The 60948-nt window shown below is 50.6% G+C and overlaps 3 protein-coding genes across 12 annotated transcripts; 2 read left to right on the top strand and 1 right to left on the bottom strand.

Moving 5' to 3' along the window:
- Nucleotides 1-1680: 1680 nt before the first annotated feature.
- LOC311201838 (A-kinase anchor protein 1, mitochondrial-like) lies at nt 1681-5465 on the top strand. The gene is made up of 6 exons (XM_084276299.1): nt 1681-1877; nt 3628-3778; nt 3956-4023; nt 4741-4814; nt 5120-5184; nt 5319-5465. Exons 1-5 carry the CDS (start codon nt 1856-1858, stop codon nt 5165-5167), a joined length of 363 nt encoding a protein of 120 aa, XP_084132425.1. The 5' UTR covers nt 1681-1855; the 3' UTR covers nt 5168-5184; nt 5319-5465.
- A 4984-nt stretch (nt 5466-10449) lies between these two features.
- Nucleotides 10450-20302, bottom strand: LOC311201694 (butyrophilin subfamily 1 member A1-like). Its single transcript, XM_084276123.1, has 9 exons — nt 20259-20302; nt 14701-14763; nt 13924-14271; nt 13253-13534; nt 12938-13012; nt 12650-12670; nt 11880-11897; nt 11609-11641; nt 10450-11389 (listed from the first exon to the last, which is right to left on the bottom strand). Exons 2-9 carry the CDS (start codon nt 14750-14752, stop codon nt 10815-10817), a joined length of 1404 nt encoding a protein of 467 aa, XP_084132249.1. The 5' UTR covers nt 14753-14763; nt 20259-20302; the 3' UTR covers nt 10450-10814.
- A 2260-nt stretch (nt 20303-22562) lies between these two features.
- On the top strand, nt 22563-44212 carry LOC311201761 (uncharacterized protein). Of its 10 annotated transcripts, none has more exons than XM_084276197.1 (43): nt 22563-22629; nt 23348-23368; nt 23732-23752; nt 24180-24200; nt 24772-24792; nt 25148-25168; nt 25728-25748; nt 26121-26141; nt 26706-26726; nt 27288-27308; nt 27880-27897; nt 28466-28486; nt 28852-28872; nt 29241-29261; nt 29839-29859; nt 30424-30444; nt 31013-31033; nt 31600-31620; nt 32070-32090; nt 32589-32609; nt 33149-33169; nt 33556-33576; nt 34472-34492; nt 35059-35079; nt 35445-35465; nt 36030-36050; nt 36408-36428; nt 36791-36811; nt 37372-37392; nt 37833-37853; nt 38223-38243; nt 38795-38815; nt 39178-39198; nt 39507-39527; nt 40081-40101; nt 40677-40697; nt 41047-41067; nt 41389-41409; nt 41900-41920; nt 42408-42428; nt 42918-42938; nt 43357-43446; nt 43836-44212. In XM_084276197.1, exons 2-42 carry the CDS (start codon nt 23365-23367, stop codon nt 43410-43412), a joined length of 876 nt encoding a protein of 291 aa, XP_084132323.1. In that variant the 5' UTR covers nt 22563-22629; nt 23348-23364; the 3' UTR covers nt 43413-43446; nt 43836-44212. The 10 variants fall into 10 exon arrangements, with proteins under 10 accessions (XP_084132323.1, XP_084132322.1, XP_084132325.1 ...); XM_084276196.1 differs by having other exon boundaries at nt 27877-27897; XM_084276192.1 differs by having other exon boundaries at nt 22570-22629; nt 25091-25168.
- The last annotated feature ends 16736 nt before the right edge of the window (nt 44213-60948 follow it).

Here is a 60948-nt window from a genome sequence, read left to right as displayed (position 1 = left end):
CTTCATTGAATGTCAAATTGTCATGTGCAACTTCTTTAAGAAGTTGAATTGCAACTTCTTTAATCAAATTATAATTTATTTTTTAGATTGAACTGCTATTGATATTAGATTTGTATTTATTTTCTTATCCAAACTTGTTCACCTGCTTTTACTTGCCAAGTTACAGGTTTGTAACGGGGCCTGTGAGTGTGATAAGCAGAGATACTTCAGGTTTTATTCATTCTCACTTCTTTTATTACTATGGCGTTAGTGCTATGCCTATTCTCTTAAAAAATAGTAATTAAAAAAATCAGTCCTGTATCTGCAGCAGATGGACTAAAAAAACTCTAGTTTGACAGGATCTTGAATCTCCTGGCTTTGTCCCCATCTGCAAGATGTGCATCCTGGTTTTCTGCCTGCTGCCCCCCTGTCTCAAGCCAACCCAATAGAGATCTAGAATTGCAACAGTTGCCAGGGACCTCTGGTGACCAACCAGTGACATCTCTGTCAGAGGGGCATCACCTGGGAGGTCACTTCCCAGAGGGGAAGCACCTCCAGCCTTGTCAGAGGAGATCACCTCCAGCCTTGTCAGGGGAGATCACCTCCGGTCTTGTCCAGGGAGATCACCTTGAGCAGGTCACACATGACAGGGTCCAGGTAGGTGTTGAGTCCCTCCAGAGAAGGAGACTCCCCAGCCTCCCTGGGCAGCCTGGGAGGAATTTCCTTTTCTTCTCTTCTTCATTTCTTAAGTCTTCTCTTTGATGGCTCAGCCGGGTGACAGTAGAGATGGTAAAGCCGGTATTTACTCCGTCTGCCCTTTCTCCAGACTTTATCCTACCTCCTGGGTCTGGGATTCCTGAGGGCCCCTTCTAGACAGGTGGATCCTGTCCCTCTCCAACAGGTTGGAGTCACCAAAGAACATCCCCTTGTTGTCCAAGCCAACCCCCTGGCCTTAGTACCAGCCGTGTAGCCAGGAGTTGAGAGGTGTGAGATTTTCCAGCCTGTTCATTAAAAGGAGGAAAAGCCAACTTGGGCACCAGTGTTTTCCACTGGCACCCCCAGGGCTTTCTGGTCTTCTTGATTCTGCCTGGTGAAATTGTTTGAAGTATAAAGGTGAAGTCAGGTGAAATCCAGAAGTCTATTGGTGCGAAATGTCCAGATACCCCCAGTCTTGGGTGAGGAACTTGTTGTGTGCTCTCTGGTAGGGACGTGAATTTCAGGAGTGGCTGGGAAACGACCCTGTTGGTGCTCATAGAAACACCTTCAGGCATTTATGAAGCTTCAGGCTTTGTGTTACTTTCCCAATGATAGTTGTAAGGTGCTTTCTTGTTTCTCTTCCCAGCTGTAATCCCTGAAGCTGTGTAAAATGGCTGGGCGCTTCCACAGAGTCCTCCTGTGTGCCATACCTGGAGTGCTGGCACTTGTTGGCTGCTGGTGGCTGTGCTGCCAAAGGAGAAAGTCTGCCACCTTTAATCAAGAAGAAAGAGCCGCTGAAGAGCAGCAGGAAACACCAGCAGCAAGTGTTGAGGTGAGAGAGGCAGCCTCCAAGGAAGAGCAGTGCCCAGGGGATGAAGCCTCAGCCTCCCTGCCCCTGGAGATGGCGAGCGTTGCGTCCTCTGGCTGCGCACGTGCATCTGAAGGTGGGACGAGTGCGAAGGCCCCGCCGCAGAAGACAAGGTGGTCTGGTGCATCAGGCCAGCAGTTGGATTCTCAGAGGGTATCTGCAAGCCAAGATGTGCCTGCTGAGCAGAGCTCAGCACCAAGAGAAAAGCCTCCCACTCTGGCTCTACCTGAAGGCAGCATCGTGCCCCACAGTAAAGGGGTGTATAAACAGGATGAACTGGCCTTGCATCTTGACAGTACCAGGGCAGCAGGAATGGGTGAAGGTCCCTCAGGAGGTAAGGGATTTCCAAATCCTCCTACAAATACATGGGGACCAAGAGTTTTATGTGCTGTACCCCTTGTGCTTCAGAACATGTCTAAATCTATCCTCTCCCTCTAAATCTATTCCTCTCAGTAGATGAATATTTAGCCCTTGTACAGGTGGGTATGCATTTGCTCTCAGAATTCCCATTGCTGTTGGCTCTGGGTGAATTTCAGGGTCTGCTGCAAAGGGGTGAATGGGCTGGTCCCCTTTCAGCATGGAGTTTGCTGTCTAAAGCTGAGGGTGTGCTTGAGCAGCCCAGTGAAATGGGCCATGTCTGGGTGCTGAACACCCCGCTGGGTTGAGACCTGCTCACACGAATGGTTTCTGCTCCCGTTGAGGCAGCCTCCAGTAAGCACGGGGTTCTTCTCTCTATGGGCTGCTGCTGAATGGATGGATGGCAGCAGGTTTCTGAGGTGCTGCTGGGCAAGGCAGAAACGTGCTCTGAGGAGCTGTGGTTGAGTCAGTCGGTTGCAGACCAAGTGCCCTGAACTCTGTCAGTTCTGTGTGAAGAGCTGGCATGGCCCCCCACGTGCTGAACTCCCTGTGAAGAGCCCTGATGAAGCCATGGGGAACTGCAAAGTCCCTCTCTGCAGCAGCTCTGTTAGCATGGCTCTCCCCACTCTGGTAGCTTTGACTTTGTGTCTTGGCTTGACTTCGTGCACCATGGCACTGTTTGGAAGGAGTCCTGCTGAACTCAGGCCTCTGCTGCACTCCTAGAGCTGTGCAGCTTTTTCTTCAGGTCTAAAAGGAAACTTTGGGTAGGTGACATGCAGCAGGACTTTCCCCTCTCTGAAATACCACAGACCCCGATACAGGAGCCTCCCGGCTGAGCGCAGAGGAGAAGCTCTGTGAAACGCTGCATTTTCCTGGCCTGGTGTCTGGTAGCTGGCTCAGGTGGGCTGTCTGAACGCTGACACGTGTGCATGTCTCCTAGATTTGGATGTGAAAACCATGGATTTTGTGGGCAGTGGCTGTGCCATGGGGAAGATGGTGACAGGCCAGAAGTCAAAGCCTGAACAAACCTCCACCAAGACCGACCTGGTGAGCTGGGAAATAGAGGTCCCAAAGGTAAGCAGCCACTGGTCTGCTCGCACATCCTGCTCTGCTCTCCCTACCCATCTCCTGCTTCTTCCAGGCTGGTGCTGGCTCAGAGCCATCCCAGGGAGATCAACAGCAAATAACAAGGATTGAAGCATTTCGTGTAGCGTTAGGCTCAACAGGGGTGAAGAGCCAGTCCCAGCTGTAAGCAAGAGGCATCTCAGGGCTGCGCCCAGGCTAACGCTGGCTCATTGTTCCCTGTTATCTCCCATCCATGCTGTTCTCCAAGGTGTGAAGATGAATCTATGAAAATGAGCGGTATTTACTGGCCTGTATGTACCCTGACTTATCCCAGACCAGCTCTGCACTGGCCCAGCATGGCCTTTACTTATCCTACCTGGCCTTGCGCTATAGGAACTGGGCACGTGGGTGAAATAAGCCCCAGCAGGGAGTGTGGTTTGACCTCCATTCCACGGTAGTGGCAGACAGACTTGAGAGTCCAAGGCAGCTCTGCTGTGTCACAGCTGCAGGTGGGTCTGATGGAGGGGCAGGGGTGTGGAAGGGAGATGGGAGCAGCAGAAGGAATGCTGTTGGTTCTCAGGAGGTCGCTGCGCAGCGCGGCTGATCCACCCGAAGGGCTCGTTTCTGGGCATCCACTCACCCTGAGCTCTTCTGCTTTGCAGTTGGCAGGATCTGCGCGGCTCCGGCTCTGGATGGGGCGTGGTTACGGGCTCAAGTCAATAGGTACTTTGAAGAGACTGGTGAAGTGGAGCTCCACTACGTGGACTACGGAGGCTGTGAGAGAGTGAAGATCGACCAGCTCAGGAACATCAGGTCTGTAGCTCTTCTGCTGCTGCCACTTGGATTGCTGGGACCGTGGTCTGGGGTCTTTGGAGGGTCGTTACTTTTAAACTGAATTCCTGCTAAAGCAATTGATTAATTGTTGTAACCTTCAAGAATACAGGAGTAACTTAAATCCATCTTCTTTGGGTTTATTCCCTTTTCCTTCAGGTCTGACTTCTTATCGCTGCCTTTCCAAGCAGCAGAAGTTTTACTGGACAACGTGGTCCCGCTGGCAGGTAACGGAGCTCTCGAGACGTACCCTGGTGGTGCTCTGGCAGGTTTCCCTGGGTGTCAGCTGTGTACCAGCCTTGATTCTGTCTCAGCCTTCTCCCTCCCCTTGCGAGCGCAGCCTCTGAAGGGACTGGAGTGAGGGCTGGAGAAAACGTATTTTCTCCTAAATGTGTGAGTGTGGCACAACCTGTCAGGCTCCAGGGGAGAGATGGGGAAGGGCCAGGCTTTCTCCTGTGTGGAGGGAGGAGAGAAGGAATGACTTTACTGAAGAGCAGGTTGGCAGGACCTTCAGGGTATAGGTGAAGTAGCTGGAGCTAATCTGCCACCTCCTGTCCAACAGGAGTTACCAAGGCAAACTCAGCTTTTAATTTGCTAGACAAACGCCTGAGATTTTCCTACTAGTCAGAGTCAAAGCAGCAATGGCAGATGAAAAGTCTGCTCTTCTGCCTTTCAAGCCTCCCAGTTCATCAGCTGTTGGCGTTCACATGCAGGTGGCTTTAGAAAGCGCTCGGTCCTTTCCCTTCGGCAGCACAGCAGGGATAATACTTGTGTGACCTCCAGCTGGATAGGCTGGGTCCAGCAAATGCCTCCAGCGGTGGCAGGGAAGGGTTCTCTGTTTGGGCTGCTGTCAGAGGTCAGGCAGGGTTGGTTGCATAGTCCCTCCTGGCCTGTGAAGCCTGGCACCATCTCACCTGCTGTCTCCTGCTCTGCTCTCTCCACAGACGAGGATCACTTCTCATCCCAAGCAGACGCCGCTGTTGTGGAGATGACCAGAGGTGCAGTCCTGCTGGCGCAGGTCAGTGGGAGCTGTCTGGGAAAGCCTTGCTGCTGCTTTGAGTGCTGCTGTTGGCCCCTCTCCTCCAGCATCCTGTGTGTGCTCCAGGCCAGAACAAAGGCCCAGCTTGGATGCCTGGCTGCTGGGAAGGGCTCTCGTGGAGAAACCTTGGTGCTGAGACCTTCCTGGTGCAGCATCGGCAGCGCTGTGGCTGACGCTGGCCGTGCCAACTCTGTGGCTCAGGGCAGGGCACTGCTGAGAATCGCTCACACTCGCGACTAGGACTGGTGTCTGTCTGCACGCTGGTGTCGGTCTGTCTTTTCCAGGTCACAAGTTATGACAGTGCAACAGGTCTGCCACTGGTAGAGCTCTGAACTCGATGGGAGATGAGGTGTGTCTGGCCACATGTCTGTTTTGTCAACACTCTTAGAGTTGACGATGATGATGCAGAGTGTTGATCAGCAACTGGCTGATGGTTCTTCCCAGTGACTTGTTCACCTTTCTACTTCTTTTCCCCCCCTTTAGATGCTGTCAGTGAACAGAGCTCTAGTGGAAAGAGGGCTGCTCAGCGGCTTGACCACTAGAGATGCCCCAGATGCTCTGACACTTATTTCTGCAGAGAAATCTTATTTTGCACTGTTACAATTTGGTTTGGCAAGTTCTTAAACATTCTCTTACCAGTGTGTGGAGTTTTTCTGGTCTGTTCAAACACATTTCATAGTGAGCACAGCTCGTCCTTACGTGGTGTCTGGGTCACTCAAGACTGGGAGATACTTCATGGGATGAACGTGCACCATGTTATTATGGCTTAGACACACTAGGAGTAAAAAAACCCAAACCAACTACTCAGGACCAGGCTGTATTTAGTAGGTTTTTAACGTGAGTTTTGTGGCCAGCGATGCACAGAAGACCAGCAGTTTGTTGCTGCTTAGAAACATCCAGTCATCAGTTTCCACACAGCATCCTGGAGCTCCTGGTTCCTCACGCTGTAGATGAGGGGGTTCACTGCTCAGGGAACCACCAAGTAAAGAAATGCCACTACCAGGTTCACTTGTCTGTGGAGACAGGACAAGGGGCAATGGCATCTTGTAGGAGCGTAGGAATTTCCACACCAACATGTGGAAGAACTTTTTCAGTGAGAGTGAGGGAGCCCTGGGACAGGCTGCCCAGGGGAGTTTGGCGTCTCCTTCTCTGGAGATATTCCAGCCCCATGTGTACGCCGACCTGTGTGACCTGTCCAAGGGAACCTGCTTTGGCTGGGGGTTGGACCCAATGATCTCTGGGGGTCCCTGCCAACCCCTGCAATGCTGTTGTGGGGGTTTAGCCCTGGCTAGAGGCCAAATGCCCACCAAAGCCGCATATATGTATATTGGGAGGCTTAGGACTCGGGATAAGGACAGAGGGCTCACTCTCCAGTTAGTGTAATGGGCAAAAACAGACTCAACACAGAATAAAAGGAAGAGAAGTGATTTATTATACTACAACTACACACCCAGTGAACCAGAGTCGGGTAATGAGAAGCATGGCCAGGTCTTAAAGCACCTTCCCCCCACCCTTCCCTTCTTAGCAGACTTAAAGTTCATTCACAATCTCATTCCCTTCTTCCCCCCACAACATGGTGTGGGGAGGGGCAGGGAATGGGGGTTTTCAGTCCGTTCCTCCTGAGTTGTCTTCCTTCTTAGCTGGGGGGTCATTCCACACATACACCCTCTTCACCTGCAGCACTGTGGTGTCCCACCCACAGCAGACAGTCCTCCACCAACTTCTCCAGCCTGAGTCCTCTCTACTGGGGAGTCACATCCTCACCACAGGCCTCTCAGCAGGGCTCCCTTCCATGGGTGCTGACCTTCGGGCCCAGACTGCTCTGGCCTGGTCCCTCACAGAGTCACAAGTCCCCCAGCAAACCTGCTGAGTTGTGGCTCAATCTCTTCACAGGCTGTAGATGTCTCTGCTCCCCGTCCTTATCCATGGGCTGCGAGGGGACACCCACTCCACCATGGTCTTCTCCATGGGCTGCAGGGGAATCTCTCTCTCCAGCATCCAAAGGGCCTCATTCTTCCCCCCCATCTCCTTTGGGCCTGGCCTTGGTGTCTGTGCAGCTTGTTACATCTTCTCACTCCCTTCTCTGGGGGCAAAAAGAGGCTCCTTGCATTTTTTCTCCTCGATGTGATTCCCAGAGGCGTTGTGCACGTTGCTGATGGGCTCAGTCTTGGTGAGCAACAACTCTGGCCTTGAGCTGGCTGGTGCTTGCTCTCTCTGGGGCCTGCAGAGAGCTTCTGGCTGCTACTTGCAGCAGCCACCCCTGCAGCCCCCCCCTTCTCCACCAGGACCCAGCCACGCAAAACTGCGACAGCCCCATCCTCAGCCATCAGGCCAGGTGTCAAGTAAGCCATCCCATGGTCAAAAAACCCAAAGTTCCTATGGCAGCACCAGCCTTTCAGCCCCTTGTTCAATGCCTGGGTTCTCCCAGCCCGCTCTGAATCCCTCACCTCACTGGAAGGGAGAGAGGAAAATGTCACTTGCGCTCCCTTCCCTCAGTCAACCCCCCTAGACCCCTGAGGTCTCTTTGGATGGCACACAGGCTGCACTAAGTGACTACATCACTGCCTGCCTGAACTATCAATAAATGGGTAGTAATCAGAGGTACTCACTAGTCCTGGAAGCTTTCTGGTGATGTCTCTGTCCTGGGCCCCAGGGAGGCAGCACACCTCCCTGCGTGTTGGGTCAGGTCTGCACATGGGGCCCTCTGTTTCCCTGAGAAGGGAATTGCCTCCCACAGTTCCCCTTCTTTCTTTCCTGGCAGAGGCAGTCTCAAGGCGTGGGGCGACCGCCTCATCCTAGGCACCTGCATCCTCTGAGGCAAAAGGTCTTCCTTTGTCTCCTCACTTACCTCCCTTCAATTTCCAGGGCCCCAAACCTATTGCTTAGGGGAACCTGGGGGAGTGGGGTAGGCAGGAAGGGGGTGTGCCTATGATACTGAGCCAAGACTCTCTTCCAACCCTCCCTGTCACTGAGGTCCCCCTCTTCTACTTGACAGGGGCAAGGCAAGGGGTCTGCCACCAATTGTGGGGTAGCTCCCTGGAGCCCTTCCCTCTGGGATGCCAGGGAGCTACTCCACCAGTCGATCTCCCACTCACAGTCCCTGGTGGCCCTCAGTCTTCAGCATCCTCTTTCTGCTCAGCCCCCATGCTGAGCAGATCATCCACCTGTGGGCACCTCACACAGAGGGAGTTCTTGATGCTCTGCCCTGGCAGCAGCAGGATCACGATCTCCCTGCATCCAGAGACCTGGACATTACATCTCTAGGAAGCTTTTGTCACCCACTCCAGAGCCCTTTGCCTCAGCAACTGCAGTATTTTCCCTTCTTTCTCCTCCTTTCTTTGGTTCCTGGGGCTCATGCACTCCTGCCTTTTCCTCCAGAACAGACCAATGTACTGGGACCCCCAAACCCCCAAAGATGGACCCAGTGGCCCTGGACCTGGTGTCCTTGGAGCTGAGTCCATCCCCCCGTGACCCCCAACTCTGGGCTCTTCCCCAGCCATAGGCTCTGGCCCTCAGCTCTCTCTGGAGGGTTACGAGGGTGGAGGCATCCGGGTGCTGTGTCGATCGGCTGGATGGTTCCTGCAACCGGAGGTGCTGTGGGTGCTGTCCCCTTGGTCTCCCAGAGACATTCCCCTGACACAAGGGGCCTGTTTGACACTGTGGCATTGCGGCTGTTCCTGTGCTGCTGTACCACCCAGGCTGCAACTCCAGTGTCACCTCGAGTCAAAGGGATGGGGACCTCTGGTTGAAGCCCTGTGCGCTCAGGACAGACCAAAGCATCTGTGGCCAGGAGCAAGTCCCCAGCAGATTCCCTGCCCTTCTGCAGACCCTGCCCACACTCCTCTCCTCACTGCTGCAGGAGCAGATGTCCCTCTCAGCCCTGCCCCAGCCCATCCTGACCCAGCAGAGCAGGACACGGCTCAATAAAGCTTTGTGGTGCACATGGAGTCCAGCTGTGGGGGTTCCTGGGAGGTTTGTGCTGATTCCTGGCTGCTGCTGAAGGGGATTTGCAGTGGGCTTGGAGCAGTGGTTGGAGCAGGAGTCTGGGGACAGCTCCTGACAGCTCCTGACAGGGTGAGCAGGGGCTGGGAAGTGGGGGGCACTCAGGGCAACTCAGGCGCTGCTTGTCATGATTCTGTGGAGCCCCAACTCTGCCAGCACCCTGTGTCCCCAGGGTGTCCCAGCTCTGCATCCTTCCCCGTGGCACAAACCCTGGTCTCCCTGTGCCAGGCAGGAGCTCTCTCACTGCCCGCAGAGCAGCACGCTGTGACAGAGGGTGGCAGCAGGACTCCACACTCCCCTCGTGATCACTGAAACGCCTCGGTCACACTGCACAAGATCTTTATATGATAAATCCAAACCAGAACAATGCTCACTCGATACAGTTCTGGAGATTCCGATTGTTGGCAGCATTTACAGGCTACTAACCAGGTGTAGACCATCAGCCACTAGTGACCTGGGATACGACATTCGCGTGGGGCATCTCCCAACAGCTGACAGTATCCCCAGACGACCGGTCTCCAGAAACCAAATGCCACGATACCCAAGTACACCAGATACAGACGGGCATCCACCAAACCAGGAGCTCAAATAAAGTTAAAGGAATACCTTAAAAATCGGAGGATGGTCCTGGGCTGCTGCTGCAGTGACCCGAGCAGGGCGAGGAGTCCCTGTGGGAAATCCCAGGGCATGCCTGGGGAGTCCTGTTCCTCACCGGGTCCTGCAGCCCAGCAGAGAGGGTCCCATCTGGGTGCCAAACTGATGCTTCAGAAAGCCGGAATCAAAACTCACCAACCTTGGTGACTGTTAAGCAGGGATCCTTTATTGCAGCTCTGGGCACACAGGGGATCGCTCCTCCCAGTGTGTGTGCCCATTAAAGACAAATTTCTCATATTTATACAGATTAACTCTACATAGTCATTATAATTTCTAGGAAAAGGCAGAGTTTTGCAAATTATTTCCAAGAAGTCATTTATATTAATTCCCCACAGAAAGAGCATGCTCAGTGACAGCCAGGGGGTCCCCAGGGATGAAGGCTGAACGCCCTCCTCACTCTCATCGCACACTCCCCACACCTCCTCTTCATGCTTATCTGGGCTCCCAACACCTGCACCAACTAGTTAGTTTTTTGCTGAAAACAAGATATACTCTGTCTCTTAATTGGTCGTTAGTCTCATTATTTATGACTCCCCTATCTCCTATTTCCTCTAGTTTTAAGGCCGTTACACTATTATGGTGAAGTTTTGTAGCTGCTTTCAGGAAACAGCTCATGTGATTACAGCCAAATCCTGCTAAAATCAAAACTAACCTATTCCTGAAAATACACAAATTCTTACTTCTTTATCTTCAAGGCTGTTCCTATTTCATTGGTATGGTGAAGTTTTGCAGCTGCTCTCAGAAGCTACTTACAAAGTTACAGCTTTCTCTTACACTAATCTATTCTTAAACCCAGGAAAATTCTTACATCAAAGTTATATTAATTGTTTCTTAAGCTGCACCTACATCAATCTATTCAGCATTATTATATTTCACTGACTCACCAGGCAGAGCCCTGACCCACCCCCCCCCATTAACTGTGTCTGGGCACCAACCCAAACACATTTCTGTCCCACCCACCTGCAAAATGTGACTTCATAGAGTTCAGCCCAGCCAGAGCCAGAGCTGCAACCAACGGATCACAGCTGGGACAGCTGGAGATAGGATGGAGCCCAGGGTCAGCAACTGTGTCCTGGCCACAGCTTGTGCATCCCCACATGGCTCCTAATGGTTGCATCATCACACTGTTACCAGCTCTGCCTGCAGCAGGAATACAACACACAGCCCGTGCCAGCAACAGTTGGGAAATGAGTTCCAGCCCAGGTAAAACCTTCTGAGCCCCCTCACTGCCCCCCTGCTCCCTGGGCTGGGATGGGACCAAGGGGGACATCTGCTTCCGTGGCATTGAGGAGTGCGGGCAGGGTCTGCAGAAGGGCAGGGTCTCTACAGGGCTGTGAGGAGGGAGGGAGTGGGGTGGGCTGTGGCCTCCCTGAGGCACAGCCCGGTGCCCTCTGTCTCCACCCAAAAGAAGGGGCGGATGATCTCTCCATTGAACGGGGCTGGTGGGAAAGTGAAGATCTCGGCCCCACTGTGACCGTCGATGAAAGTCACCAGCCCCTGCGGGCAGTCCAGACACACCCAGACTCTGCTGGGGACCTGGGACAGGGACAGGGACAGGGGGGTGCAAGGAGTGGTGAGAGACTGAAACTTCCCTTCATAGTGCATCACCGCCCAGATCCCTTCTTTGGGGCTCATGTGTAATTTCCCTTTTCTGTTCACAGAGTCCCTGGCCACCCCCAGAGCCCACCGTGAATCCCCTGCCACCGCCCCCTTCACCTCCACCTCCCAGCAGTGCCTCCCCTCACTGAACCCCTCCTGGCCCAGCACACAGGCACAATACATAAATCTCTGAGGGGTGTCGGGCAGATCCTGACATTTGTTTCCACATCTCACACTTCTCCCATCCTGGGACAGGACAAGCCAGGGATGAGCCGTGTTGGGATCCAGGGTCACCACGTCTGCAGGGACAGGAGGAGCCAGAGCATCAGGGGCAGAGCTCAGCACTGGGCAGGTTTTACTCCCCCTGGGGTCAGGATCTGCCCTGCAGGGCAGGACACAGGGAGCATCTCCTTCCTCCAAGAGATCCCACCCCAGGGCTCGTCCAACCATTGCCACAGCTGAGCTTTGTCCCATGGCAGAACACAACCCCCCAGAGCAGCACCCAAACCCCCGATTACCTGGAGTGTGGGGCAGCAGAAACTTCCTCCAGGCTACAAGGAGAGAGGAGAGCTGGTCACATCCCAGAGCCGGTCCCAGCAGCTCTGGGCAGGGCAGAGGGTCCATCCCCATGCTGGTCCCCCTAAGCTGCCCACCCTCCCAAGCACATGGCCTTGGGCTTTCCCAGCCCCAGGGATGGGGGATGGAGAGGACAGACAGGGAGGGAAAGGGCCGAGCACCGAGATCCCAGAACAGGACCCCACTCTGTGCTGGAGAAAGAGAGACACTCACCCAGTGCTGCAGCTTGTTCCTCTGGAAATTAAAATAAAAATGTGATATTTGATCAGAGGGCAGAGCTTGTCACCCCAGAACCGCCCAGGAAGAGCTCGGGCACACCCCAAATTGCTGTGTGGGGAATGGAAACACCCAACAATCCCCAGGAATGGCTGCCCCCATGCTGATCATGCTCCATACTGGGACCAGGAGTACTTGGGAAGGGAGAGGATCCATCCCCACACTGGTCTGGCTGAGCTGCCCACCCAAACAGGCACATGGCCTTGGGCTTTCCCACCCAGGGATGGGGAATAGATGGGCAAGGAGGGAAAGGGCCGAGCACCAAAATCCCAGGACAGGACCCCACGCAGGGCTGGAGAAAAGCAAATACTCACTCACTGCTGCAGCTTGTTTCTCTGCAAAGGAAACAGATATTGGATAAGGGGGACAGATTTTTTTGTTAGAACTGCTCATGAAATGAAAACAGAGCTTGGGCAAAGAGGGAATTCTAGATTGGGAACTGGGAAATGACCCCAAAGCCCAGCAATGGCTTCCTACAGCCTGGCCACACCCCAGAGCCAGTCCCCAGCAGCTCTGCGCTGGGCAGAGGGTCCATCCCAGTGCTGGTCTCCCCGAGCTGCCCACCCTCCCAGGCACATGGCCCTGGGCTTTCCCAGAACCAGGGATGCTGGGATAAAGAAAGGGAAGGAAAAGGAGAGATGGAAAAGGCCGAGCACCAAAGTCAAGGGAAGTGACACCATGTTGTGCCAGAGCTCACGGACACTCACTAAGGGCAGCATCTTGTTCCTCTGGAAAGCAAAGAGAAAGCAATGTTTGATCAGGTAGCAGATGTCATCATCCCAGAACTGCCCATGAGGAGCTGTCATAGCTCAGGCAGACCCAAAATTCGTACTTGGGAAGGGCAAAAACCCCCAACCCCCAGGAATGGCTCCTTCCACCAGATTCTGGCCGTGCTCCCTGTCCTCCCGCCCACACCCCACCATGTCCTCATCCCCTTCCATCCTTCCCAAAAAGCTTTTTGATGAAGGCAACACGTCCTTCGGGCGCAAATGTACCTTTACTTCTCCAGAGATAAGCAAGGAGCCCAAAGGAGAGCAGAAGACTGGCCATCCAGGGAAAGTAAAAGGTAGCTGGGAAACAAACAGATCCACAGGGAAAGAGACCGATTTACACTCATGTCTGTGAGGAGAAGGACCAAGAGACCCCCGCCCCACACCTCCCAGCCCTTGTCCCGTGAGCCCTAGATTCAAGGGGACAGAGTCCTCCTGTGCCCCCACACTGCACCCCAAGCCCAGCCCCAAGCTGCTCCAAGCAAGGCAGCCAACCCCCGCCCTGCTCCAGCGCCGCAGGGGCTGCTGCAGCCGTCGCACCGGGGATGCGCAGGGACGCCTCCTGCTCCTGGGCCAGGCGGTGGTTCCTGACCACACAGGACCAGTTCCCCTCTCTGGTCCCCGTCACCACGATGGCATCTTCGATGTCAAACAAGCCCTTGGCATCAGGGGAACGTCTCTGGGAGACCGAGGGGACATGGTGCCCATTGGGGTCTTTCCACAGCACCTCCGGTTGTGGGAACCATCCGGACGATCGACACAGCACCCGGATGCCTCCGGCCTTGTAACTCTCCCGAGAGAGCTGAGGGACAGAGCCTGTGGCTGGGGAAGAACACGGGGTTGGAATCAGGTGGGAATGGGCTCAGCTCCAAGGCCACCACCACATCCCAAAACAGACACATCACGGGTCCCACTGGACGCTGGGACCGGCCACCAAACCCACCCCAACTTGTGCAGGAACCACAGACCACTGATGTCCAATGGCCCCAGATCTCCCACCAAACACCCCAGAGAGCAAGGCCAAGCTCCCAAACTTCAGCACCTCAAGGCAGCATCTGCACTGACACGTCTTTGTTCAAAAAGCCCCAAGGTTTCCAGGAAATGTGCCAGGTCACCTGTGGCACAAGAGTATGGGACACAGGTCTGGGGAAGACAGACAAGCCCAGGGGAAAAAGGACCAGCCCCCAGAAAAAACCACACCAGCAACAAACCTGCCACCTCCAGGTCCACCTTAGCTTCTCCATAAGAGGTGCCATCTCTCACAATGCAGATGTACTGACCATCATCAGAGGGTCTCAATCCAGAGATTCGCAAGTCCAGCCTTCCTCTGGAGAGACCATCTCTGACCAACTCTGTCCTCCCAACATATTCCTCCATCTGATCCCTGGACACGTCCTCCCCATTTTGGAAGTGGTGCACCGTTTCAGAGACCCTGCGCCGGATCCACCTGATGTCCAAACTCTGAACATCAACACTGGGGGACAAGTGGCATGGTAATATGACATCCTGCCCCACGGTGACACGGAGAGGGTGTCCTGGTCCCACCACCCTGAAGTCAGCTTGTCCATGGAAAAAAGCACAGAGACACAGAGATTGTGCCTACGTTAATTTAGGGTGTTGCAGGCAAGGGGTGAGCTTGGCATGACTGGTACATACTCCATGCCATGAGCACTGCTTTGCCCTCTGATGTTCCAAAGACCCTGGAGAAACTGGAGTGGGAGGACTTAAAAGAAGGAATTTGCTGGGAGCAGGAATCTGCTCCAGGAAACAACTTCCACCCCGGCCAAGCCTAGTGCAAGTGAGAAAAGTTTGAGGGGAGCACTTAACAGGACAGGACTTAAAGGGACCCAGGGTGAGGGATGTATGGTGTAAAAAGCCCAAGGGAAGCATAAGCATGTAGGGACTGTGCTCTGGGGTTGACTCCTCCCTGCCCAATATCTGCCACCTGGAGCAGGTGAAAGCCCCCACCAGCCATGCAGGATCCCTACCTGATCCCAGCCAGAGCACATGGAGGTTTCTGGGGCTCGCTGCCAGCCACATCTGCAGCCACACTGGAGAGGAGGGAAGGGAAGGGAGTCAGAGGAGGATGACTGAGATAAAAACCACCTGAGAGGAGATGGCCAAAAAGGTCCACACCTGCCCCAAAAGAGGCTCTTAAATACCCAAACCCCTTGCATGATCATTGAATAACCCACCACCTCCATATCTTAACAACCCAACCCCTGCAGTGGCTCCCCCTCCAGTGGCCCTGGTATTTCCACCAGTACCACCATTGCCCCTGCCTCCAGTATCAACAGCACCAGAATTAGACCGACCTCCAGCTGCATGTACAGGGACTGCCATATCTGAGGGAACTTCTCTGTATCTCTCCTGAGAGGTACCCCTCAGAGGTAATCAGGGAGGCAGTGGGTTTATGACAGTCCCCTTCAATACCACAGATGAAAGAAATTTCAAGAAGGGAATGATTAGACAAGCTGGAATGAGAATTTGGAAAAGACAGACTAGAATACAATTTGTAGCAAAATCCTGGGGGGAGGACTTAAGAAGGAAATTAGAAAAGCTGGAGGACTGGCAAGAGAGGGGATTAGAGGAGTTGGAAGCACAGAAGTTGTATGATGGGAGGTATGAGGAGGGGCAGGAAGGAAGGAAACGCCAGACTTCCGTCAGCGATGCTGCTCCACAACCAGGTGCCGCCCAGGACAGGAACTATGTCATCTCTGGGCATGAAGAGCTTCCTGCTGCGGTGAAGTTGCCATCAAAGGAAGCCAGGGCCAGGGTCTTTGAGGCTGCAGTGGGAGAAGGTCAAAAGGGTGGAGCCTTGTCTGAAGGGAAACAGGGGAAGAGGGAGTGAGAAAAGCACCTAGGGGACAGCCCAGTGGAGAGAGAGTCACAACTCCCCTTTGTTACTATTGCCACAAGAAGGGACATGTTCAGAGGAGCTGTCCTGAGCAGGGACAAGCAGAGAAGAACAGGGGTGTCAGGGGCTGTATCTTCTAGGGATTGCAACATCAACACAGCCCTTGATAAAATTATTTATTGGTCCCCATAGAGAGAGAAATTTTATTTCTTAGTGAACACAGGGGCTGAAAAATCCACTATTGAAAAGCTCCCAAAGAGCTGGTAGCAGGGCTAGAGCCTCCAAATTGTCAACTGCTTCTTTTCACTCCTTTCCCATTTTCATGAATAAATAAATTGTGATTCTCTTTCAAAGGCAACATATCAGCAGTGCCCTTGAGAGAGGGTGCTCAAGCTCTGTCAAGAACAACCCATAAACTAATTTGCACATAAACAGAGACAATGGATAATTAAAATCAATACACACCTTCATACATAGAAAATGATATTGTGCTTACCTGTCTTAGTGTATTTAAGACATAAATATGAAACATTTTGAGTCATTCAAATGAGCAGACATCTATGCAATGGGATTAGTGTTTTGGGAAATAACTTCATAGGAATGTCACTTCTAATTTTAACATGGCCAAGTGTAGAGTGCTGCACATGGGACATGACAACCCCAGGCAGCACTACAGGCTTGGGGAGACTGGCTGGAGAGCTGTCAGGCTTAGAAGGACCTGGGGGTGTTGGTTGACTGCAGGCTGAATATGAGCCAGCAGTGTGCCCAGGTGGCCAAGGAGGCCAATGGCATCCTGGCTTGTATCAAAACCAGTGTGGCCAGTAGGTCTGGGGAGGGGAGTGTGCCCCTGGACTGGGCATTGGTGAAGCTGCACCTCGAGTGCTGGGTCCAGTTCTGGGCTCCTCAGCATCAGAAGGACATTGAGGTCCTGGAGCGAGTCCAGAGAAGGGCAACCAGGCTGGGGAAGGGGCTGGAGGGCAAATCCTCTGAGGAGCAGCTGAGGGAGCTGGGGGTGTTCAGCCTGGAGAAGAGGAGGCTGAGGGGAGACCTTATCACCACCTACAACTACCTGAAGGGAGGTTGTAGAGAGGTGGCTGATGGTCTCTTCAGCCAGGTGACAGAAGATAGAACAAGGGGAAATGACATGAAGCTGGGCCAGGGCAGGGACAGATTGGATATTAGAAAAAACTTTTTACTGAAAGAGTTGTCAGTGCCTGGAACAGGCTGCCCAGGGAGGGGCCGAGTCACCTTCGCTGGATGCGTTCAAAAGAAGGGTTGATGAGGTACTTAGGGATCTGGTTTAGCTTAGGATGGGATTGGTTGGACTTGATGGTCTTCAAAGGTCTCTTCCAACCTTCTGATTCTGTGATTCTGTGATTCTACGATTTTTGTGGATGAGGTAACCAGTTGTGTTGGGTCTTTTCTGTGCACTATGAACCTCTTTCCTAGGTTACTGGCAAAACATTGTGCAGTCTAGCTTGATTTTCTTATTAAGCTATATTTTTTTATTCAGAAAGGTGATAGCTGGTCTTAAGTTCTAGTTAACTGTGCTGAAAACTGGCCATCACTTGAACTGGCACTGGCTCCCTATATTGTTCTAGAGTGTATTGGTGGCTCTTCAAGAAACTTTTATTCCTGGCTGGTACATTGACTACTCTGAACCACAGTCATGGTTCTTCAGATTGTAAATGTGCCATTGGGAGTACACTTCACTAGCTATTAAGGTGATACATTTTTGGGACTTTTACCTTGATTCACAAATAGACCTCATTCAGTTGTGGGAACATAAATGCAACTATACTTTATATGTAATTATTGGGGGGTTTCCACTTTTGCAGAACACTACATTGCCTTCAGAATAGATTGTATTACACCAGTAAGTGACGGGTTTGTTTTGGGGTTTTTTTGAGCCTTTTAAATGCAAAACAGTAGGAGTGTACAAAAATCATCTTTGTGGCTCCTCTGACCCCTCTCCAACAGTTCCACATCTTGTCTCCTATCAAAGATAGGACAAAAGAATCTGTGCAACATAGGCTGTTGTTTAATTCATTTGATCATGAAATTGAAACAGGAGTAAAGTATGAAATCCCCACAGTTGCTAAAAATCTATTTGTAAATCTTGCTGAAAACACTGCCAAGTCATTGAATAAAACTAATGGTCATGTCTGTGGGGGAACAAATCAAGGTGAACAACGGCCATGGAAGGCTATGGAGAGCAACATAAGCGATCCCCAAGTATGGAGAACAATGGGAAAGAATAATAGGAAACAACAATGGGTACTCCAAACAAATAGAATTGGAAGGAGTTGTTGGCAAAACCTAAAAAGCAAAGGAAGACAAGTAGGTAACCTGGAGTGTGAAGGAGGTTTCCTATGGAATGAAACTCAGAATAGCTGGGATAAATGGGGAAGCCCACTGGAAATGAATAATCTATTTAAAAATTGGACCAATGGAACAAACATACCAAATGGTTGGCCAACTCCTGAAGGACATTATTGGATTTGTGGCAAACTAGCTTATGCATACTTGCCAGAGAATTGGGCAGGATCCTGTGTATTAGGAACTATAAGACCCAGTTTTTTCCTGTTACCCATAAATTGGGGAGAGCGACTAGGAATGCCAGTGTATGCTGAAGCTGATGAGCTAAGAGAAAGATGCCATAAGTGGAGCTTACAAATTGGACACTGGAAAGATAACAAATGGCCCCCTGAGAGAATCATTGCCTATTATGATCCAGCTATGTGGGCAGAAGACGGATCCTGGGGCTATAGGACTCCAATATATATGCTTAATAGAATCATTAGGCTACAAGCTGTAAATAGTTGTAACTAAAACTGGAGATGCACTTGGATTCATTGCAAAGCAAAACACCAAGATGAGAACGGCCTTGTATCAAAATCACTCAGCTTTGGATTATTTGCTAGCACAAGAAGGAGGAATCTGTAGAAAATTCAAAGTTAGTAGTTGTTGTTTGGAAACTGCTGATGAAGGAAAAGCTGTAAATGAGCTTTTAAAAGAAATGAAGAAAATTGCACATGTTCCAGTTCAAACCTGGAATGGAATCAATCCAGGAGGATTATGGGGGGACCTTAAGGGCGGTGATTGGCTTACTAAAATCAAGGATAATTGCATTGGGGATATGCAGAGGATTGTTAATAATTCCATGCTTAATACCTTGTTTTACCAGATTAATACACTTGGTTATACAAGGGATGCAATATCTGCACTACCTGTTGACTCAGAACCAGGCAAAGAGAAAACCCATCCCCTGATGATAATAAAAGCAGAAGAAGATCCAAAATTAATACCAATTCAGCAAGTGTTGGATCAATTAGAAACAAAAAGATGAATCAATACTATAAAAAAAGAAAATGGGGGATTGTGAAATATGTCCATCTGATTCTTCTTAATATGGAATAATGTTGGGGCCTCATAATGACATCCCCTGGTATGGCCATGGGCCTGGGAGGGGCAGTTTAAGATGTATATGGTTGCTGTGTCTTGCTGGGGCTGGGGGTCACCTAGCGGGCACTCCAGCATGTCCTGGGGGTCCTGGTTGATGGCAGGTTGGCCATGAGCCAGCAGTGTGCCCTGATGGCTAAGAGGGCCAATGGGATCCTGGGATCCATCAGGAGGAGTGTGGCCAGCAGGTCTAAGGAGATGATCCTCCCTCTTTACTCTGCCCTGGTCAGGCCCCACCTGGAGTGTTGTGTCCAGTTCTGAGCTCCCTGGGATAAAAAAGACAGGGATCTCCTGGAGAGAGTCCAGAGGAGGCTACAGAGATGATGAAGGGCCTGGAGCCTCTCCCCTGTGAGGAAAGGCTGTGTGAGCTGGGACTGTTCAGCCTGGAGAAAAGGAGACTAAGGGGGGGCTTAATTAATGTTTATAAATATCTTAAGTATGGGATGCAGGGGAAATGGGCAGCCCCTTTTCAGTGTCTGTGGGGACAGGACAAGGGACAATGGCTGCAAGTTGGAGCACAGGAAGTTCCACAGCAACATGGGGAAGAACTTTTCCCCAGTGAGGGTGAGGGAGCCCTGGACAGGCTGCCCAGGGGGTGTGGAGTCTCCTTCTCTGGAGATATTCAAGACTCATCTGGACACCTATCTGGGCAATATGAGCTGGGGAGCTGCTTTGGCAGGGGGGTCGGACCCGATGATCTCTCGAGGTCCCTTCCAACCCAAGAAGATGTGCCGGTCCCTGGAGGACAGATAAGCCAGGGACTGGAACTGTACAGCCTGCGCCTTGGTGGAGCGGAGACTCCCGGCGCACCCAGCGCTGGCTGTGCACCCCAGCGCTGTTTGCCTGACTTTATTCGTTTAATAAATGGTAAATTTTGATTATAATCCTGTTTGGGACCGAGTCATTTCTCACAGGGGGATGGGGGAGGTTGGAGGGGGGGAAGGCGAAGCCGGAGCAGGGAGGGGAGGTGGGGGGGAGAGTGTTCCGAGGGGGACCCAGTGTGGGAGAGATCGGCAGGGGATCTCTCCTTCCCGGGCTCTCCTTCCCTCTCCCAGTTCCCGGGGCCAAGGGAAGGGGAGCCCGGAGCGGTCCTGGTGCTGCGGGGTGGAGGAGGGTCAAGAAGGGTCCCGGTGCCCGGGGAATGGAGCAGCAGAGCACAGGAAAGAGGGTCCGGGGGGGGGGTCCCAGCGCCCAGGGAAAGGGCTCCGGGTCCCCGCTCGCACTCACCGCACGCCGCCCCGACGAGGACCCCCAGCAGCAGCCCCACGCCCAGCGCCCGGCCCTGCCCCATCGCTCCGCTCCGGTGCCGCCTGAGGCGAATGAGCCGCACGAGCCCCGCGCGGGACAGACCTCACTGCCAGCCCCGCCCCGAGCCCCTCCATTGGCTGCGCCACCACCCGCCCGCCAACGGAAGCCTGCGAAGCCTCTGACGTCATCAGGTGCCGGGCAGATCCTGTCTCTGCAGGTTGGCAGAAGCAAAAGCGAAAGCATTGAAAGGAGCGCGGGGGAGGGGGGGGGCGGGTACAGCCTCCCCGTACCCTCGGCCCAGGACTCCCCACGGGGCCGCCCAGCCCTCAACGCCCCCCTCAGCCCTCCTCAGGGCTCCAGATCCCACCACGGCCCCACTTCCCCGTATCCCCCAGCCTGGGGTCACCCCTGGGCCCCCCAAGTCGCGGCTCTTTCCCCACACCCCGGCCCCGCTCATGGCCCCTTCTCTCAGGGCACCCCGAGACCCCCAGACCTGCCTGTCCCAGGGCGGACCCCGGCGTCTGGCGCCCCGTGGCTCCCCCCACCCGGCTCTGACACCCTGGGGGTTTGTTGGTGAAACGCATGGGACAAGGATAAAAACCTCCTGGGGAGTGTGGGCACCCCCGGGCTCGGGGGAGCTGTCCCTTGTCCCTGCTCTCCTTGTGCTGTCCTTGAGCCTGGCCGGTGTTGGCTCTGTTGGACCTGGGGGAAGAAGCTTCAGGCAACTTCTTGCAGAAGCCGCCCCTGCAGCCCCCCACCCCAAACTGCCACACAGACCCACAGCTGCTCCCCACACCACCTGCCCCATTGCCAGGCCTGAGCCCCATCCCCAGACCCCATCCCCAGGCCCCTGCCCATCCTCAGGACCCCAGGACAGAGGAACCAAGCTCAGGCCCCATCCCCAGGCCTGGGCCCCATCCCGAGGTGACCAGCCCCTCAAGTCCCACCCCCAGGGAAGCAGGCCTCATCCTCAGGTCCTCAGGCCCATCCCTCTCGCTCATACTCAGGCCCCAGGAACAAGTCCCCATCCTCAGGAAACCAGGGCCAGGCCCCAGGGAACCAGGCCCCATCCCTAGGCCCATCCCCAGTTTCTGTGCACCAGAAAACTCACAGAGGAGAGAAATCAGTGCTGCAGGTGTGGAAGGTCATTCAGCGTGAGATCCTGCCTTGGTAAAAATCAGAAGCCATCTGAGGGCACACACTTTGTTGGAAGAACACTTTGTAGGTGTGTTTGAACCCGTAGAAGCTCAGAAAATCATTCAGTGAGAATGAAACTCCATTAAAAATGAGCTGGTCTGCGTGTCAGCAGGACTGTGAAATGTTTCAGAGGAAGATAATAGTTGTTAATTGCTGTGCATAGGGAGTTTAGGCTCATGAAGTGCAGTGGGCTTTGTGCAACCTGTGTGGGTCTCATATTTAAATAGGAGGGGGGGGTCATATCTGAACCACTCCAAGTGACTCTGAGTTTTGGGTAAAGAAACCATATAGAGGAAACAAAGCAAGGTACCATGACCCACAGCCCATGTATGATTTGGGGGCTGAAGCAGCAGAGCAAACCGCACATTTCCTGTTGCTTTCCTGCAGGAAGCCTCGTGCAGGCGTCACCCTTGCTGTGGTATGAGGTGCAGCATGATGCCAGGAGCAAATGGTGCAAGCAGGCTCCTGCTAGTCACCTTAAGGTAGACTATTTGACCTTACATCAGAAACATATTGGAAAGGCTTTTTGGGAGCCATCTGTACCAAATCACCAATGATGGACACCTCCCCAGCAGACGTACCCCCAGTCTGTCCTAGGATCTGCAGATGCTGGGATTACTAGAGGAGGGACTGGCTAAGGGCCAGGTGGGAGGATTGGCAGACTGACTGAGGACAAGAACCAAGACCTCAGGGAATGGTTTGGTTTGCATCAAGTGTCTGTTACTTCCCTCATTTCCCCCAGAAAGCACAAAAGAAGGTTGTTTGCACCAGTAAAGATCCCTGCCTTGCTACTGGTGGCCATTATCTCGTGATTCCTGAAACATCTTTGTATGTTAACTCTGCCCCTAACACCTCCTGAGGTGCCAACCCTCACCAGGTGCTGTTCCCCAGCACAGGCTGCTGGGAGAGGTGCCCCTCCAGGAAAAGCCACCTCCAGCACCAGCACCCAGGTGGGGATGGGGAGGATGTTGGTTTCCCTTTCCTGCCTTGTCCCTGGGTCCTGCTTGCAGTTGTATTTTCTGACTCTGGGCTTTGGCAGGAGGATGTGGAACTTCCGTTTGTTTCCTGGGGGTGGAGCCTCAACTCACACGTTATTTGAAACTCAGCAAAGGTCTGTGCGCAGACTGAAGCACCAGCAGCTCCTACGCGTCTGGTGAGTGATTTTTTATTGTACAGGGGGGTTAGAATATTTCCTCTCATTCAGAGTAAGTAAATCCTGGTGGGGGGCAGTGGGGCAGAGCAGGGTGCTGCACTGGGGAGCCCCAAATCCCTGGAAGGGACTCTTTGGGTTTGGGTGGCTCCTGACATTAGGGGTCGAATACAAAAAGCCTGGGTGGGCTGATGGGAGGATGGGTGGAGAGATCCATTCCTGGTGCAAGGCAGTGTGTTCATACACCCCAACAAAAGTGAGCTGGGGATAAGCCCAAAATCTCAGCTCCACAGGAGTGAAGCTGTTGCCTCTGATCAAATATTACTTTTGGTTTTGCTTTCTAGAGGAAGCAGCTGCAGAACTAAGTGAGTGTCTGTGAGCTCTGGCATGGTGTGGGCTCCAGTCCTGGGCACACTGTGCTTGGCCCTTTTGCCTCCTTGCTCGTCCTCCCTATCCAGCAATCCTTGGGCCTGAGAAAGCCCAAAGCAATGTGTCTGCAGGCATAGGCAGCTTGAGGATACCAGTGCAGGGATGGACCCTCTGCCCTGCCCAAGGGCTCTGGGCCCAAACCAAGAAACATGAAATGCTGGGGTTTGAGGGTCTTTTCCCGTTTCTCAAATAAACTATTTTAACTCTGCATGAGCTCTGTCTGCTCTTCATGAGCATTTGACATTAAAATCTAGGCTACCTGATGAAATATTTCTTTTTCTTTAATTTCCAGCTGGAGAAACTGAAGAAATGGGTGAGTCTTCTTGAGCTCTGGCACAGCTTGGGGTCCTGTCTGGGACACACTGTGCACTGCCATTTCCCTCTTCACCCACCCTCTCCATCCCTGCATCCCTGGGTCTGGGAAAGCCCATGGGGATGTGACAGGAAGAGTGGGTGACTCAGTGAGACCAGCACAGAGCTGGAAACATGTCCCTGCACAGACCCCTGGGCACCAGCCATGGTATATGATCATGCTTCAAATGAGACATTCCTGAAGGGGTTGACCATTTCAAAGACACAGCTTTTGGGGGCTGGACCTTTGCCTGATCTTTATGAGAAATTATGTCCTGAACTTCTATGCCAATTGATCAAATAATTCTCTATCTTTGCTTTTCAGGTGCAAAAAATTCAGCACAGTGTGAGTCCTTGTGATGTATGCTCTTCCTAACCCTCTCCCTTGTCCAGGCACCCTAGGGACCAGCTATGGGACATAGCCAGGCTAGAGGGAGCCATTCCTGGGATTTGGGTGGTTTTTGCACTTTCCAAAGAACTAGTTTACTGTCCTTCTTAGTTTTGTATGCTCTTTCTGAGCAGTTATGGAATTAGGGTGGTCAGCTCAGCTCCACCAGGATGGGCTGGAACTATTCCTGTGTCCAGAGACCCTTGGCTCCAGCCATGGAATATGACCAGGCTGCAGGGCCACATTCCCATGGGTTTAGGGAATTTTCTATTTCCCTTATAGAGAGTTTGGGTTCTGCACTAGCTCTGCCTGATCTTCATGAGCTGTTATCACATAAAAATCTCTCCCTCCTGATCAAATATTGCTTTTTTTTTTTGCTTTCCAGACAAACAAGCTGCAGCACTGAGTGAGTGTCCATGACCTCTGGCACAGAGTGTGGTCCTGTTGCAATTGCTCTGTGCTCGTCCATTGCCCTCCTTGCTTGTCCTCTCCATCCCTGCATCCCTGGATCTGGGAAAGCTCAAGGCCTTGTGCCTGGGAGGGTGGGCAGCTCAGGGAGACCAGTGCAGGGAAAAGACCTTCTCCCCTGCCCAGGGGACCTGGGCAGCAGCCATGGGAAATGAGCAGGCTGGAGGGAGCCATTGCTGAGGTTTGGGGAGGACATTTAGAAGTTTTCAAAGAAGTAGTTTAATGTCTGCCTGAGTTCTGCGTGCTCTTCCTGAGCAGTTATGGACTCAGGGTGGTCAGCTTGGAGAGACCACAATGGGGCTGGATCCACTCACATGTCCAGAGACCCTTGTCACCAGCCATGGGATATGACCAGACTGGCTGGGAGCCCACCCCATGGGTTTGGGGAATTTTCTTTGATCCCTTATAAGCAATTTGGGGTCTGCACTAGCTCTGCCTGATCTTCATGAGCAGTTATCACATAAAAATCTGTCCCACCTGATCACATATTGCTTTTCTTTCTCTTCTAGAGAAACAAGTTGCAGCACTGAGTGAGTCACCATGAACTCCTGCACAGCTTGGAATCCAGTCCTGGGTGCTCTGTTCTTGTCCCTTTCCCTCCTTGCCCACCCTCTCCATCTCTGAATCCCTGGATCTGAGAAAGCCCAAGTTGATGTGCCTGGGAGGGTGGGCAGCTCAGAAAGACCAGCATGGGGTTTGACCCTCTCCCCTGCTCAAGCAATGGGCTATCACCAGGCTGCACAGATCCATTTCTGTTGTTTGGGAGGGTGTTTACAACTTTTCAAAGAAGTAGTTTGGAGTCTTCCCGAGCTTTGCCTTTTCCTCCAGGAAACTTTTGGGGGATTAAGCTGTCCCCTCTGTTCAGATACTCTCTTTTCTTTCTAGGAAAAAAAACTGAAGCACTAGGTGAGTGTCCATGAGCTCCAGCACAGTATGGGGTCCTCTTCCAGGGGGCCCTGTGCTTGGCCCTTTCCCTCCTTCCATGTCCTCTCCATCCCGGCATCCCTGGTTCTGGGAAAACCCAGAGTGATGTGCCCAGGAGGGTGGGCAGGTCAGTGAGACCAGCATGAGGATGGACCCCCTCCCCTGCCCCAAGGCCCTAGGCACCAGCTCTGGGATGTGACCAGTCTGGACAGAGCCATTCCTGGGGCTTGGGGGCATTTTCACAGGTTTGGTTTCATGTCTGCCTTAGTTCTGCGTGCTCTTCCTGAGCAGGGATGGACTGAGGGCGGTCAGCTCGCAGAGACGAGCGTGCGGCAGGACCACCTCCCCTGCCCAGAGACCCTTGACACCAGCCATGGGGTATGACCAGGCTGGCTGGGCGCCACTCCCATGGACTTGGGGAATTTTCTTAGAGCCATACAAGCAATTTGGGGTCTGCACTAGCTCTGCCTGATCTTCATGAGCAGTTATCACATGAAACTCTGTCCCACCTGATCAAATGTTGCTTTTCTTTGCTTTCCAGAGGAACAAACTGCAGCACTGAGTGAGTCTCCATGAGCTCCAGCACGGTGTTGGGACTTGTCCTGGTTGACCTGTGCTTGTCCCTTTTCCCCCTTGCCCTTCCTCTCCATCCCTGCATCCCTGGGTCTGGGAAGGTACAAGGCCATGTGGCTGGGAGGTTGGGCAGCTCAGGGACACCAGTGTCCGTATGGATCCTCTCCCCAGCCCAGGGACCTGGGCACCAATAATGGGAAGTGGGTAGGCTGGAGGGAGCAATTCCTAGTGTTTGGGCAGGGCATTTAAAACTGTTCAAAGATGTAGTTTGGTGCCTTCCTGAGGTGTAACTTCTCCTTCAGGAAAAGTTATGGTGTGACAAGATGTCCCCTCTATTCAAATACTGTTTTTTTCTTTCCAGGTAAAAAAGCTGCAGCACCAGGTGTGTCTCCATGATCTCATGCATGCTGTGGGGTCCTGTCATAGCCACACTGTGCTCATCCCTTTCCCTCCTTGTGCATCCTCTTCATCAATGCATCCCTGGGTCTGGAAAAACCCAAGGCCATGTGCCTGGGAGAGTGGGCAGCTCAGGGAGACCATCCAGGGATGGAAGCTCTTCCCTGCCCTGGGGCCCTAGACCCTGGCTATGGGAAGTGACCAGGCTGGACCAAGCCATTCCTGAGGTTTGGGGGCTTTTTGCACTGTTCAGAGAAGTAGTTTAATGTCTGCCCTGGTACTGTATGCTCTTCCTGAGCAGTTATGAACTGAGGGCAGTCAGCTTCAGAGACGAGCATGGGGAAGGGTCCTCTGCCTTGTCCAGGGACCTTTTGCAACAGCCATGTGCTTTGACCATGCTGGCAGGGAGCCACTCCCATGGTTTTGTGGAATTTTCTTACTTCCTTATAATCAATTTGGGGTCTATGCTTGTTCTGCCTGATCTTCATGAGCAGTTATCACATAAAAATCTGTCCCACCTGATCAGATATTGTTTTTCTTTGCTTTACAGAGAAACAAGCTGAAGTACTGAGTGAGTGTTCGTGAGTTTTGGCATGGGGTGGGGTCCTGTCCCTGGTACAATGTGCTTGTCCCTTTCCCTCATTGCCTGTCCCCTCCATCCCTGCATACATGGGTCTGGGAAAGCCCAAGTCAGTGTGCCTGGGGAGGGTGGGCACAGTTACGAACACCAGCATGTCTATCACCTGTCCTGGGGCCCTCTCCACCAGCTATGGGATGTAACCAGGCTGGAGGAGCCATTCCTGAGGTTTAGGGGGAAATTTAGAACTTTTCAAAGAAATAGTTTCATGTCTGCCTTAGTTCTGCCTGCTCTTCCTGAGCAGTTAAGGGCTGAGGGTGGTCAGCCAGGAGAGAAAAGCATGGGGCTGGACCCTCTCTCCTGTCCAGAGACCCTTGGCACCAGCCATGGGATATGACCAGAGTATCAGGGAGCCCATCCCATTGGTTTGGGGAATTTTCTGAGTTCCCATAGAAGTTATTTGGGGTCTGCACTAGCTCTGCCTGATCTTTGTGAGCTGTTACCACATAAAAATCTGTCCAATCTGATTGAATATTGTTTTTCTTTGTTTTCCAGACAAACAAGCTGAATCACTGAGTGAGTCTCCATGAGCTCTAGGACAGCATTGGGTCCTTTCCCAGGCCTTTCCCTTCTTGCCCATCCTCACCATCCCTGTATCCCTGGGTCTGGGAAAGCCCAAGACGATGTAGCTGGGAAGGTTTGCATCTCGGGCAGACCAGTGGTGCGATGGGCACTATCTCCTGTCCTGGGTACCCTCAGCAGCAGCTAGAAGTGACTAGTCTGGACAGGGACATTCTTGGGTCTCAGGGTGTGATTTTAGCATTTCAAAGAAGTAGTTTAATTTCTGCCTTAGTTCTGTAAGCTCTTCCTGAGCAGTTATGGACTGAGGGCAGTGTGCTCAGAGAAACCAGCATGGGCTGGAACCCTCTCCCCTGTCCCCATCCCTGTCCAGAGACCCTTGGCACTACCCGTAGGATATGACCTGGTTGCATGGGAGCCACTCTCACTGGTTTAGGGCATTTTCTGAGTTCCTTTATTTTTATTTTATTTAGAGGACTGCACTAGCTCTGCCTGACCTTCATGAGCAGTTAGCACATAAAAATCTCTCCCTCCTGATCAAATATTGCTTTTGTTTGCTTTCCAGAAGAACAAACTGCAGCACTGAGTGAGTCTCCATGAACTCTGGCATGGCATGGGGTCCTGTCCCAGATCCCCTGTGCTCAGGCCTTTCCCTCCTCTCTCATCCTTTCCACCCCTGCATCCCTGGGTCCAGGAAAGCCCAAGTTGATGTGGCTGGGGGTGGTGGGCAGCTCAGGGAGACCAGTGCATGGCTGGAAACTCTCTGCTGCTAGAGGATTTGGGAATCAGCCATGGGACATGACCAGGCTGGAGGAAGCCATTCCTGGGGTATATGGGCATTTAGAAGTTTTCAGAGAAGTAGTTTAATGTCTACCTGAGTTCTGCATGCTCTTCCTGAGCAGTTAAGGGCTGAGGGTGGTCAGCCAGGAGAGAAAAGCATGGGGCTGGACCCTCTCTCCTGTCCAGAGACCCTTGGCACCAGCCATGGGATATGACCAGAGTGTCAGGGAGCCCATCCCATTGGTTTGGGGAATTTTCTGAGTTCCCATATAAGTTATTTGGGGTCTGCACTAGCTCTGCCTGATCTTTGTGAGCTGTTATCACACAAAAATATGCCCCCCCCTTATCAAATATTGCTTTTCTTTGCTTTCTAGAGGACCAAGCTGAATCACTGAGTGAGTCTCCATGAGTTCTGGCATGGTGTGGGGTACTGTCCTGTGTGCTCTGTGCTCATCCCTTCCTCTCCTTGCTCGTCCTCTCCATCCTGCCATCCCTGGATCTGGGAAAGCACAAGGCCATGTGCCTGGGAGAGTGGGCAACTCCAAGGGGCCATCAGGCAGCTGGACCCTCTTGCCTGTCCAGGGGGACTGTGCACGAGCCAAGGGCCATGAAGTGCTGGGAGGGTTTCGAGGTTTCGGGGGTTTTTCCCATTTCCCAAAGAAGCAGTTTTAAGTATGCGTGGCTTCTGTCTTCTCTTCATGAAAGTTGACATTAAAATCTAGGGCACCTGATAAAATATTTTACTTTCTTCACTTTCCAGTTGGAGAAACTGATGAAATGGGTGAGTCCTCTTGAGCTCCAGCATGGCGTGGGGTCCTGTCCCAGGAACTCTGTGCTCGGCCCTTTCCCTCCTTTCCTGTCCTCTCCCTTGTGGCACCCCTGAGTCTGGCAAAGCCCAAGGCAATATGCTTGGGAGTGTGGGCAGATTAGGGAGACCAGCGTAGAGCTTGAGCCTCTCCCCTGTCCAGGAGAGTTGGGCATCAACTATGGGATATGACCAGGCTGGAGGGAGCAATTCATGGTGTTTGGGCAGGGAATTTACAACTCTTCAAAGTATTTTGGGGTCTCCTCAAGATCTGCCTTCTGCTTCAGGAAAAGCTGTGGGGTGACAAGCTGTCCCCTCTATTCAAATACTTGTTTTCTTTCCAGGTAATACAGATGCAGCACTGGGTGAGTGTCCCTGCATTCTGGCACTGTGTGGTGTCCTGTCCCAGGCTGTCTGTGCTTGGCCCTTTCCTTCCTTGCCTATGGTCCCCATCCCTGCAACCTTAGGTCTGGGAAAGCCCAAAGCCTTGTGCCTGGGAGGGTGTGCATCTCAGGCAGACCAGCATGAGGATGGACGCTCTGCCCTGACCAGCTATGGGACATAGCCTGGCTATGTGCCATAGCTATGGCACCAGCTGTGGGACACAGCCAGGCTAGAGGAAGCCATTCTTGGGGTTTGGGGACTTTTTGCACTTTCCAAAGAACTTGTTTACTGTCAGCCCAAGTTCTGCATGCTTTTCTTGAGCAGTTATTCAGAGAGACCAGCATGAGGCTGGAATCTCTTCCCTGTCCAGAGAGCTTTGGCACCAGCCATGGAATATGATCAGGCTGGCATGGAGACACTCACGTGGGTTGTGGGAATTTTCTGAGTTCCCTTACAAGCAATTTGGGTCTGCACTAGCTCTGCCTGACCTTCATGAGCAGTTATCACGTTAAAAAATCTGTCCCTCCTGATCAAACATTGTTTTTCTTTGCTTTACAGAGAAACAAGCTGAAGCACTGCGTGAGTGTTCGTGAGTTTTGGCATGGGGTGGGGTCCTGTCCCCGGTACCCTGTGCTTGGCCCTTTCCCTCCTTGCCCATCCTCTTCATCAATGCATCTCTGGGTCTGGGAAAGCCCAAAGGGAAGTGCCTGGGAGAGTATCCAGCTCAGCGAGACCAGGGTGGGACTCAACCCTCTCCCCTGCCCCATGGCTGTCTGCACCAGCTATGGGAAGTGACCAGTCTCAAAGGAGACATCCCTGGTGTTTAATATCTGCTTTAGTTCTGCATGATCCCTCTTAGCAGCTATGGAGTGAGAGAGGTCAGCTCGGAGAGCCAGCATGGGGCTGAACCCTCTCTCCTGTTCAGATAACCTTGTCACCAGCCATGGGATACAGCCAGGCTGTCAGGGAGTCGCCCCTGTGGATTTGGGGAAGTTTTTATTCCCTTTGATTCAATGAAAGCTTTTTGAGGCTTCACCTTATAAGCAGTTTGGGGGCTGCACTAGCTCTAACTGATCTTCATGTGCCACTATCACATAAAAACCTGTACCATCTGATAAAATATTGCCTTTCTTTTCTTTCCAGAGCAACAATCTGCAGCACTGAGTGAGTATCTGTGAGCCCCAGCATGGTGTGGGGACCTGTCCCGGGTGCTCTGTGCTTGTTGCCTTTCTCTCCTTGCCCGTCCTCTCCATCCTGGCATCCCTGGGTCCTGGAAAGCCCAAGTCCATGTGCCTGGGAGGGTGGGCAACTCTAAGAGACCAGCACAGGTCTGGACCCTCCTCACTGCCCTGGGGCCGTCTTCACTGGCTGTAGGACTTGACCAGCCTGGAGGCAGCTATTCCTGGTGTTTGGGGGCTTTTTTAACTTTTCAAAGAATGAATTTATTGTCTCCCATACTTCTATATGCTCTTCCTGAGCAGTTATGGACTGAAGGCAGTCAGCTCAGAGAAACCAGCATGGGGCAGGAGACTCTTCCCTCTCCAGAGCCACTTTGAACCTCCCATGGGATATGGCCAGGCTGCATGGGAGCCACTCCCTTGGTTGTGTGGAATTTTATGAGTACCCTCATGAGCTATTTGGGGTTTGTGCTAGCTCTGCCTGATCTTCATGAGCAGTTATCACATGAAAACCTTTCCTACCTGATCACATATTGCTTTTCTTTACTTTCCAGAGGAACAAGCTGCAGCACTGAGTGAGTCTCCATGAGATCTGGATGGCATGGTGTGGGGTCCTGTTCTGAATCCCCTGTGCTCATCCCTTTCCCTCCTTGCTCATCCTCTCCATCCCTGCATCCCTGCGTCTGGGAACGTCTAAAGTGATGTAACTGGGAGGGTGGGCAGCTCAGGGAGACGAGTCTACAGATTTACCCTCTCCCGTGACCCGAGGCCCTCTGCACCACCTATGGGAAGTGACCATGCTGGAGGGAGCGATTTTTGATGTTTAGAGACTATTTTCACTTTTCAAGGATGTAATTTAATGTCTGCCTTAGATCTGCCTTCTCTTCCTGAGCAGTTATGGACTAAGGGTGGGCAGCTTGGAGAGACCAGAATGGGGCTGGACCCTCTCTCCTGCCCAGAGACACTTGACACCAGCCATGGGATATGACCAGGCTGGCTGGGCGCCACTCCCGTGGGCTTGGGGAATTTTCTTAGTTCCCTTCTAAGCAAGATGGGGTCTGCACTAGCTCTGCCTGATCTTCATGAGCAGTTATCCCATAAAACTCTGCCCCACCTGATCCATATTTTCTTTACTTTCCAGATAAAAAAGCTGCAGCACTGAGTGAGTATCCATGAGCTCTGGCACAGCACTGAGACCTCTCCTGGTCACTCTATGCTCGTCCCTTTCCTTTCTTGCCCATCCTCTCTGTCACTGAACCCCTGGGTCTGTGAAAGCCCAAAGCAATGTGGCTGGGAGGGTGGGCAGCTTGGGGAGAAGAGCTGGTGCGTAGACCCTCTCCCCTGTCCATGGGCCCTCATCAGCAGTTATGGACTTAGGGGTGGTCAGCTCAGAGAGACCAGCATGGAGCTTGAATGTCTCATCTGTCCAGAGACCCTTGGAACCAGCCATGAGACATAACCCAGCTGGCAGGGAGCCGCTCCCTGGTTTTAGGGAAATTTCTTAATGATAAGCAATTTGGGGTCTGCACTAGCTCTGCCTGATCTTCATGAGCAGTTATCACATACAAATCTGTCCCACCTGATCACATATTGCTTCTCCTTTCTTTCCAGATGAACCAGCTGCAGTACTGGGTGAGTCTTCGTGAGCTCCTGCAGAAAGTGGGGTTCTGTCCCAGGTCCAATGTGATCAGACCTTGTTGTCTTTTCCCATCCTCTCCATCCCTACATCCTTTTGTCTGGGAAAGCCCAAAGTGATGTAGCTGTGAGGAGGAGGCAGCTCGTGGGGACCAGCATGGGGACGGATACTCTCCCCTGCCCTGGGTTCCTCTGCACCAGCTATGGGATGTGACCAGGCTGAAAGAGCATGCTCTTCCTGAGAAGTTATAGACTGATGGTGGTCAGCTTAGAAGGACCAGCACATGGCAGGACCCTCTCCCCTGCCCAGACACCTTGGCACATGCCATGAGACATGACCAGGCTGGCAGGGAGCCACTTCCAGGGGTTTAGGAGATTTTCTTAGTTCCCTTCTAAGCAAGATGGGGTCTGCACTAGCTCTGCCTGATCTTCATGAGCAGTTATCACGTAATAACCTGTCCCACCTGATCAAATGTTTTTTTGTTTGCTTTCCAGAGGAACAAGCTGCAGAACAGAGTGAGTCTCCGTGAAGTCCTGATTGACATGGGGTTGTATTTGCTCAGCCCTTTCCCTCCTTGCCCGTCCTCTTCATCCCAGCATCCCTGGGTCTGTAAAGCCCAAAGCTTTGTGCCTGGGAGGGTAGGCAGCTTAGGGAGACCAGAGGGATGGACCCTCTTCCTTGCCCAGGCACTCCAGGCAATAGTTATGTGATATGACCAGGCTGGAGGGAGGCATTCCTGGGTTTTAGGGGCTTTTCAAAGAAATATTTAAGGTCTGTTTTTGTTCTCTGTGCTCTTCCTGAGCAGTTATGGATAAGGGTGATCCGCTTGCAACAACCAGCATGATCTGGACTCTTTCCCCTGTCCAGAGACCCTTGGCAGTACCCATGGGATATGACTCAGCTGGCAGAGAGCCACTCCCATGGCCTTGGGGAAATCTCTTAGTTCCCTTTTAAGGAATTTGGGGTCTGCACTAGGTTTGCCTGATCTTCATGAGCAGTTATCACATAAAACCCTGTCTGATCTGATGAAATATTTTTTGTCTTTGTTTTACAGAGCAAGAAGCCACAGCAATCAGTGAGTCTCTGTTAGCTCACACACAGAGTGGGGATCTCTCCTGGTTGCTCTTTCCTCATCCCTTTCCCTTCTTGCCCATCCTCTCTCTCCTTGCATCCCTGAGTCTTGGAAAGCCCCAAGCCATGTGCATGGAAGGGTGGGAAGCTCAGGGAGACCAGCACAAAGATGCACCCTCTTCCCCTTCCCTGTCACCCTCTGCACTAGTTATGGGAAGTGACCAGGCTGGAGGGAGCCATTCCTGGGGCTTGAGGGGTTTTTGCAATTTTCAAAGAAGTAGTTTAATGTCTACCTGGGTTCTGCATGCTCTTCCTGAGCAGTTATGGTCTGAGGGTTGTCCCATAAAAATCTATCCCATCTTATCAAATTCTTTTTTCTTTGCTTTCCAGAGCAACAAGCTGCAGCACTGGGTGAGTCTCTGTGAGCTGCAGTAAGAGATGGTATCCTGTCCCAAGCCTCCTCTGCTCGTTCCTTTCCCTTGTTGCCCATCCTACCCATCCCTTCATCCCTGGCTCTGAGAAAATCCAGATATGCTCTGGAGGGTTGGAAGACCAGCATGTGCATGGACCCTGCCCCTGACCTGGGGGTCTCTACACCAGCTATGGGAAGTGACCGGCCTGGAGGGAGCCATTACTAGGGTTTGGGGGGCATTCAGGGCTTTTCAAAGAAGTAGTTTAATGTCTGCCTTAGTTCTCTATGCTCTTCCTGCGCAGTGATGGAGTGAAGGCACTAAGCTCACAGAGACCATCTTGGGGCTGGACCCTCTCCCCTGTCCAGAGACCTTGGCACCAGCCATAGGATATGACCAGGCTGGCTGGGAGCCACTCCTGTGGTTTTGGGGAATTTTCTTAGTTCTCTGATAAGCAATTTGGGGCCTGTGCTAGCTCTGCCTGGTCTTCATAAGCAGTTATCACATAAAAACTGGTGCCATCTGACTAGATATTGCTTTTCCTTGCTTTCCAAAGAAACAAGCTCCATCACTCAGTGAGTCTCCATGAGCTGCGGAGTGCCATGAGGTCCTCTGTGCTCAGCCCTTTTCCTCCTTGTCCATCCTCTTTCCATGCATCCCTGGGTCTGGGAAAGCCCAAGGCAATATGCCAAGGAGGGTGTGAAGCTCCAGGAGCTTCTGCACCAGCTATGGGAAGTGACCAGGCTGCAGGGAGCCATTCCTGGTGTTTTAGACAGGCATTCACTGCTTTTCAGAGAAGTTGTTTCAGGTCTTTCTGAGCTTTGCCTTTTCCTTCTGAAAAAGATGCAGGGTAACATGCTGTCCCCTCTGTTCAAATATTGTGGGTTTTTTTCCAGGTAAAGAAGCTGCAGAACTGGGTGAGTGTTCATGATCTCAGGCACAGCATTGGATTCTGTTTTGAATCGCCTGTGCTCGCCCCTTTTCCTCCTTGCCCATCCTCTTCCTCTATGCATCCCTGGCTCTGGGAAGGCCCAAGGCAATGTGCCTGGGAGGGTGGGCAGGTCAGGGACATGTGTGCAGGGGTGGATCCTTTCTCCTTCCCAGAGGTCCTAAGCACCAGCTCTGGAAAGAGACCAGGCTGGAGGGAGCCATTCTGGTGGCTTGGGGGCTTTTTGCACTTTTCAAACAAGTTATTTAATATCTGCCTGTGGTCTACATGACTTTTCTGAGCAATTATGGATTGAGGGCAGTCAGTTCGCAGAGACCAGGATGAGGCCAGGCCCTCTCCCCTGTCCCCTGAGACCCTTGGCACCACCTATGGGATATGGCCAGATGGCAGGGAGCTACTCCTGCGGTTTTGGGAATATTCTTAGTTCCTTATAATCAATTTGGGGTCTGCACTAGCTCTGCCTGATCTCCATGAGCAGTTATCACATAGAAATCTGTCCCACCTGATGAAATATTACTTTGTTTTGCTTTCCAGACAAACGAGCTGTAGCACTGAGTGAGTCTCTATGAACTACGACACGGTGTCCTGTCTTCTGTCCTTTGTACTCTGACGTTTCCCTCCTTGACTGTCCTCTCTATCCCAGCATCCCTGGGTCTAGGAAAGCCCAAACCCTTGTGTTTGGGGTGTAGGCAGCTTGGGAAGACCAGCCAGGGATGAACCCTCTTCCCTGGCTAAATGCACTGGGAACAAGACAAAGAACATGACATGCTGGCAGGGACATATTTCTGGGGTTTGAGGGTGTTTTCTCGTTTCCCAAATAAGCAATTTTAAGTATTCATGAACTCTGTCTTACTTTCATGAGCAGTCGACATGAAAATTAAGGCCACCTATTTAAATATTTCACTCTCTTTACATTCCAGTAAGAAAAACTGAAGAATTGGGTGAGTCTTCTTCAGCTCTGGCATTACAAGGGGTCCAATCCCGGGATCTCTGTGCTTGGCCCTTTCCCACCTTGTCAGTCCTCTCTACCCCTGCATCCCTGGGTCTGGGAAAGACCAAGGTGACGTGCCTGCAAGGGTGGGCAGCTTGGTGAGACCATCGTGCAGGGATGGACCCTCTCCCCTGCCTGGGACCCTCTCCACCAGCTCTGGGAAAAGAGCAGCTGGAGGGAGCCATTCCTGGACTTTGGTTGCCTTTTGCACTTTTCAAGGAAGAAATTTAATGTTGTCCTTAGTTCTGTACGATTTTCCTGAGTGTTTATGTAACAATGGTGCTCTGATCAAAGAGATCAAAATGGGGCTGAGCCATCCCCTCTGTCCAGGGACCCTTGGGACCACTCATTGGATATGAAAAGGCTGTATAAGAGTCTCTCCTGTGGTTTTAGGGAATTTTTAAAGTTCTGTTATAAACAATTTGGGGTCTGCACTAGCCCTGCCTGATCTTCATGAGCTGTTATATAAAAATCTGTCCCACCTGATCAAATATTGCTTTGCTTTGCATTCCAGAGAACCAAGCTGCAACAATCAGTGAGTGTCCATGAACTCTGGATCAGCATGCTGTCCTCTGTGCTTGGCCCTTTCCCTCCTTGCCTGTCCTCCTCATCCCTGCATCCCTGGTCTTGGAAAGGCCAAAGTGATGTGGCTGGGAGGGGGAGGTAGCTCTGGGAGACCAGCATGGGATGGACCCTCTCCCCTACCCCAAGACCCTCTGTACCAGCTATGGGAAGTCACCCAGCTTGAAGGGAGCCACTCTGTTACTTTTGGGGGAATTTTATAAGTTCCATTCTAAGCAGTTTGGTGTCTGCTGTAGCTAGAGCTGATCTTCATGAGAAGTCAGCAAATAAAAGTCTGACCCACCTGATCAAATATTGCTTTTCTTTCCAGGGAAACAAGCTGCAGCACTGGGTAAGTCTCCATTAGCTTTGGAATGGTATGAGGTCCTCTGTGCTCATTCCTTTCTTTCACTGCCTGTCCTCTTCATCCCAGAATTGCTGGGTCTGGGAAAGCCCAAGGAGAAGTGCGTGGGAGGGTGGGCAGGTCAGGGAGACCAGAACGGGGCTTAACCCTCTCCCTTGTCTGGAGACCTTTGGCACCAGCCCTGGGATATGACCAGGCTGTCAGGAAACCACTCCCATGGGTTTTGGAAATTTTCTTAATTCTCTTATAAGCAATTTGGGGTCTGCAGTAGTTCTGCCTGATCTTCATGAACTGTTATCACATGGAACTCTGTCCCACCTCATCAAATATTGCTTTTCTTTCTCTTTTAGAGAAACAAGCTGCAGCAGTGGGTGAGTCTCCATTAGCTCCAGCATATCATGTGGTCCTGTCCCATATCTCCTGTATTTGTTCCTTTCCCTCCTTGCCCTTCCTCTCCATCCCTGCATCCCTGGGTCTGGGAAAGATGAAGATGATGTACCTGGGAGAGTGGGCGTCTCGGGGAGACCAGCATGGGGCTGACCCCATTGTCTGCCCAGACTCCTTTGGCACCAGCTATGGGATATGATAGGGCTGGATGGACATAGGTAGTGTTTGGGGCAAGTAGAGCTCTTCAAAGTAGTTTAATGTCTGTCTTAGTTCTACGTGCTCTTCCTGAGCAGTTATGGAATGAGTCTGGTCAGCTTGGAGAGATCAGCATGGGGCTGGAACCTCTTCCCTGTCCAGAGACCCTTGGCACCAGCCATGGGATATGACCAGGTTGTATGTTAGCCTCTTTCATGGGTTTGTGGAATTTTATATGTTCCCTTATAATCAATTTGGGGTCCGCACTAACCCTGTTTGATCTTCATGAGCAGTTACCATATAAAAATCTGTGTCACCTGATCAAATATTGCTTTTCTTTGCTTTCCAGAGGAACAAGCTGAAGCGCTGAGTGAGTCTCCATGAGCTCCTGGATGGCGTGGGGTCATGCAGGGAACGGTTGAGGTCATCCAGGGTCATCCGTTTGGGAACGGTTGGACTTGATGATCTTAAAGGTCTTTTCCAACCTTGTGATTCTGTGATATCCTGGTCACTCTGCACTCGTCCCTTTCTGTCCTCGCCCCTCCTCTCCATCACAACATCCCTGGGTCTGGGAGGCTGGGCAACTCAGAGACAGCAGCCAGGGATGAGCCCTCTCCACTGCCCAAGAGCAGGGGCCCAAGCCAAGGGACATGACAATCTGGCAGGGACATATTTCTGGGATTTGATGGTATTTTCCTATTTCCCAGAGAACCAATTTTAAATATTCATGAACTCTGCCTGCTCTTCATGAGCAGTTGACATAAAAATGAAGGCCTCCTGATCAAATATTTCTCTTTCTTTACTTTCCAGTTGGGGAATCTGAAAAAATGGGTGAGTCTTCTTCAGCTCCATCATGACTTAGTGTCCTGTCTCAGGAACTCCATTCTTGGCACTTTCTGTCCTTCTCGTCCTCTCCATCCTGGCTTCTCTTAGTCTGGAAAGCCGAAGGAGATGTCCCTGGGAGGGTGGGGAGCTCAGGGAAACCAGCGTGAGTCTCAACTTTCTTGCCTACCCAGGCAACCTGTGCACAACCCATGGGATATGACCAGGCTGGAAGGAGCAATTCTTGCTGTTTGGGCAGGGCGTTTGCAACTGTTCAAAGAAGTTGGTTTGGGTCTTCCCAAGCTCTGCTGTCTTCTTCAGGAATAGTTTTGGGGAAACAAGCTGTCCCCTTTGTTCAAATACCTTTTTTCTTTCCAGGTAAAAACGATACAGCACTGAGTGAGTGTCTGTGAGCTCCATCATGGTGTTGGGTCCTGTCTTTGGTCCTCTATGCTTCATTCTTTCCTTCCTTGTCTATAGTCCCCATCCCTGCATCCCTGGGTCTGGTAAAGCCCAAAGCCTTATGCCTGGGAGGGTGGGCATCTCAGGGAGTTCAGTACGGGGACTGACCCTCTCCCCTGTCCCGGGGTCCTCTGCTCCAGCTATGGGAAGTGATCAGGCTGGAGGGAGCCATTCCTGGTGTTTGGAATCCTTTTGCTTTTATGAAGGCTGTAATTTAGTATCTGCCTTCCTTCTGCATGCTTTTCCTGAGGGCGGTCTGCTTCGGGAGATCACAACTGGGCTGCTGCCTCTCCCATCTTCAGAAACCTTTGACACCAGCCATGGGATATGACAAGGCTGTATGGTAGCTACTTCATGATCCTGTGGAATTTTCTGAGGTCTCTTATATGCAGTTTAGGGCCTGTGCTCAGTATGCCTGATCTTCATGAGCAGTTATCACATAAAAATCTGTCCCACCTGATCAAATATTGCTTTTCTTTTCTTTCCAGAGGAACAAGCTGCAGCACTGGGTGAGTGTCTGTTATCTCTGGAACAGCATGGCATGTTCTGTGCTCATTCCTTTCCCTCTTTGCTGGTCCTCTTCATCCCTGCATCCCTGGATCTGGGAAAGCCTAAGGTGATGTGCCTGGAAGGGTGGGCAGCTCAGGGAGACCAACATAGAGCAGGACCCTCTCCCCTGTCCAGAGACCCTTGGCAACAGCTATGGAATATGACTGAGCTGGCAGAGAGCCACTCCCATGGGTTTGGGGAGTTTTCTTAATACCCTTATGAGCAACTGGGGGTCTGCACTAGCTCTGCCTGATCTTCATGAGCAGTTATCACATAAAAATATGTCCCACCTCCTGAAATGTTGCTTTTCTTTGCTTTCCAGACAAACGAGCTGTAGCACTGGGTGAGTCTCCGTGAGCTCTGGCACAGCGTGGGGTCCTGTCCTGGATGTTCTGTACAGTTATGAAAGGAGGGCAGTCATCCTGGGGAGATCAGATTGGGGCTGGTCCCTCTCTCCTGTCCAGAGACCCTTGGCACCACCCATGAGTTATGACCCATCTGGCTGGGAGCCACTCCTATGGTTTTTTTGAATTTTCTTAGTTCCTTTTTTAGCAACTTGACATCTGCACTAGCTCTTCCTGATCTCCATGAGCAGTTATCACATAAAAATCTGTTCTACCTGATCAAATATTACTTCTCTTTGCTTTCCAGAGAAACAAGCTGTAGCAATCAGTAAGTATCCATGAGCTATGGAATGGCATTGGGTCCACTGTGCTCATCCCTTTCTCTCCTTGCCCATCCTCTCCATCCCTGCAACTCTGGGTCTGGGAAAGCCCAAGGCCTTGTCCCTGGGAGAGTGGGCAGCTCGGGGAGACCAGCTCAGTCGTAGACCCTCTCCCCTGCCCAGTGACCTGTGAACCTATGGGAAATGACCAGGCTGGATTGAGCCGTTCCTGGGTTTTGGGGGCTCTTTTGCACTTTTTAAAGAAGCAGTTTAATGTCTGCCTTCGTTCTGCATGTTCTTTCTGAGCAGTGATGGATTGAGCATGTTCTGCTCAGACAGATCAGAATGTGGCTGGACCCTGTCCCCTTTCCAGAGACCCTTGGCTCCATGAATGTGATATGACCAGGCTGGCAGGGAGCCATTCCCCTGGGTTTGGGGAATTTTTTTAATTCCATTAGAAGCAATTTGGGGTCTGTGCTAGTTCTGCCAGATCTTCATGAGCAGTTATCTCATAAAAATCTCTCCCACCTGATCAAATACTGATTTTTCTTTGTCTTCTAGAGAAACAAGTTGCAGCGCTGGGTGAGTCTCTGTGAGCTCTGTCACGGCGTGGGGTCCTGTCCCAGGTCCCCTGTGCTTGTCCCTTTCCCTACTTGCCCATGCTCTCCATCCATGCATCCCTGCATCTGGAAAAGCCCAAGGCAGTGTGCCTGGGAGGGTGGGCAGCTCAGGGAGACCAGTCCTTGGATTGACCCTCTCCCATGCCCTGAGGCCTTCTGCTTCACTATGGGAAGTGGCCAGGCTCAAGGGAGCCATTCCTGGGGTTTGGGGTTTTTTTTTCAGTTTTCAAAGAAGTAGTTTAAGTTCGAAGAAGTAGCCTTAGTTCTCTATGTTCTTCCTGAGTTGTTATGGAATGAGGGCAGTCTGCCCACAAAGACCAGAATGGGGCTGAACCCTCTCTTCTGTCCAGAGAGCTTAGGCACCATTGATGGGATATGATTTGGCTGTATAGTAGCCCCTCCCATAGTTTTGGGGAATTTTCTTTGTTCCCTTTTAAGCAATTTGACACTTGTGCTAACTCTGCCTGATGTTCATGAGCAGTTATCTCATAAAAATCTGTCCCACCTGATCAAATATTGCTTTTCTTTGCTTTTCAGTGGAACAAACTGCAGCACTGGGTGAGTCTCCATGAGCTCCTGCATGGTACTCAGTATTCAGCCTTTTCCTTCCTAGCTCATCTTCTCCATCCTGGCATCCCTGGGTCTGGGAAAGCCCAAGATCATGTGGCTGGGAGGGTGGGCAGCTCAGGGAGACCAGTGTGGGTATGCACCCTCTCTCAGGAGACCTGGGCAAAGCCATTGGGCTTCACCGGGCTGGAGGGAGCCGTTCCTGCTGTTTGGTGGGGGCATTTACAACTTGTCAAAGAAGTAGTTTGGGTTTGCCTGAGTTCTGTGTGCTCTTCCTGAGAAGTTATGGAATGAGAAACTTTCTCTTCTGATCAAATATTGCTTTTTGTTTACTTTTCAGAGAAACGACCTTCTACATGGGGTGAGTCTCTGTGAGCTCTCGCACAGTGTTGGGTCCTGGTCTGGGGGCTCTCTGCTTGGCCTTTTTCCCCTTTTCCCATTTTGACTACATTTCAATAGGAAGAAATTTAAGTTCTGCCTGAGCTCTGCCCCTCTTCCCTATCTAAAGCACCAGCCATGAGACATGACCAAGTAGGCAGGCAGTAGTTCAGTGGTTAGAGAGGCTATTTGCACTCCCCTGATAAATAGTTTGATGTAATTCCCATGCTTTGCCTTCTCACACATGAGCACTTAGGGGATGACAAGCTGTGTCTTTTGATCTAATAGTGGTTTTGCTTTACAGATAAGCTAGTCCTGCTGATTGGTGAGTCTCCATGAGCTCTGGCACGGCGTGCGGTCCTGTCCCGGGCACTCTATTCTCAATCCTTTTCCTCCTTGCCCATCCTTTCCATCCCTGCATCCCTGGGACTGGGAAAGCCCAAGGCCATGTGCCTGGGAGGGTGGTCAGCTCAGGGACACCAAGGCGGAGCTTCACCCTCTAAAGTTCCTAGAGCCCTGGCCATCAGCCATGGGTTGTATCTTGGGTGGCAAGGAGCCATTCCAGTAATTTCACAGAGGTCTGACCACATTCCAAAGGGAAGAAATTTAAGTTCTGCCTGAGCCTTGCCCCTCTTCCCTCTCTAAAGCACCAGACGTGAGACATGACCAGGCAAGGAGTAGTTTCATGGGGTTTGGGGTCTTTTTGCACTCCCCAGGTGAATTGATGTCATTCCATTAGATCTGTCTGCTCACTCGTGAGCACTTAAGGGATGAAAAACTGTGTCCCCTGATTGAATGTGGTTTTTGCTTTACAGAGAAAATAGCTCCACTGATTGGTGAGTCTCCGTGAGCTCTGGCACAGTGTGGAACTTTGTTCTGGGTGTTCTGTGCTCAGCCCTTTCCCTCCTTGCCCTTCCTCTCCATCCCTGCATCCCTGGGTCTGGGAAAACCCAAGGCAATGTGCCTCAGAGGGTGGGCAGCTTGGGGACATCAAGGTGGGGCTTCACCTCAAGCTCCCAGAGAGCAGAGCATCAGCCATGGGATGTATCTGGGGTGGCAGGGAGCCATTCCTGTCATATCACAATGGTTGTACCACATTCCAAAAGGAAGAAATCCAAGTTCTGCCTGAGTTCTGCCCCTCTTCCCTCTCTAAAGCACCAGACGTGAGACATGACCAGGCAAGGAGTAGTTTCGTGGGGTTTGGGGTCTTTTTGCACTCCCCAGGTGAATTGATGTCATTCCATTAGATCTGTCTGCTCACTCGTGAGCACTTAAGGGATGAAAAACTGTGTCCCCTGATTGAATGTGGTTTTTGCTTTACAGAGAAAATAGGTCCGCTGATTGGTGAGTCTCCGTGAGCTCTGGCACAGTGTGGAACTTTGTTCTGGGTGTTCTGTGCTCAGCCCTTTCCCTCCTTGCCCTTCCTCTCCATCCCTGCATCCCTGGGTCTGGGAAAACCCAAGGCAATGTGCCTCAGAGGGTGGGCAGCTTGGGGACATCAAGGTGGGGCTTCACCTCAAGCTCCCAGAGAGCAGAGCATCAGCCATGGGATGTATCTGGGGTGGCAGGGAGCCATTCCTGTCATATCACAATGGTTGTACCACAATCCAAAAGGAAGAAATCCAAGTTCTGCCTGAGTTCTGCCCCTCTTCCCTCTCTAGAGCACCAGCCATGAGACATGACCAGGCAGGGAGTAGTTTCGTGGGTTTGGGGTCTTTTTGCACTCCCCAGATAAACAGTTTGATGTAATTCCCATGCTTTGCCTTCTCACTCATGAGCACTTATGGGATGACAAGTTGTGTCTTTTGATCTAATATTGGTTTTGCTTTACAGGGAATCTAGTTCCACTGCTTGGTGAGTCTCCGTGAGCTCTGGCACAGTGTGGAATCCTGTTCTGGACATTCTGTGCTCAGCCCTTTCCCTCCCTTCCCGTCCTCTCCATCCCTGCATCCCTGAGTCTGGAAAACGGAAGATCACATGCCTGGGAGAGTGGTCAGCTCAGGGACACTAGTGTGGGGCTTCACCTTCCCAAGGTCCCAGAGAGCAGAGCATTAGCCATGGGATGTACCTGGGGTGGCAGGGAGCCATTTCTGTCATTTCATTATGTTTTTACGACATTCCAAAAGGAAGAAATTTACATTCTGCCTGAGCCCTGCCCCTCATTCCTTTCTAGAGCACCAGCCATGAGACACAACCAAGCAGGCCAGGAGTAGTTTCGTGGGTTTGGGGTCTTTTTGCACTCCCCAGACACACCGTTTGATGTCATTCACAGGCTTTATCTTCAAAATCATCTTCCAAGTGCAGCATAGTCGGATGATCGAACCTTGATTTTGCTTTACAGAGATGTTAGCTTCACTGATTGGTGAGTCTCCATGAGCTCTGGCATAGTGTGGGGTCCTGTCCCACAGGAGCACTCTGTTCTCAACCTTTTTCCTCCTTGCCCATCTTCTCCATCCATCCCATCATCCCTGGGTCTGGGAAGGCCCAGGGTGATGTGCCAGGGAGGGTGGGCAGCTCAAGGAGTTCAGTGCGGGGCTGGACCTTCTTTCCTGCCCAGAGCTGCTGGGGACTGGTTCTGGGATGTGACCAGGCTGGCAGGAAGCCATTTCTGGGTTTGGGGGACTTTCTTACTACATCAGAAAGAAGGAATTTGGTGTCTGTGTCACCTCTTCCTGCTCCTTTATGAACTATTTTGAGATGAGGAGCTTTCCCACCTGATCAGATGTTGTTGTGGGTTTTTTTTCTTTCTAGCAACGCAAGCTCAAGACCTGGGCTTTTACAACAGCTATCAAGAGAGATTTGGAGGTCTGCCTTAGCTCTGACTGCTTCTTCATGAGTGCTCATAAGATGAACAGTTCTTCCCTCTATTATACATCCTTTTAATATTCGCTTCCCACTGAAAGGACCAGCAGCAGCTAGGAAGTCTCCATGACCTCCGGCATGGCATGGGGTCCTGTCCTGAGCCAGCTCTGCTAGGTCTTAACTCTCCTTGTACGTCCTCTATTTTCATCCATCCCATATATGTGGTGTCGCACTTTTCCTTGGAGGATGATGAGTTCTGTGATCTCTGAGAAACCTGCATGGGGCTGGACACTCTCCCCTGAACAATAAATACTGGCTTCAGTAAAGATTTGCACCTGAACATGGACTCTAGCTGTGGGGGTTCCTGCGGGGTTTGTGCTGATTCCTGGCTGTCACTGAAGAGGATTTGCAGCGGGCTTGGAGCAGTGGTTGGAGCAGGAGCCTGGGGGCAGCTGCCAGCAGGGTGAGCACGAGGCAGAGGGTGGGAGGCAGGGGCCACTCCCAACTCAGGCCCCTCTCGTCTTGGTTCTGGGGTTCCCCCTACTCAGCCAGCACCTCATGTCCTCTGACACCACTCATCTGTCTGCATGCTTTTGCGCCACCCAATCCTGTTGGGATCAAGCCTGAGGTGTGTTTCCCTCCTGCCCTTCCGAGCTGGGCACTCGGTACAGGCAGCGGCAGCTCGTGGCTGGTTTAGGGACTGGGCTCTGTGCACAAAAGCCTCTTTGTACCCGAGCGGCTTTAGGGGCAGCAGAAGAGGAAAGTCCTGACTGGGGAAATTATTTTCCCACCCTGAGGCTCTGGGAAAGCGATATTTAGTGATATTGATTGCTGTGGCTGCTGCTGCTGAGTGGTTTCATGCTGCAGTGGAGCTGGGGGTCAGTAGAGTTGGGCAGGATGGGGATGGGGTGAGTTCGGTTGTTATGGGATACAGTGGTATGGAGTGTAATGGGATGGGTTTCAGTGGGTTTGGAAGGGCTGTGATGGGCAAGGTGAGACAGGATGTTGCTGTCAGTGGGGGGCCAGGTTTGCTCGAGCCCTCCAAGCATGGGAAGAGGCTGGGGATGTGGGAACCGAGAACAAAGCGGTGCCCAGGCACCTGACAGCTTCGAGCCAGTACTGATACTTGTTCCCAACAGGACTGCATGGTGTGGAAGGATTGAGACAGAGAAGAGGCATCAGGTTGCTGACAAGCAAGACCCGTGGCTGTCCCAAAAGCCAGATCATGACCTGCTGTGCAGGACACCAACACACACACAGAGCAGAAAGACTGGATTTATTCCATGCCTGTGCAGAGACGGGACCTGGGTGGTAATTCCACAAAGCCAGCACCCAGCACACACAATCTGCCCCATCTTGGTCTTGTGACAGGGTTAGGAAAAGCCACCTAAACAGATGCAAGGATGCTTGTTACCAAAGCGTGCTTCGGGTGAGTCCTTGGGCTCATCTTCAGAGGTGGAGTTGTGAGCAGATCCAGGCAGCGCCCTGAACCCTCAATTAACCGTGTCCGGGTAGCAACCCAAACACATTTCTGTCCTGCCCACCTGCAAAATCTACTTCATAGATTTCAGCATGACAAGCACCAGAGCCTGCAACCAAGAGGTTACAGCGGTGTCAGCGGGAAGTACAATCTAGCACAGGGCAAACAAACCTGTCCTGGCCACAGCTTGCACATCCCCACATGGATTCCACCATCACACTATAATCAGTTCTGTCTGCAGCAGGACTATAACATGCAGCTCCTACCAGCTAGGACAAGGCACAGAGGGTCATCTGCTCCTCTGCAACCAAAGAGAGGAGTGCAGGCAGGGTCTGAAGTACGGCAGGGGCTCTGTGGGGCTGTGGGGAGGGTAGAAGTGGAGCAGGAGCTCGGTTCCCTCTGTCTGCACCCAAATTCAGGGGAGAATTGTCTCTCCATTGAATGAAGCTGGTGGGAAAGTGAAGATCTTGACCCCAAAGTCAGCATCGATGAAAGTCATCAGCCCCCACGGGCAGTCCAGACAGACCCAGACTGCTGGGGACCTGGGACAGAGACGGGGGTGGGAGGAGAGGTGCCCAAAGCAGTGCAGCACCCCCAGTATCATCCCTTCAGGTCTCAGGTCCGTATAACCCTTCCTGTTCACAGAGTCCCTGGACACCCCCAGAACCCACCCTGAATTATCTCCTCTACCTCCTCTTCACCTTCACCTCCCAGCAGTCCCTCCCTTCCATGAACCCCTCCCAGCTCAGCACGCAGCATTGAAATGTAAATCTCTGAGGGGTGTTGAGTAGGTTCTTCCATGCCCTTCCACATATCACACTTCTCCCATCTGCTGACATGACAAGTTCTGGATGACCAGTGTTGGGATCCAGGGTCAGCACATCTGCATGGGACAGGAGGAGCCCCACCCCAGGGGGATCAGCGCTGGGGCAGAGATGCAGTCGTCATCCCATCCTGGCTGAAGACTGGCTGAAGTCCTCTGCCTGGTGCCAGCAGGAGCAGCTGCTACTGGAGGAACTGGTGTCACTGGTGAACCAGTGGGACCAGCTGGTGCGGGACCTGGACTGGCGTGGGTGGATGTGAGAGTCCCGAAGGGGAAGATGATGATGGGCGGGGTGTCCGACCCCCTCTGGCCCTCCCTTCCCCTCCCTGCAGGGCGCAGGAGGAGGATGCTCGCCTGGAGCGAGGCCTCAGCCAGCAGCGCCGCAGCTTCACTCGCAGGGAGACCTGTGTCATCACCTGAGGGACCCCCCACGGGACACCCCACCACCACCACCAAAGGCGGGGAGGAAGAGGAGGAAGAAGGAGCAGCAAAGCCCTTGTGATCTGACCCCCATCCCCATGCCCCTCTGCGGGAGGAGGTGGGGGGAAATGGGGCAGCCTCCCAACAATCCCCCCAAAAGCCAACATTTCCCACAAAGATTCACGCACCCCACCAACACCCCCTGGGGATTCTCCTCCCCCAGGACCCCCCAACACCAAAAAGCCTTGACCCTACTTCCTACAGGTCCCCCCTTCCTCCCCAGCTGACCCCCTCCCCTTTACCTCCTCCCCCCCAAGTCCCACCCGGGCCCCCCTTCCTCCCTAGCTGCACCCTCCCCCCTTTACCCCCCCCCAATAGCCCCCAACAAGCCCCATCCACACATTAAATCTCCTTTATTGCTTCTGGCTGCACTCAGTGACCTCTGGGGGAGGGTTGGGGTGGGAGTCCCGGGGGAAGGGGGTGTCCCCGCCTTTGGTGGTGGTGGGGGGGTGTCCCGTGGGGGGTCCCTCAGGTGATGACACAGGCGGGGTGACACCAAAGACTCCCCAGTGAGACACACCTCACCTGACACTGAGTTACTCATTCTGGGGTGATCCTTTGATTTTGGCTCTCCAACAAGCTCCTCCAGCTCCCAGCCTGGTAGCCTCCAATGTCCAACTGGTCCCTGAGCACAATGTCACGTGGTTTGGATATCCCTGTCATGGGATTGTCATCCTGCCTTGGAGTAATTAAGCCTGGGAACCCATCAGCCATGGGCTGGGAAACCCCAGCATCCAACCTCCAGAGGGGCCCATCCCCACTGTGGGGTTGAACAGTGCTGGGCCACCATCTCTTTGGGATCCCTTGACCCCAAGACCCCTTGGGCAAACCACCTTTGGGGTGATTAACCACAGTGGTCCACCCTTCCTTCAGGCCATCACCCTCTGGATGCTGAGCCCTGGGGGCCCAGCACTGTGTGTTTCAAAAGACCTTCAGGCTGTGGTGCCCACTAAGGTGACCACAAGAAGCCACCAGAAGAGTCTTCTACCATCCTGGGTGGCAGCTGCAGGGCTTGTGGGCTCCTTCCTCTCCACCCATCACTGATGATGATGAGCTGTCCTGGTTTTGGTCAGGATGGAGTTAATTTCATTTGTAACAGCAGATGAATGCTGTGTTTGAGAGTAAAATGGGAGTAGTGCTGATAACACCCTGATGTTTCTAGTTGCTGTCAGACAGTCAAGGACTTTCTCAGCTCTTCATGAGAAAGGAGGGGCGAAGCCAGGACAGGTGACCCAACTGACCAAAGAGAGTATTCCACGCCAGTTACGTCCTGCCCAGGATATCGGGGGCTGACGGGAGGAAGGCCTGGGGCGGCTCCGGGACGCGCGGTTCTTGGGGGACAGTCGGGTTCTGGGACGGCTCTGGGTGGCACGGCCTGAGTTGTGTGGTTTGGTGAGAAACTGCATTGTGTAGCAACAGCTTCATATATTTTGCTTTGAAGTCCTGTTAGTATTGTTGCATTGTATCTTTCTGTTATCTTAGTAAACTATCCTTATCCCAACCCACGGGCCTCTTAATTTCTTGATCTTGGGGTTATTTGCCCCTTTCTCTTCCTTTTCCCTTCCCTTACTTCTCACCCCCCACCCCCACCCCCCACCCCCTTCCCTTTAACCTGCTCTTTTCCTTTAAGGAGCAGGCAGCTGCGTGGATCTTGGCCCTCAGCCGGGTGAAACCACGACAGTCTTTTTGGCGCCCAACGTGGGGCCCGCAAGGTTGGGATAACGGTAGATCTGACCCTGACCTGATTGCAATTAAGTCAAAGTTGTGATAAGTACTTTGATTTAAGCAGTCTCTGGTCACGATGCTCTGGTATTTACTTACAAGGCTGTGCTCACAGCTGTGGCAGCAAAAGCACCGTCTGTTGTATGCAATCCTAGCAGGATCCTTCAACATCCTGGGACTGCAGCTCCTGTTTTCGTTCCCATACCTCATTTTGGTGTATTTTATGAAAACAGTTTATGATACAGTGATATCGATGGTCGTGAACTTGTTCTGGTACTTGTATGAGATTTTGCTGCCCTGTCCATTCTTTAGACAGGGAGGAGTTAATAACGGCAGCTTTTATGGTGGGAGTACAGAAAGGAATATCTACGCTGCTTTCTCTTCCTTTGGGCTCAATACAACAGCTCTGGTAACAGTGTTTGAAAATTTCCAATATCCCTGGAATATTCAAACTAGTATTTTGCTGTTGTTATGTTTGGTGAATATGGTTCTGCTTTTGTTCAATATTAAGCAAAGGTTTATGAATACCACTTAAGAGTGTTCTGCGAGGCCAGATAATCATGAGTGGCAGGGTACGTGGCAGAGTATGGGCAACTACCTAGGCACTTTCTCACATCCGATGTTTTGGAGTTTCACTCCCGAACAGTTACAGGACCCTGATAAAGTGGCTGCATATCTGAAAAGAAATTGCCGTAAGTTTCCCAGAGATGCACAGCTTACTGCGCTGTGCTGGGCCCTGGCCACTATTTACCAAACACTGCTTGATAGCAGTCAGCACTGTCAGAGGGAAAGGAAGGAAAGCAGACCAGCAGAAACTGCAGCTACTGTAACCACTGGGACTAACACTGAGGCCACTGTAACTTCTGTGACTAGCACTGTGGCTACTGCAACCTGCCCAACTGATGCTGCAGCTACTGCTGCCCCAACAGCAGATACTGCCGGTAAAACAAAAAATCAACCCACATCAGTGTCTGTTGCTCCCGTACGAAAGAGGAAATACACAAAGAAAGTTGTTCCTGCAGTGAAGGATGAGGATGAGGATGAAATTGAATCAGGGCCACCTGATGAAGGTCAGGATAAAGCAGGGTCATCTGAGGAATGTCAGGATGAAGCAGGGCCATCCAAACCATCTCAGGATAAGGCAAAGCCATCCAAACCATCTCAGGATAAGGCAAAGCCATCTCAACCATCCCGGGATAAGGTTGTTCCATCTCAACCATCTCAGGATGAGGTTGTTGTTACACGATCCCTGTCCCTGAGTGAGCTGCGTGAAATTCGAAAAGATTTCAGCTGCCGCCCAGGTGAGCACATCATCACTTGGCTGCTCCGATGCTGGGATCACGGGGCCAGTAGTCTGGAATTAGATGGCAGGGAGGCCAAGCAGTTGGCATCCCTAGCTAGAGAAGGAGGCATTGATAAGGCAATTGGGGAAAAGCCTGAAATCCTCAGCCTCTGGAGACGACTACTGTCAAGTGTGAGGGACAGGTATCCCATAAAGGAATACATCACATGTCAAACACCCAAGTGTAACAACCTAGAGGCAGTTATCCAGCACCTGAGAGAATTAGCTGTACGGGAGGTAATTTATTATGATCTGGACAACTCACAGCTTCCCTCTGATCCTGATGATGTCCTATGCACTCCAGATATGTGGCGTAAGGTTGTACGAAGTGCACCACCATTGGCAACAATGGACTGGAGTGATACATATCCACCAACCGTATCTGAGGTGTCTGGCCATCTCCGGAAATATCAGCACAATGTTTCTCTTTCTGTGATCGCAGCAGTAGAGAAACTGGTCAAGTGACTTGACGAAAATGTGTCCATCTCCCAACCCGTATGCAGCCATGCTGCAGCTATTGGGAGAAAGCGTCCATCATCCCAGAAGGGAGGATACAGTAGGTACACACCGCGAGAGACGCTGTGGTTTTACCTGCATGACCATGGTGAGGACATGAGGAAGTGGGGTATGCAGCCCACCTCAGCCCTTCAAGCACGAGTAAATGAGCTGCGAGGTAAAAGAATCGCACAATGAGATTCTGCCAGGAAGAACGCTGCACCAGTGAACAGCCAACACAGTCAGCAACAATAGAGGTGCCCTGCCTCCAGCCAGGTGGAGGAGAGGGATAACCGTGTTTATTGGACTGTGTGGATCCGATGGCCTGGCACGTCAGACCCACAAGAGTACAAGGCTCTGGTGGATACTGGTGCCCAGTGTACAATAATGCCATCGAATCATGTTGGGACTGAACCTGTCAGCATTTTTGGAGTGACAGGGGGATCCCAACAATTGACTGTGTTAGAGGCTGAAGTGAGCTTAACTGGGAAGGACTGGGAGAAACACCCAATTGTGACTGGCCCAGAAGCTCCGTGCATTTTAGGTATGGATTATCTCCATAGAGGGTATTTTAAAGACCCAAAAGGGTACCGATGGGCTTTTGGAATAGCTGCTTTGGAGACAGAAGAAATTGAACAATTGCGTGCCTTGCCTGGACTCTCAGAGGATCCTTCTGTTGTGGGGTTGTTGAAGGTCGAAGAACAGCAAGTGCCAATTGCTACGACAACTGTGCACAGGAGACAATACCGTACTAACCGAGATTCCCTGATCCCCATCCATAAGCTGATTCGTCAACTGGAGAGTCAAGGAGTGATCAGCCGAACCTGTTCACCCTTTAACAGTCCCATATGGCCAGTGCGGAAGTCTGATGGAGAGTGGAGGCTGACAGTGGATTATCGTGGCCTAAATGAAGTCACTCCAGGTATGAGTGCTGCTGTACTGGACATGCTGGAACTGCAGTATGAACTGGAGTCAAAGGCAGCCAAGTGGTATGCCACAATTGGCATTGCAAATGCTTTCTTCTCAATACCACTGGCGCCAGAGTGCAGGCCACAGTTTGCTTTCACCTGGAGAGGCATCCAATACACGTGGAATCGTCTGCCCCAGGGGTGGAAACACAGCCCCACCATCTGCCATGGACTAATTCAGACTACACTGGAAAAGGGTGAAGCCCCAGAGCACCTGCAGTATATTGATGACATCATTGTATGGGGCAATACAGCAGAGGAAGTATTTGAGAAAGGAAAAAGGATAATTCAAATCCTTTTAGAAGCTGGCTTTGCTATAAAACAAAGCAAAGTCAAGGGGCCTACGCAAGAAATCCAGTTTTTAGGAATAGAATGGCAGGATGGGCGTCGTCAGATCCCAAAGGACATTATTAATAAAATAGCAGCTATGTCTCCACCAAGTAACAAAAAGGAAACACAAGCTTTCTTAGGTGTTATAGGTTTTTGGTGAATGCATGTCCCAAACTACAGTCTCATTGTGAGCCCACTCTACCATATGATTCAGAAGGAGAATGATTTCCAATGGGGCCCTGAGCAGCAACAAGCCTTTGAGCAGATCAAACGCGAGATAGTCCATGCAGTGGCCCTTGGGCCTGTCCGGACAGGGACAGATGTTAAAAATATGCTTTACACTGCGGCCGGAGAGAATGGCCCTACCTGGAGTCTCTGGCAGAAAGCACAAGGGGAGACTCGAGGTCGACCGCTGGGGTTTTGGAGTCGGGCCTACAAAGGCTCTGAGGCCAATTATACTCCAACAGAAAAGGAAATACTGGCCGCCTATGAAGGGGTTTGAGCCACTTCAGAAGTGATTGGAACTGAAGCCCAGCTCCTCCTGGCACCCCGACTGCCGGTGCTGGGCTGGATGTTCAAAGGGAAGGTCCCTTCTACACACCATGCCACTGATGCTACGTGGAGCAAGTGGGTTGCACTGATTACTCAGCGGGCTCGAATAGGAAACCCTAATCGCCCAGGAATTGTGGAAGTGATCACAGACTGGCCAGAAGGCAAAGATTTTGGGATGTCACTGGAGGATGAGGAGGTGACACAGGCTGAAGAAGCCCCACCTTACAACAAACTGCCAGAGAATGAGAAGCAATATGCCCTGTTCACTGATGGCTCCTGTCGCCTTGTGGGAAAGCATCGAAGATGGAAAGCTGCTGTATGGAGTCCTACAAGACGAGTAGCAGAAGCTACTGAAGGAAAAGGTGAATCAAGCCAGTTCGCTGAGGTGAAGGCCATCCAGTTAGCCCTGGACATTGCTGAGAGAGAAAAGTGGCCAATGCTCTACCTGTATACTGATTCATGGATGGTAGCCAATGCCCTGTGGGGTTGGTTGCAGCAGTGGAAAAAGAACAACTGGCAGCGTAGAGGCAAACCCATATGGGCTGCTGACTTAGGGCAAGATATTGCTGCCCGGTTAGAGAAGCTCATTGTAAAGGTATGTCATGTTGATGCCCATGTACCTAAGAGTCGGGCCATGGAGGAACATCAAAACAACCATCAAGTAGATAAGGCTGCTAGAATTGAAGTGGCTCAGGTAGAGCTAGACTGGCAACATAAGGGTGAATTATTCATAGCTCGATGGCCTCATGATTCCTCAGGTCATCAAGGGAGAGATGCAACATATAGATGGGCTCGAGATCGAGGGGTGGACTTAACCATGGATGCTATTGCACAAGTTATCCATGAATGTGAGACGTGTGCTGCAATCAAGCAAGCGAAGCGGTTGAAGCCACTTTGGTATGGAGGACGGTGGATGAAATACAGATATGGGGAGGCCTGGCAGATTGATTACATCACCCTCCCACGCACCCGCCATGGCAAATGTTACGTGTTTACAATGGTGGAGGCAACCACCGGCTGGCTAGAGACATATCCTGTACCCCATGCCACTGCCCGGAATACAATCCTGGGCCTGGAAAGGCAAGTCCCATGGTGACACGGCACCCCAGAAAGAATCGAGTCAGACAACGGGACTCATTTCCAAAACCCTCTCCTAGACACCTGGGCCAAAGAGCATGGCATTGAGTGGGTGTACCACATTCCTTATCATGCACCAGCCTCTGGGAAAATTGAACGATATAATGGGCTCTTAAAAACTACCCTGAAAGCGATGGGTTGTGGGACATTCAAACACTGGGATACACATTTACCCAAAGCCATGTGGTTAATTAACTCTAGGGGATCCACCAATCGAGCTGGTCCTGCCCAGTCAAAATTTCCACGTACTGTGGAAGGAGACAGAGTCCCAGTGGTGCATATGAAGAGTGTATTAGGGAAGACAGTTTGGGTCATCCCTGCTTCAGGCAAAGGTAAACCCATGTCTGGGATTGTTTTTGCTGAAGGACCTGGCTGTACTTGGTGGGTAATGCAGAAGGATGGAGAAGTTCGATGTGTACCTCAAAGGGATTTGATTTTAGGTGAGAATAGCCAATATAATCAATAAGGTAGAAATTGTATTATAATAATTGCTCTGTACATTCATTATTGCTATTATTGCTGTACGTTGTTGTATGTTGTACCAATGGAGTTACAGTCGGAGTCATACAAGTCAATGAAGGAAGAGTGCCACGATGATGGGACCAAGACCTGGTGTTCCAAGAACTTTTTCCTCCTTCCCTTTGAAAATGAACATCTTTGATTCACAGACTATGAACATGGACCATGTCAGATGTATCAGTTGAGAGCCTGAGATGCAGCATGCAACGATCCAATGGCGCATACTGACACCATGAGAGACTGTTACGACGAATGAAGCCTGAAAATCATCATGGACTAAAGGTTCATTCACTCAACAAACTCAGAGGAATGGTCCATAGACTAAGGGAATAATACCTGTATGCACATGTGTGTGTATACATGTGTGCACACATATATGTGTGTCTGAAACAAGAAATGGTTGAATTTGGTCATGACGTAAATGGTATGGAATAAGGGGTGGATAATGTCCTGGTTTTGGTCAGGATGGAGTTAATTTCATTTGTAACAGCGGATGAATGCTGTGTTTGAGAGTAAAATGGGAGTAGTGCTGATAACACCCTGATGTTTCTAGTTGCTGTCAGACAGTCAAGGACTTTCTCAGCTCTTCAAGAGAAAGGAGGGGCGAAGCCAGGACAGGTGACCCAACTGACCAAAGAGAGTATTCCACGCCAGTTACGTCCTGCCCAGGATATTGGGGGCTGACGGGAGGAAGGCCTGGGGCGGCTCCGGGACGCGCGGTGCTTGGGGGACGGTCGGGTTCTGGGTCGGCTCTGGGTGGCACGGCCTGAGTTGTGTGGTTTGGTGAGAAACTGCATTGTGTAGCAACAGCTTCATGTATTCTGCTTTGAAGTCCTGTTAGTATTGTTACATTGTATCTTTCTGTTATCTTAGTAAACTATCCTTATCCCAACCCACGGGCCTCTTAACTTCTTGATTTTGGGGTTATTTGCCCCTTCCTCTTCCTTTTCCCTTCCCTTACTTCTCACCCCCCCCCCCCCCCCCCCCCCCCCCCCCCCTTCCCTTTAACCTGCTCTTTTCCTTTAAGGAGCAGGCAGCTGCGTGGATCTTGGCCCTCAGCCGGGGTGAAACCACGACACAAAGACAACCTATTTTAAGTCCATAAAAGAAAAGGTGTAATTGGTTAATCAGCTGTTGAAAATTAATCACCAAAGGTATTCACACTCAGAAATTCAGGCCAAGATCTTAGATCTTTCTTGTTTGTTTCATATTAGCCACTAATTAAATACTTTGTTGTTATTTATGTGATAGTATTCCCTTCTTTCATATCTGATTACACTGGTTATCCACAACAGTTCAACCTACGGAGTAAAACTCACAGTTTCCTTAAGTCTTCTCATCCCACAGCATAAATTGAAGACAAACAAGCAGAGCCTGACTCCTTTTGATTCTCATAGCTTTTTATGTTTGGCAAAGATAACAAACACTAAATTGTGTGATCTCACATCATGCAAAAGCCTAGCAGTTTTTGAGATCTTTTGCCTTTAAGGAAAACAACCAAAAAAGCCAATTACAGCTGACTTCACTGAGTTTAAGTATTTTAGACGTTAGAATTACTTTATATTTTACAGGTCAGACTAGGAATATGAAAACTGTCTAGTCTCTGTCTTTACCAGGCCATTTTTGTTTTACGTTGGACAGGTTGCTTGAAATTTTTGAGCTGTAATTCCTAATACCTAAAGCAAGGCTAAGTGTTTCCTTTCTTCCACTCTTTCAGTGCTTTACTTATTTAGAGCACAGCAATCTGGGGATGAGGAATGTCACTTGCTGTTTACAGAGTGCTTCACTAATGGAGCATTAATCACTTTTAAATATTTTTATGTTTTGCTGGCTGGTTCTCCAAGTGCCAGGCTGCTATCCAGAGAAACCTTGCCATTGGTTGGGACTGTAAAGTGCAGGTGGCTTTCTGCAAACTCCTCCTACAAACACCCTCTCTGCCTTTGTGTGGGACAACTTCAAAGCCAGCCAGAGCTCCCCTTACAAATGACTTTTTGTTGTCTCCCTGTTGCAATCACCACAAGGGCAAATGGAATTCATGGAGGTCCCAAAGGTATACTACCCAAGGCACTGTAATACCTTTTAACCGTGCTTAAAACAAAACATTGGGGACATCTGAGCTTTATCTGGGGACAACTCAGAATGGAAGGGTAGCTATTTTAGAACTGAGTCTGCCCTGGGAACAATTCCATGCCTCAGTACAAACACTGCCACAGGATCTTCCAGCTATTAACACTTTGTTTTTTTAAACCCAAGCCTCTGTCTAAAGCCGTAGAAAATCTTCATGTTTGCTCTGTTTTGTTCTTAAAAAACCCCCAACAAAAATACCACACAACCCCCCTCCCTTGATATTTTATGCAAAAGTGGCTTCTGTAGTCAAAGATCTGATGCCTCAAATAATGAAAAAATATTTTTACAAAGTGTGGAAAATATATGTTTTGAAACAATTAGCAGCTTCTTTGAAAAAAATTAGATGGCATCAGATGAATTTCGTTCAGCTTATTTAAATACTCACAATGGCATAAAATACTCTGTTTCTGACTGAAAATATATTCCTCTCTTTCCCATGGCTGGATTTTAAGCAGAGGATCGTGATGACCAACCTATTGAAGTACTTAATGGGAAATGTTCACGTATCTTAGAAAAAAAAAAAACCCTAACACAGATTTCAGTATTTTTGCTAAGAACACATCCTATTTTTGAAGGCTTTATTAGCCCTGCAGATCATTCCTACTCTTGGATAGCTGAGTGGGTTTTCCTAACATTCCTCAAGGTAAGCAACAGAATGACAATACCGCTGATTCACAGGGGAAACAGAGTTGCCTTACCAGTATAACCCAAGTTTTAACACTGGGATATGTCTTTATAAATAGGTTTTCAGCAAAGGTGAAGCAGTTTGTGAATCACAGAATCTTAGGGGTTGTAAGGGACCTCAAGAGATCATCGGGTCCAACCCCCAATCATCCGCTTAAATGTTTCACAAAAACAAAATGGTGAAGAGTACGTATCATTCTTTATGGGTTTTTTGGGTTTTTTAATTGAAACAAAGCTAAATGTCTTTTGATTGCAACCTGCTCATTAGTATATATTGGTAAAGAAAAAATCCTAAAAACTACCAGTGGAAAAATAGCCGTAGGTTTTGCCTGCAGTATTTTTAATTTTAACTATTGAGTGTGGAGAACCTGGCACGAAACCCAAAAGTAACTGTTCTTAGAATACCTATTTTTAATGGAAAATTGCCAATGAAATAGTGTAGCACTCTAACCTTGATGTCTTAAAATTGAATGTAACATGCAAATGTTAAGGTTTTCTGGCTCTTGATGTCTAAAAATTCCTCGGGTAATTTGTGTCATTTTTATTAGCTCTCAGTATTTGGCTGCCCAGCAGTGTCACAAGTGAGAGGCTGGAGAACTGTGGCACCAACTTTTCCTTTTCTTGTACCCTGGTCCCTTTATAGCAGCTTGGGCTTAGAGCCAGAAGGAAAACTGAGTCTTTTTACAGGGAATCAGGGTCTGTTCTTCCACGAGGGCAATTCTGAGGGGTAAAATGTCATACTATATTATGCAGATACATACAGGTCTGTCAAGACACTAAAACTACATCTGTGGTTTAACTGATATATTTTAATTTAATCGCTTACTTAGGCAAAATATCACTAACTAATATTTCTCATCAACACACGATTAAGTATTGTACAAAATTATCTATAAATCCTTATAATACCCCTTTGAAGGCAGTTAAGTTTGAACATGGAGCACTGACTTACTGTGCAAAGTCCAGTTGCCTAAATGTCCTGCTTGATATGGTAAATTTTAATCCTTTCCTTTGAATTTCTCTAAGCATTAGGGAAATGGACTTCATTAATGCAAGTTGTTCACTCAAGAATTAGGCCAAATAGAGTGAAAATTTTGTGTAGGTTACTTCTCTGTATACACAGCGAGTCCCCTTCTGTCTCTTTTTCCATTTTTGGATTGGATTATACTGTTTTAGAGATGTTCTTTGCATTCTTTGATGGTGTAATATTCGAACAGTTAAAGGAATTTTATTAATTCCAATAGCTGGTTTAAGTGCCTCTCAAAAAATTGTAATTTTGTGCAATGAAAAAGAAATATTTGCTTCTGCTACAAAATCAATTTGTGTTGCCTTACAATTCGAACTTTTCAGTTCACTCACTATGAACTTATCTGGTTTGTCTTAACATTTTTTTGTTTTCTTTTTTCCCTCCCTTGGGCTAGGTCTTGGGTAAATTCACATGTCTGATAATAGGGTAAAGGAATTAAAATCAACATTACCATAAGTTATCCCCTTAAGCGGTTTTAAATTCTTAATTAATGTATGGTTGCTTAAAAGTGGTATGTATCCTAAAGAAAGGGTGAATATGTGAGAATTTTAGGTAACTTTAGAAAAGCCAAATGGAAGCTGAGTTAGAAAAGACGAAATGGAAAGCTCAGATGACAGTCTCATCTCTCCTGAAAATTTTAATCTAACACTGAAGGATACAGCATATGGATGTTGTTTTAAGTGTTTTTATAGCTGGGGATTGTTTCTAGTCTGTATTTGTAACATCTGTTGAGTGTTGAGTCCCAACTCAGGGAATTTAATTTAAGTTATTGTCAATTAACATATAATTTTAATTACTGTTTCATGTATTGGGGAAAACAATGAAGGCAAACAACTAAAAAACCCACATTTAAGGAAACACCTTTAATTTCTTCTTCTATGTCTTGGCTTTAGTTGTTCACCACGTGTCACTCTCCATCCCTCCCAGTTCCCTTAGTGAAGCGATGAGCAGCGTGGGACATAAGTGTCAGAGTGTAATGGTTCATTTCTTCCATTCCTTGCCTCTTACATAATTTTCTCCATTGATCCTTGCATCTTATGACGCCCCTGCTCTGATGTGGGTCCTCCAAGGGCTGCAGTCCCTGAGCAGCAGTGCAGTACTTTTTCCACAACTGTGTCTCCAATTGTTTCTCCACAACATACTTGTCCACGTGTCTCCTTTGTGCCTCACTATGTGTTCCTGCTGCCATTTCTGAAAACAGTTTGAGAAGAGGTACCATGTGCTACTCTGGATGGTGGCAATTTTGGTATGCAATGGTGGATGTGGCACAGGGGAGGACACAGCTTCTTTCCACTCAAGGCACCCACCCAGCAGCCTATTGCTGCCCAAACTTTGCCAGTTATGCCTAATACATTTTAACCCTTGCTTCTGCAAAATATTGTGTGAATGTATATACATTATAAATTCTACTTTTAACACCTTTATGACCTTAACGTGCATAATTTACTAACTGCTGTCCATCTGCATAGTATGGTGAAGAGGGGGAATGGTTTAAAATTGGAAGGGGGTAGATTTAGGTTGTATATTAGAAAGAAATTCTTCACTGTGAGGGTGGTGAAGCACTGAAGCAGGTTGCCCAGGAAAATGGTGGATGCCCCCTCCCTGAAAGCGTTCAAGGCCAGGTTGGATGGGGCCTTGAGCAGCCAGTTCTAGTGGAGGGTGTCCCTGCCCATGGCACGGGGCTGGAACCAGCCCTAACCATTCCATGATTCTATGATTCTATCACCACGTGTACCCCCTGCAGAGATGCTAACTTTATAAAAAAGAAAGATTGTGCATCATGTATCTGTTACAAACTTCACTCCTTGCCCCTGCAAACCATAAAACTGGAAAGGTTGCAAGAGTCTGAACATCTATCCATTACAATCTCCACCCCTTGTCTCTACAAAATAGATTATTTGGTTTAACATCATAAAAATCTGACCTTGACTTAGGAATGTCAAGCCTTGCCCAGCCCAACAGACAGCTGAAAATATTACAGCAGTTTGAATAGTGGGAGCTAGTAGTAATAGGTGAATGGTTGGACTGGATGATCTTTTAGGTCTTTTCCAACCTTGATAATTCTGTGATTCTGTGATTCTGTGAATATTCATCTGTTACCAAGTCAAATTTTTTTCCCTCCATGGAGTTATCATCTCCTTTGCTGGAGCAGCAGGATCAGGCCATTGCTTATCAAGTGTCTCCATCAGCAGGTCACAGGGCTCCCTTGCCTTGCGCAGGACCCCAATTTCCCCAAAGCAAGGTCCTCCTGAGGCATCAGCTATAACCAGTGGCTTTGATTTCCTAGTGCCTTGTAAGGCTGAGCTATACACACAGGTTTCAATAGTGCCTAAACAGAGCAGGCGGCCTACGGGGAGTTGTAATACACAACTCAGTCTTGGGCTGCTTTTAAGCTCTTTGTCTGCGGAGACACCTCATGGGGAGCTGTGTAGATGGCTCCGACTTGAGTTGTGTGTAAACAGACTGAAGCCAGCACTTCACAAAACCTGAAAATCCTGCATGGAGCCTTGCTAAGCCTTGGCTTCCTTCCACAAACCTATGTCCTGAGTCCCAGTCAAACCACTACTCAAACTGTTTGACAAGCCCTAAGGGTCCGCATTTGGTTTCGATGGGCCAAGACAATGGGAATTTGCAAGAGACAGGGCCGGAAGTGTCAGGCCCAGCCCTGCATCCTGTCACACATCAGCAAAATGAACCCAATAAAAGCGCTGGCATTCGAGCTCGTATTGGGAGCCGTTCCTCCAACCTTAGGAGGAGACCCTTCCCCCTTAGCCGGGCGGCTGGCTGAGGTAACGTATTGGGAACCCTTACCTGAGAGACGGGGTAAGTGGCTATTTGATATGTTTTAAGTGTGTCATTCTGAGTGACTAACGTATGGGTAATATTTTGTGTGCTTGTGAGCTGTGATCTTATGTTTTAGGGAAGCCACAGTGGTTGTAATAAGAGTATTTTGTGGATCTTTGTGATCGTAGGGAAGCTAATTGCCTACGGCGAGTGTAACCGTGGGGTTTGTGACTGTTGTAGATCATTTTATTGTGTGTTGTGTTGGCAGCAGAGTATTTTGTGGAACCGTGGGGTTTATGACTCTGTTGTAATAAGAGTATCATTTTATTGTGTGTTGTGTTGGCAGTAGAGTACTTTGTGGATCTTTGTGATTGTAATATTTTGTGTGCTTGTGAGCTGTGATCCTATGTTTTAGGGAAGCCACAGTGGTTGTAATAAGAGTATTTTGTGGATCTTTTGTGATTGTAATCAGTGTGGTCATACTTCCAAACTGCAATAGTGAATTCCCCATTGTATCCAACAATAACCTGCAAGTGACGTACTGAATCTGCATTCTGGTTTTTTTTTAGAATAAATTACTATTAATTCTATT

This window comes from Gallinula chloropus (genome assembly GCF_964237585.1).
Source record: "Gallinula chloropus genome assembly, chromosome: 28".
Lineage (NCBI taxonomy): Eukaryota > Metazoa > Chordata > Aves > Gruiformes > Rallidae > Gallinula > Gallinula chloropus.
The sequence above is the reverse complement of the archived record's forward strand: the minus strand, read 5'-3'. Positions and strand labels throughout refer to the sequence as shown.

Excerpts from the sequence above, each read along its gene's own strand:
- LOC311201838 (XM_084276299.1), top strand. The coding sequence starts at position 1,856 with ATGGGTGAAGGTCCCTCAGGAG. Across the intron at positions 1,878-3,627 it reads GGGTGAAGGTCCCTCAGGAG|TTGGCAGGATCTGCGCGGCT; the intron begins GTAAGGGATTTC and ends TCTGCTTTGCAG. Across the intron at positions 4,815-5,119 it reads GTGCAGTCCTGCTGGCGCAG|GTCACAAGTTATGACAGTGC; the intron begins GTCAGTGGGAGC and ends TGTCTTTTCCAG.
- LOC311201694 (XM_084276123.1), bottom strand. The coding sequence starts at position 14,752 with ATGTGGCTGGCAGCGAGCCCCAGAAACCTCCATGTGCTCTGGCTGGGA. Across the intron at positions 13,535-13,923 it reads GGTGGACCTGGAGGTGGCAG|CCACAGGCTCTGTCCCTCAG; the intron begins GTTTGTTGCTGG and ends GTTCTTCCCCAG. Across the intron at positions 11,390-11,608 it reads TCTGCTGCCCCACACTCCAG|ACGTGGTGACCCTGGATCCC; the intron begins GTAATCGGGGGT and ends CTGTCCCTGCAG.
- LOC311201761 (XM_084276190.1), top strand. Across the intron at positions 25,169-25,727 it reads AAAAAAAACTGAAGCACTAG|AGGAACAAACTGCAGCACTG; the intron begins GTGAGTGTCCAT and ends TTTGCTTTCCAG. Across the intron at positions 31,621-32,069 it reads TAAAAAAGCTGCAGCACTGA|ATGAACCAGCTGCAGTACTG; the intron begins GTGAGTATCCAT and ends CTTTCTTTCCAG.